The following is a 72,089-nucleotide window of genomic DNA, read 5'->3' as shown; positions in this document are numbered from 1 at the left end:
CAGAACGCCCCCCTCACCCTCCCCTGTCCAAGACTGACCCAGACCCCCTCACCGTCCCCTGACCCAGACTGACCCAGACACCTCCCTCAACCTCCCCTGTCCCAGACTGACACCTTCCCCCCTCACCCAGGATGTCCCAGACTGACCCAGACCCCCACTCACCCTCCCCTGTACCAGACTGACTCAGACCCCCCGGTCAACCTCCCCTGCCCCAGACTGACCCCCCCTCACCCTCTCCTTTCCCAGACTGACCTCCCCCCTCACACTCCCCTGTCCCATACTGACCCAGACCCACGTCACCCTCCCCTGTCCCAGACTGACCCAGGCACCCCACACCCTCCCCTGTCGCAGAATGACCGAGACCCCCCACACCCTCCCCTGTCCCAGACTGACCCACGCCCCCCCTCTTACCCTCCCCTGTCCCAGACTGACGCTCCCTCACCCTCCCCTGACCCAGACTGACCCAGACCTCCGCTCACCCTCCCCTGTCCCAGACTGACCCAGAACGCCCATCAACATCCCCTGTCCCAGACTGACCCATACTCCCCCTCACCCTCCCCTGTCCCAGACTGACCCAGACCCAACCCTCACCCTCCCTTGTCCCAGACTGACCCAGATCCCCCTCACCCTCCCCTGTCCCAGTCTGACCCAGACCACACCCTCACACTTCCCTGTCCCGGACTGACTCCCTCGCCTCACCCTCCCCTGTCCCACACGGAACCAGTCCCGCCCCCCCCTCACACTCCCCTGTCCCAGACTGACCCAGACCCCCCTCACCCTCCCTTGTCCCAGACAAACCCAGACCGCCCCCCTTCACACACACCTGTCCCAGACTGATGCAAAGCCCCTCACACTCCCCTGTCCCAGACAGACCCAGACCCCCCTCACACTCCCCTGTCTCAGACTGAACCCCCCACTCACCCTTCCCTGTCCCAGATTGACCCCCACCTCACCCTCCTCTGACCCACACGGACCCAGTTTCGCACCCTCTCACCCTCCCCATTCCAAGACTGACCCAGAACCCCCCCCCTTCAGCCTCTCCTGTCTCAGATGGACCCAGACCTACCGCCCGCTCACCCTCCTCTGTCCCAGACTGACCCAGACCCCCTCACCCTCCACTGTCCCAGACTGACCCAGACCCCCTCACCCTCCACTGTCCCAGACTGACACAGACACCACCCCTCACCCGCCCCTTTCCTAGACTGACCCAGACCCCACTCACCCTCCCTTGTCCCAAAGTAACCCAGAACGCCCCCCTGCACCGTCCCCTGTCCCAGACTGACCCCACTCACACTCCCCTGTCCCAGACTGACCCCCCCTCTCACCATCCCCTGCCCCAGACTGACCCAGACCTCCCCTCACCCTCTCCTGTCCCAGACTGATTCAGAACCCCCTCACCATCCCCTGTCGTAGACTGACCCAGACTCCCCCTCACCCTCCCCTGTCACAGATTGACAACCCCCCTCACCCTCCCCTGTCCCAGACTGACCCAGACCCCCCCTCACCCTCCCCTGTCCCAGATTGACCCCCACCCCATCCCTCCCCTGTCCCAGACAGACCCAGACCCCCCTCACCCTCCCCTGTCTCAGACTGACCCCCCACTCACACTCCCCTGTCCCAGACTGACCCAGACCATCCCCCTCACCCTCCTCTGACCCTGACTGACCCAGAACCCCCCTCACCCTTCCCTGTCCCAGACTGCCCCCCGCAACCTCCCCTGTCCCAGATTGAACCAGAACCCGCCCTCACCCTCCCCTCTCCCAGACTGACCCAGACTGACCCCCTCACCCTCTCCTGTCCCAGACTGACCCGCCCTCAACCTCCCCTGTCCCAGACTGACCCAGACGCCCCTCACCCTCCCCTGTCCCGGACTAACCCAGACCCCCCTCCACCCTCCCCTGTCCCAGACTGACCCAGACACCCCACACCATCCCCTGTCGCAGAATGACCCAGACCCCCCTCACCCTCCCCTGTCCCAGACTGACCCAGACCCCCCCTCTTCCCTCCTCTGTCCCAGACTGACGCCCCCTCACCCTCCCCTGACCCAGACTGACCCAGACCTCCCCTCACCCTCCCCTGTCCCAGACTGACCCAGGCACCCCCTCACCCTCCCCTGTCCCAGACTGACCCAGAACATCCCCCTCACCCTCCCCTGTCCCAGACCGAAACAGAACCCCTCACCCTTCCCTGTCCCAGACTGACCCCACCTCACTCTCCCCTGCCCCAGACTGACCCAGACACCCCCTCACCCTCTCTTGTCCCAGACTGACCCATACACCCCTCACCCTCCCTTGTCCCAGACTGACCCAGAACCCCCTCACCGTCCCCTGTCCCAGACTGACCTAGACGCCCCCTCACCCTCTCCTGTCCCAGACTGACCTAGACACCCCATCACACTCCCCTGTCCCAGATTGACCCAGACCACACCCTCCCCTGTCCCAGATTGACCCAGATCCCCATCACCCTCCCCTGTGCTAGACTGACCCAGACCCCACCTCACCCTCTCCTATCCCAGACTGACCCAGGCACCCCATCACACTCCCCTGTCCCAGACTGACACAGACCACACCCTCCCCTGTCCCAGACTGAACCAGATCCCCCTCACCCTCCCCTGTCCCAGGCTGACCCAGACCCCCTCACCCTCCCCTGTCCCGGACTGACCCAGACCCCCCTCACCCTCCCCTGTCTCAGAATGACCCTGACTCCCCTCACACTCCCCTGTTCCAGACTGATCCAGACACCCCTTCACCCTCCCCTCTCCCAGACTGACCCAGACCCCCCCTCACCCTCCCCTGTCCCAGACTGACCCAGACCCCCCTCACCCTCACCTGTCCCAGACTGACCCAGATCCGCCCCCTCACCCTCTCCTGTCCCAGACTGACCCATACACTCCCTCAGCTTCCCCTGTCCCAGACTAACACAGACCACCCCGCCTCACCCTCTACTGTCCCAGAATGACCCAGACCCAATTTAACCATCCCCTGTCCCTAACTTACCCAGACCCCCTCACCCTCCCCTGTCCCAGACTGACCCAGACCCCCCTCACCCTCCACTGTCCGAGACTGACCACTCCCCTCACGCTCCCCTGTCCCAGACTGACCCAGACCACCCTCACCCTCCCCTGTCCTAGACTGACCCAGAGCACCCCCTCACACAACCCTGTCCCAGACTGACCGAGACCCACCGCCTCACCCTCCCCTGTCCCAGACTGACACAGACCACCCACCCTCCCCTGTCGTAGACTGACCCAGAACCCCCTCACTCTCCCCTGTCCCAGACAGACCCAGAGCCCCCCCCCACCCTCCCCTGTCCCCGACTGACCCAGACCCCCACCATTCACCCTCCCCTGTCCCAGACTGATTCAAATCGCCCCCCCTCACTCTCCCCTGTCCCAGACTGACCCTGACGCCCCCCTTACCCTCCCCTGTCCCAGTCTGACCCAGCAGCCCCCTCATCCTCCCCTGTCCCAGACTGACCCAGACACCCCCCTCACCCTCCCCTGTCCCAGACTGACCCAGAACATCCCCCTCACCTTCCCCTGTCCTAGACTGACCCAGACCCCCCTCACTCTCCACTGTCCCAGACTGACCCAGACCCCCCCTCACCCTCCCCTGTCCCAGACTGATCCACCCCCCTCACCCTCCCCTGTCCTAGACTGACGCAGAACGCCCCGCCTCATCCAGCCTGTCCCAGACTGACCCAGACCCCACTCATTCTCCGCTGTCCCTGACTGAACCAGACCACCCCCCTTACCCTCCCCTGTCCCAGACTGACCCAGACCTCCCTCACCCTCCCCTGTCACAGACTGACCCCCCCTCACTCTCCCCTGTCCCATACTGACCCGACACCCCTCACCCTCCCCTGTCCCAGACTGACCCAGACCCCCCCCACCCTCCCCTGTCCCAGACTGACCCAGACTCCCCCCTCAACATCACTGTCCCAGACTGACCCAGAGCCCCCCCGCCACCCTCCCCTGTCCCAGACTAACCCAGACCCCCCGCCCTCACTCTCCCCTGTCCCAGACTGACCCAGACACGCCCTCACCCTCCCCTGTCCCAGACTGACCTCCTCACCCTCCCCTGTTCCAGACTGACCCCCCCCCACCCTTCTCTGTCCCAGACTGACCCAGAGCCCCCCTCACCCTCCGCTGTCCCAGACTGACTCAAACCACCCCTGCCCCAGACCGATGCATACCCCCTCACCCTCCCCTGTCCCAGACTGATCCAGACGCCCCCTCAACCTCCCCTGTCCCAGACTGACCCACCCCCCTCACCCTACCCTGTCGCAGACTGACCCAGAACCCCCCGCCTCACCCAGCCTGTTCCAGACTGACCCAGAACCCCCTTACCCTCCACTGTCCCAGCCTGACCCAGACCACCACCCCCCCCGACCCGGCTCACCCTCCCCTGTCCCAGTCTGACCCAGAGCCCCCCTCACCATCCCCTGTCACTGTTTATACCCTCCCCTCACCCTCCCCTGTCACAGACTAACACCCCCACAACCACCCCTGTCCCAGACAGACACCTCACCCCCTCACCGTCCCCTGCCCCAGAATTACCCCCCCTGACCCTCCCCTTTCCCAGACTGACCCCTCCCTCACCATCCCCTGTCCCATACTGACCCAGACACCACCTTCACCCTTCCCTGTCCCAGACTGACCCAGACCATCCCTCTCACCCTCCCCTGTCCTAGACTGACACAGACCCCCCGCACTCTCCCCTGTCCCAGACTGACGCAGAACCCCCCTCACCCTCCCCTGTCCCAGACTGACCCACCCCCCTCACCCACCCCTGTCCCAGACTGACCCACAACCCCCCGCCTCACCCAGCCTGTCCCAGACTGACCCAGACCCCCGCTCATTCTTAGCTGTCCCAGACTGACCCAGACTTCCCCCTCACCCTCCCCTATTCCTGACTGACCCAGAACCCCCCTCACCCTCCCTTGTCCCAGACTGACCCAGACCCCCCCTCATCCTCCCCTGTCGCAGACTGACCCCCCCTCACCCTCCCCTGTCCCAGACTGACCTAGACCTCCCCTCACTCTCCCCTGTCCCAGACTGAACCAGAAACCCCACTCTCCCCTGTCCCAGACTGACCCACAACCCCCCCGGCTCACCCAGCCTGTCCCAGACTGACCCAGACCCCCGCTCATTCTTAGCTGTCCCAGACTGACCCAGACTTCCCCCTCACCCTCCCCTATTCCTGACTGATCCAGAACCCCCCTCACCCTCCCCTGTCCCAGACTAACCCAGACCTCCCCTCACTCTCCCCTGTCCCAGACTGAAGCAGACACCCCACCCTCCCCTGTCCCAGACTGACCCAGACCCCCCACTCACCCTCCCCTGTGCCAGACTGACACCCCACTCACCCTGCCCTGTCCCGTACTGACCCAGACCTCCCTCCCTCACCCTCCCCTGTCCCAGACTGACCCAGACTCCCCCTCACCCTCCCTTGTCCCAGACTGACCCAGACGCCCCCCTCACCCTCCCCTGTCCCAGACTGACCCAGACCCCCTCCCTCACCCTCCCCTGTCCCAGACAGAACCAGACCCCCCCCTCACACACACCTGTCCCAGACTGATCCAGACCCCCCTCACCCTCCCCTGTCCCAGACAGACCCAGACCCCCCTCACCCTCCCCTGTCCCAGACTGCCCCCCCACTCACCTTCCCCTGTCCCAGACTAACCCCCCCCTCTCTCCCTCTCTGTCCCACGCGGACCCAGTCCCGCCCCCATCACCCTCCCCTGTCCCAGACTGACCCAGACCGCCCCTCAGCCTCCCCTGTCCCAGACGGACCCAGATCCACCGCTCAACCTCCTATGTCCCAGACAGACCCAGACCACTCACCCTCCACTGTCCCAGACTGACCCAGACCCCACCCCCTCACCCTCGCCTGTCCCAGACTGAGCCAGACCCCCCTCACACTTCCCTGTCCCAGAGTAACCCAGAACACCCCGCCTCACACTCCCCTCTCCCAGACTGACCCCCCCCTCACCATCCCCTGCCCCAGACTGACCCAAACCCCCCCTCACACTCTCCTGTCCCAGACTGATCCAGAACCCCCTCACCATCCCCTGTCCCAGACTGACCCAGACCCCCCACACCCTCCCCTGTCTCAGACTGACCCCCCACTCACCCTTCCCTGTCCCAGACTGACCCCCACCTCACCCTCCTCTGACCCACACGGACCCAGTCTCGCCCCCTCTCACCCTCCCCTATCCAAGACTGATCCAGAACCTCCCCCTCAGCCTCTCCTGTCTCAGACGGACCCAGACCTACCACCCGCTCACCCTCCCCTTTCCCAGACTGACCCAGACCTCACTCACCCTCCCTGTCCCAAAGTAACCCAGAACACGCCCCCCGCACCCTCCCCGTCCCAGACTGACGCCCCTCACACTCCCCTGTCCCAGACTGTCCCCCCCTCACCCTCCCCTGTCCCAGACTGACCCACAACCCCCCCGGCTCACCCAGCCTGTCCCAGACTGACCCAGACTCCCGCTCATTCTTAGCTGTCCCAGACTGACCCAGACTTCCCCCTCACCCTCCCCTATTCCTGACTGACCCAGAACCCCCCTCACCCTCCCCTGTCCCAGACTGACCCAGACCTCCCCTCACTCTCCCCTGTCCCAGACTGAAGCAGACACCCCACCCTCCCCTGTCCCAGACTGATCCAGACCCCCCACTCACCCTCCCCTGTGCCAGACTGACACCCCACTCACCCTGCCCTGTCCCGTACTGACCCAGACCTCCCTCCCTCACCCTCCCCTGTCCCAGACTGACCCAGACTCCCCCTCACCCTCCCTTGTCCCAGACTGACCCAGACGCCCCCCTTAACCTCCCCTGTCCCAGACTGACCCAGACCCCCTCCCTCACCCTCCCCTGTCCCAGACAGAACCAGACCCCCCCTCACACACACCTGTCCCAGACTGATCCAGACCCTCCTCACCCTCCCCTGTCCCAGACAGACCCAGACCCCCCTCACCCTCCCCTGTCCCAGACTGCCCCCCCACTCACCTTCCCCTGTCCCAGACTAACCCCCCCCTCTCCCTCTCTGTCCCACACGGACCCAGTCCCGCCCCCATCACCCTCCCCTGTCCCAGACTGACCCAGACCGCCCCTCAGCCTCCCCTGTCCCAGACAGACCCAGACCCCTCACCCTCCACTGTCCCAGACTGACCCAGACCCCACCCACTCACCCTCGCCTGTCCCAGACTGAGCCAGACCCCCCTCACCCTTCCCTGTCCCAGAGTAACCCAGAACACCCCGCCTCACACTCCCCTGTCGCAGACTGACCCCCCACTCACATTTCCCCTGTCCCAGACTGACCACCCCCTCACCCTCCACTGTCCCAGACTGACCCAGACCCCCCTCACCCTCTCCTGTCCCAGACTGACCCAGAACCCCCATCAACATCCCCTGTCCCAGACTGACCCATACTCCCCCTCACCCTCCCCTGTCCCAGACTGACCCAGACCCAACCCTCACCCTCCCCTGTCCCAGACTGACCCAGACCCCTCCCCTCACTCTGCCCTGTCCCAGACAGACCCAGAACTCCCCTCACACACACCTGTCCCAGACTGATGCAAAGCCCCTCACCCTCCCCTGTCCCAGACCGCCCCAGACCGCCCTCACCCTCCCCTGTCTCAGACTGACCCCCCACTCACCCTTCCCTGTCCCAGACTGACCCCCACCTCACCCTCCTCTGACCCACACGGACCCAGTCTCGCCCCCTCTCGCCCTCCCCTATCCAAGACTGATCCAGAACGCCCCCCCTCAGCCTCTCCTGTCTCAGACGGACCCAGACCTCACTCACCCTCCCTGTCCCAAAGTAACCCAGAACCCCCCGCCGCACACTCCCCTGTCCCAGACAGACCGCCCTCACACTCCCCTCTCCCAGACTGACCCCTCCCTCACCATCCCCTGCCCCAGACTGACCCAAACCCCCCTCACACTCTCCTGTCCCAGACTGATCCAGAACCCCCTCACCATCCCCTGTCCCAGACTGACCCAGACCCCCCACACCCTCCCCTGTCTCAGACTGACTCCCCACTCACCCTTCCCTGTCCCAGACTGACCCCCACCTCACCCTCCTCTGACCCACACGGACCCAGTCTCGCCCCCTCTCACCCTCCCCATTCCAAGGCTGACCCAGAACCTCCCCCTCAGCCTCTCCTGTCTCAGACGGTCCCAGACCCACCGCCCGCTCACCATCCCCTTTCCCAGACTGACCCAGACCTCACTCACCCTCCCTGTCCCAAAGTAACCCAGAACAGCCCCCCCCGCACCCTCCCCGTCCCAGACTGACGCCCCTCACACTCCCCTGTCCCAGACTGTCCCCCCCTCACCATCCCCTGTCCCAGACTGACCCAGACCCCCCCGACCCTCCCCTGTTCCAGAATGACCCAGACTTCCCCCTCACCCTCCCCTATTCCTGACTGACCCAGAACCCCCCCCTAATCCTCCCCTGTCCCAGACTGACCCAGAGCCCCCCTCACCCTACCCTATCCCTGATTGAACCAGCAGCCCCCCTCACACTCCCCTGTCCCAGACTGACTCAGACCCCCCTCACCCTCCCCTGTCGCAGAATGACCCAGAGTGCCCCTCACTCTCCCCTGTCCCAGACTGAAGCAGACACCCCAACCTGCCCTGTCCCAGACTGACCCAGAACCCCCACTCACCCTCCCCTGTGCCAGACTGACACCCCGCTCACCCTGCCCTGTCCCGTACTGACCCAGACATCCCTCCCTCACCCTCCCCTGTCCCAGATTGGTCCAGACTCCCCCTCACCCTCCCCTGTCCCAGACTGATCCAGACTCCCCCTCACCCTCCCCTGTCCCAGACTGACCCAGATGCCCCCCTCACCCTCCCCTGTCCCAGACTGACCCCCCCTCACCCTCCCCTGTCCCAGACTGACCCAGACCTCCCCTCACCCGCCCCTGTCCCAGACTGAAGCAGACACCCCACCCTCCCCTGTCCCAGACTGACCCAGACCCACCACTCACCCTCCCCTGTGCCAGACTGACACCCCACTCACCCTGCCCTGTCCCGTACTGACCCAGACCTCCCTCCCTCACCCTCCCCTGTGCCAGACTGACTCAGACCCCCCTCCCCCTCACCCTCCCCTGTCCCAGACTGACATCCCACTCACCCTGCCCTGTCCCGTACTGACCCAGACCTCCCTCCCTCACCCTCCCCTGTCCGAGACTGACCCAGACTCCCCCTCACCCTCCCCTGTCCCAGACTGACCCAGATGCCCCCCTCACCCTCCCCTGTCCCAGACTGACCCAGACCCCCTCCCTCACCCTCCCCTGTCCCAGACAGAACCAGACCCCCCCTCACACACACCTGTCCCAGACTGATCCAGACCCCCCTCACCCTCCCCTGTCCCAGACAGACTCAGACCCCCCTCACCCACCCCTGTCCCAGACTGCCCCCCCACTCACCTTTCCCTGTCCCAGACTAACCCCCCCCTCTCCCTCTCTCTCCCACACGGACCCAGTCCCGCCCCCATCACCCTCCCCTGTCCCAGACTGACCCAGACCGCCCCTCAGCCTCCCCTGTCCCAGACGGACCCAGATCCACCGCTCAACCTCCTATGTCCCAGACAGACCCAGACCCCTCACCCTCCACTGTCCCAGACTGACCCAGACCCCACCCCCTCACCCTCGCCTGTCCCAGACTGAGCCAGACCCCCCTCACCCTTCCCTGTCCCAGAGTAACCCAGAACACCCCGCCTCTCACTCCCCTGTCCCAGATTGACCCCTCACTCACATTTCCCCTGTCCCAGACTGACCACCCCCCTCACCCTCCCCTGTCCCAGACTGACCCAGACCCCCCCTCACCCTCTCCTGTCCCAGACTGACCCAGAACCCCCATCAACATCCCATGTCCCAGACTGACCCATACTCCCCCTCAACCTCCCCTGTCCCAGACTGACCCAGACCCCTCCCCTCACTCTGCCCTGTCCCAGACGGACCCAGAACCCCCCTCACACACACCTGTCCCAGACTGATGCAAAGCCCCTCACCCTCCCCTGTCCCAGACCGCCCCAGACCGCCCTCACCCTCCCCTGTCTCAGACTGACCCCCCACTCACCCTTCCCTGTCCCAGACTGACCCCCACCTCACTCTCCTCTGACCCACACGGACCCATCTCGCCCCCTCTCACCCTCCCCTATCCAAGACTGACCCAGAACACCACCACCCTCAGCCTCTCCTGTCTCAGATGGACCCAGACCCACCGCCCGCTCACCCTCCCCTTTCCCAGACTGACCCAGACCTCACACACCCTCCCTGTCCCAAAGTAACCCAGAACCCCCCGCCGCACCCTCCCCTGTCCCAGACAGACCCCCCTCACACTCCCCTCTCCCAGACTGACCCCCCCCTCACCATCCCCTGCCCCAGACTGACCCAAACCCCCCCTCACACTCTCCTGTCCCAGACTGATCCAGAACTCCCTCACCATCCCCTGTCCCAGAGTAACCCAGAACACCCCGCCTCACACTCCCCTGTCCCAGACTGACCCCCCACTCACATTTCCCCTGTCCCAGACTGACCACCCCCCTCACCCTCCCCTGTCCCAGACTGACCCAGACCCCCCCCTCACCCTCTCCTGTCCCAGACTGACCCAGAACCCCCATCAACATCCCCTGTCCCAGACTGACCCATACTCCCCCTCACCCTCCCCTGTCCCAGACTGACCCAGACCCCTCCCCTCACTCTGCCCTGTCCCAGACGGACCCAGAACCCCCCTCACACACACCTGTCCCAGACCGCCCCAGACCGCCCTCACCCTCCCCTGTCCCAGACTGACCCCCACCTCACCCTCCTCTGACCCACACGGACCCAGTCTCGCCCCCTCTCGCACTCCCCTATCCAAGACTGACCCAGAACGCCCCCGCCCTCAGCCTCTCCTGTCTCAGACGGACCCAGACCTACCGCTCGCTCCCCTCCCCTTTTCCAGACTGACCCAGACCTCACTCACCCTCCCTGTCCCAAAGTAACCCAGAACCCCCCCCCCCCGCACCCTCCCCGTCCCAGACTGACGCCCGTCACACTCCCCTGTCCCAGACTGACCCCCCCCTCACCATCCCCTGTCCCAGACTGACCCAGACCCCCCACACCCTCCCCTGTCCCAGACTGACCCAGACTTCCCCCTCACCCTCCCCTATTCCTGACTGACCCAGAACCCCACCTCACCCTCCCCTGTCCCAGACTGACCCAGACCCCCACTCACCCTACCCTGTCGCAGAATAACCCAGACCTCCCTCACCCTCCCCTGTCCCAGACTGACCCCATCCCACCCTCCCCTGTCCCAGACTGACGTAGACCTCCCCTCACTCTCCCCTGTCCCAGACTGAACCAGAAACCCCACCCTCCCCTGTCCCAGACTGACACAGACCACCCACCCTCCCCTGTCGTAGACTGACCCAGAACCCCCTCACACTCCCCTGTCCCAGACAGACCCAGAGCCCCCCCCCCACCCTCCCCTGTCCCCGACTGACCCAGACCCCCGCCATTCACCCTCCCCTGTCCCAGACTGATACAAATCGCCCGCCCTCACTCTCCCCTGTCCCAGACTGACCCAGACGCCCCCCTTACCCTCCGCTGTCCCAGTCTGACCCAGCAGCCCCCTCATCCTCCCCTGTCCCAGACTGACCCAGACACCCCCCTCACCCTCCCCTGTCCCAGACTGACCCAGAACATCCCCCTCACCTTCCCCTGTCCTAGACTGACCCAGACCCCCCTCACTCTCCACTGTCCCAGACTGACCCAGACCCCCCTCACCCTCCCCTGTCCCAGACTGATCCACCCCCCTCACCCTCCCCTGTCCTAGACTGACCCAGAACGCCCCGCCTCACCCAGCCTGTCCCAGACTGACCCAGACCCCACTCATTCTCCGCTGTCCCTGACTGAACCAGACCAACCCCCTCACCCTCCCCTGTCCCAGACTGACCCAGACCTCCCTCACCCTCCCCTGTCCTAGTTTGTACCCCCCTCACCCACCCCTGTCACAGACTGACCCCCCCTAACTCTCCCCTGTCCCATACTGACCCAGACACCCCTCACCCTCCCCTGTCCCAGACTGACCCAGACCCCCCCCACCCTCCCCTGTCCCAGACTGACCCAGACTCCCCCCTCAACATCACTGTCCCAGACTGACCCAGAGCCCCCCCCCGCTCCCACCCTCCCCTGTCCCAGACTAACCCAGAATCCCCGCCCTCACTCTCCCCTGTCCCAGACTGACCCAGACACGCCCTCATCCTCCCCTGTCCCAGACTGACCTCCTCACCCTCCCCTATTCCTGACTGACCCAGAACCCCCCTCACCCTCCCCTGTCCCAGACTGACCCAGACCCCCCCTCACCCTACCCTGTCGCAGAATAACCCAGACCTCCCTCACCCTCCCCTGTCCCAGACTGACCCCACCCCACCCTCCCCTGTCCCAGACTGACTTAGACCACCCCTCACTCTCCCCTGTCCCAGACTGAACCAGAAACCCCACCCTCCCCTGACCCAGACTCCCCCCTCAACCTCCCCTATTCCTGATTGACCCAGAACCCCCCCTCACCCTCCCCTGTCCCAGACTGACCCAGAACCCCCTCACCCTCCCCTGTCGCAGAATGACCCAGACCCTCCTCACCCTCCCCTGTCCCAGACTGACACAGACCACCCATCCTCCCCTGTCGTAGACTGACCCAGAACCCCCTCACACTCCCCTGTCCCAGACAGACCCAGAGCCCCCCCCCACCCTCCCCTGTCCCCGACTGACCCAGACCCCCACCATTCACCCTTCCCTGTCCCAGACTGATACAAATCGCCCCCCCTCACTCTCCCCTGTCCCAGACTGACCCAGACGCCCCCCTTACCCTCCCCTGTCCCAGTCTGACCCAGCAGCCCCCTCATCCTCCCCTGTCCCAGACTGACCCAGACACCCCCCTCACCCTCCCCTGTCCCAGACTGACCCAGAACATCCCCCTCACCTTCCCCTGTCCTAGACTGACCCAGACCCCCCTCACTCTCCACTGTCCCAGACTGACCCAGACCCCCCCTCACCCTCCCCTGTCCCAGACTGATCCACCCCCCTCACCATCCCCTGTCCTAGACTGACCCAGAATGCCCCGCCTCACCCAGCCTGTCCCAGACTGACCCAGACCCCACTCATTCTCCGCTGTCCCTGACTGAACCAGACCACCCCCCTCACCCTCCCCTGTCCCAGACTGACCCAGACCTCCCTCACCCTCCCCTGTCCTAGTTTGTCCCCCCCTCACCCTCCCCTGTCACAGACTGACCCCCCCTCACTCTCCCCTGTCCCATACTGACCCAGACCCCCCTCACCCTCCCCTGTCCCAGACTGACCCAGACTCCCCCCTCAACATCACTGTCCCAGACTGACCCAGAGCCCCCCCCCCAACCCTCCCCTGTCCCAGACTAACCCAGACCCCCCGCCCTCACTCTCCCCTGTCCCAGACTGACCCAGACACGCCCTCACCCTCCCCTGTCATGACTGACCTCCTCACCCTCCCCTGTTCCAGACTGACCCCCCCCTCACCCTTCTCTGTCCCAGACTGACCCAGAGCCCCCCTCACCCTCCGCTGTCCCAGACTGACCCAGACCACCTCTGCCCCAGACCGATGCATACCCCCTCACCCTCCCCTGTCCCAGACTGATCCAGACGCCCCCTCAACCTCCCCTGTCCCAGACTGACCCACCCCCCTCACCCTACCCTGTCGCAGACTGACCCAGAACCCCCGCCTCACCCAGCCTGTTCCAGACTGACCCAGAACCCCCTTACCCTCCACTGTCCCAGCCTGACCCAGACCACCCCCACCCCCCCCACCCCGCTCACCCTCCACTGTCCCAGTCTGACCCAGAGCCCCCCTCACCATCCCCTGTCACAGTTTATACCCCCCCCTCACCCTCCCCTGTCCCAGACTAACACCCCCACAACCACCCCTGTCCCAGACAGACACCTCACCCCCTCACCGTCCCCTGCCCCAGAATTACCCCCCCTGACCCTCCCCTTTCCCAGACTGACCCCTCCCTCACCATCCCCTGTCCCATACTGACCCAGACACCACCCTCACCCTCCCCTGTCCCAGACTTACCCAGACCATCCCTCTCACCCTCCCCTGTCCTAGACTGACACAGACCCCCCGCACTCTCCCCTGTCCCAGACTGACCCAGAACGCCCCTCACCCTCCCCTGTCCCAGACTGACCCACCCCCCTCACCCTCCCCTGTACCAGACTGACCCAGAGCCCCCCTCACCCTCCCCTGTCGCAGACTGACCCCCCTCACCCTCCCCTGTCCCAGACTGACCTAGACCTCCCCTCACTCTCCCCTGTCCCAGACTGAACCAGAAACCCCACTCTCCCCTGTCCCAGACTGACCCAGACTCCCTCCTCACCCTCCCCTATCCCTGATTGAACCAGCAGCCCCCCTCACACTCCCCTGTCGCAGAATGACCCAGAGTGCCCCTCACTCTCCCCTGTCCCAGACTGAAGCAGACACCCCAACCTGCCCTGTCCCAGACTGACCCAGACCCCCCACTCACCCTCACCTGTCTCAGACTGACCCCCCACTTATCCTTCCCTCTCCCAGAATGACCCCCACCTCACCCTCCTCTGAGGCACATGGACCCAGTCTCGCCCCCTCTTACCCTACCCTATCCAAGACAGACCCAGAACACCACCACCCTCAGCCTCTCCTGTCTCAGACGGACCCAGACCCACCGCCCGCTCACCCTCCCCTTTCCCAGACTGACCCAGACCTCACTCATCCTCCCTGTCCCAAAGTAACCCAGAACACCCCCCCACCGTACCCTCCCCTGTCCCAGACTGACCCCCCTCACCCTCCCCTGTCCCAAACTGACCCCCCTCACACTCCCCTGTCCCAGACTGACCCCCTGCCCCTCACCATCCCCTGCCCCAGACTGAGCCAGACCCCACCTCACACTCTCCTGTCCTAGACTGATCCAGAACCCCCTCACCATCCCCTGTCCCAGACTGACCCAGACTCCCACTCACCCTCACCCTCACACTCCCCTGACCCAGACTCCCCCTCACCCTCCCCTGTCACAGACTGAGCCAGACCCCCCCTCACCCTCCCCTGTCCCAGACTGACCCCCACCCCATTCCTCCCCTGTCCCAGATAGACCAAGACCACCCTCACCCTCCCCTGTCTCAGACTGACCTCCCACTCACCCTCCCCTGTCCCAGACTGACCCCCACCTCACCCTCCTTTGATCCACAAGGACCCAGTCTCGCCCCCTCTCACCCTCCCCTGTCCCAGACTGACCCAGAACACCCCCCTCAACCTCCCCTGTCCCAGACTGACCCAGACGCCCCGCTCACCCTCCCCTGTCCCAGACTGACCCAGACACCCCCGTCACCCTCCCCTGTCCCAGACTGACCCAGACCATCCCCCTCACCCTCCCCTGTCCCAGACTGATCCAGAACCCCATCACCCTTCCCTGTCCCAGACTGCACCCCGCACCCTCCCCTGTCCCAGACTGACCCAGAAACCCCCTTACCCTCCCCTCTCCCAGACTGACCCAGACTGACCCCCTCACCCTCCCCTGTCCCAGACTGACACGCCCTCAACCTCCTCTGTACCAGACTGACCCAGACCCCCCCCCTCACTCTCCCCTGTCCCAGACTGAACCAGACCCCCCTCAGCCTCCCCTGTCCCAGTCTGACCCAGACACCCCTCACCCTCCCCTGTCCCAGACTGACCCAGACACCCCTCTCATCCTACCCTGTCCCAGACTGACCCAGACCATACCCCTCACCCTCCCCTGTCCTAGACTGACCCAGACCCCCCTCACTCTCCCCTGTCCCAGACTGACCCAGACCCGCCCTCACGCTCGCCTGTTCCAGACTGACCCCCCCTCACCCTCCCCTGTCCCAGACTGCACCAGATCCCCCCCTCACCCTCCGCTGTCCCAGACGGACCCAGAACCCCCAACCTCACCCAGCCTGTCCCAGACTCACCAAGACCCCCCTCACCCTTCGCTGTCCCAGACTGACCCAGATCCCCCCCCGACTCACCCTCCCCTTCCCCAGTCTGACCCAGAGCCCCCCTCACCCTTCCCTGTCACAGTTTATACCCCCCTCACCCTCCCCTGTATCAGACTAACACCCCCACAACCTCCCCTGTTAAAGACTGACACCCCACCCCCTCGCCGTCCCCTGCCCCAGACTGACCCCGCCTCAATCTCCCCTTTCCCAGACTGACCCCTCCCTCACCCTCCCCTGTCACATACTGACCCAGACTTCCCCCTCACCCTCCCCTGTCCCAGACTGACCCAGACCCCCCTCACCATCCCCTGTCGCAGAATAACCCAGACCCCCCTCACGCTCCCCTGTCCCAGACTGACCCAGACCCCCTCTTACACTCCCCTGTACCAGACTGACCCCCCCTCAACCTCCCCTGTCCCAGACTGACCCAGACCCCCCCTCACCCTCCCCTGTCGCAGAATGACCCAGATCCCCCTCACCCTCCCCCAGACTGACCCAGAACCCCCCTTACCCTCCCCTGTCCCAGACTGACCCCCCCTCCACACCCTCCCCTGTCACAGACTGACCCAGACCTCTCCTCACTCTCCCCTGTGCCAGACTGACTCAGACCCCACCTCCCCCTCACCCTCCCCTGTCCCAGACTGACACCCCACTCACCCTGCCCTGTCCCAGACTGACCTAGACCTCCCCTCACTCTCCCCTGTCCCAGACTGAACAAGAAACCCCACTCTCCCCTGTCCCAGACTGACCCAGACTACCCCCTCACCCTCCCCTGTCCCAGACTGACCCAGACCCCCCTCACCCTCCCCTGTCCCAGACTGACCCAGATCCCCCTCACCCTCCCCTGTCCCAGACTGACCCAGACCCCCCCTTACCCACCCCTGTCCCAGACTGACCCCCACTCACCCTCCCCTGTCCCAGACTGACCCAGACCTCCCCTCACTCTCCCCTGTCCCAGACTGAAGCAGACACCCCACCCTCCCCTGTCCCAGACTGACACAGACCCCCCACTCACCCTCCCCTGTGCCAGACTGACTCAGACCCCACCTCCCCCTCACCCTCCCCTGTCCCAGACTGACACCCCACTCACCCTGCCCTGTCCCAGACTGACCTAGACCTCCCCTCACTCTCCCCTGTCCCTGATTGACCCGGAACCCCCCTCTTCCCTCCCCTGTCCCAGACTGACCCAGACCCCCCTCACCCTCCCCTGTCCCAGACTGACCCAGACCCCCCCTTACGCACCCCTGTCCCAGGCTGACCCCCACTCACCCTCCCCTGTCCCAGACTGACCCAGACCTCCCCTCACTCTCCCCTGTCCCAGACTGAAGCAGACACTCCGCCCTCCCCTTTCCCAGACTGACCGAGACCCCCCAGTCACCCTCCCCTGTCCCAGACAGACCCAGACCCCCCCTCACACACACCTGTCCAGACTGATCCAGACCCCCCTCACCCTCCCCTGTCCCAGACAGACCCAGACCCCCCTCACCCTCCCCTCTCCCAGATTGCCCCCCCACTCACCCTCCCCTGTCCCAGACTGACCCCCTCCTCACCCTCTCTGTCCCACACGGACCCAGTCCTGCCCCCATCACCCTCCCCTGTTCCAGGCTGACCCAGACCCCCCCCCCCTCACCCTCCCCTGTCACAGACAGACCCAGATTCCCCCCGCTCACCTCCTATGTCCCAGACAGACCCAGACACCTCATCCTCCCCTGTCCCAGACTGACCCAGACCCCTATTTACCCTCCCAGGTCCCAGACTGACCTAGACCTCCCCTCACTCTCCCCTGTCCCAGACTGAACAAGAAACCCCACCCTCCGCTGTCCCAGGCTGACCCAGACTACCCCCTCACCCTCCCCTATCCCTGATTGACCCAGAACCCCCCTCACCCTCCCCTGTCCCAGACTGATCCAGACCCCCCTCACCCTCCCCTGTCGCAGAATGACCCAGACCCCCCTCACCCTCCCCTGTCCCAGACTGACCCAGACCCCCCCCTTACCCTCCCCTGTCCCAGACTGACCCCCACTCACCCTCCTCTGTCCCAGACTGACCCAGACCTCCCCTCACTCTCCCCTGTCCCAGACTGAAGCAGACACTCCACCCTCCCCTGTCCCAGACTGACCCAGACCCCCCACTCACCCTCCCCTGTGCCAGACTGACTCAGACTCCCCTCCCCCTCACCCTCCCCTGTCCCAGACTGACACCCCACTCACCCAGCCCTGTCCCGTACTGACCCAGACCTCCCTCCCTCACCCTCCCCTGTCCCAGACTGACGCAGATGCCCCCTCACCCTCCCCTGTCCCAGACTGACCCAGAACCCCCCCTCACCCTCCCCTGTCCCAGACAGACCCAGACCCCCCCTCACGCAGACCTGTCCCAGACTGATCTAGACCCCCCTCACCCTCCCCTGTCCCAGACAGACCCAGACCCCCCTCACCCTCACCTGTTCCAGAGTAACCCAGAACAGTCCCCCTCACCCTCCCCTGTCCCAGACTGACCCCCCACTCACATTCCCCTGTCTCAGACTGACCCCCCCACTCATCCTCCCCGGTCCCAGACTGACCCAGACCCCCCCCTCACCCTCTACTGTCCCAGACTGACCCAGAACCCCCATCAACATCCCCTGTCCCAGACTGACCCATACTCCCCCTCACCCTCCCCTGCCCCGACTGACCCAGAACCAACCCTCACCCTCCCCTGTCCCAGACTGACCCAGACCCCCCCCTCACCCTCCCCTGTCCCAGACTGACCCAGATACCCCCTCACACACACCTGTCCCAGACTGATCTAGACCCCCCCTCACACTCCCCTGTCCCAGACAGACCCAGACCCCACTCACCTTCCCCTGTCCCAGACTGACCGCCCCCACCTCACCCTTTCTCTCCCACACGGACCCAGTCCCGCCCCCATCACCCTCCCCTGTCCCAGACTGACCCAGACCGCCCCTCAGCCTCCCCTGTCCCAGACGGACCCAGACCCCCCCGCTCAACCTCTTATGTCCCAGACAGACCCAGACCTCTCACCCTCCACTGTCCAAGACTGACCCAGACCCCACCCCCTCACCCTCCCCTGTCCCAGACTGACCCAGACCCCCCTCACCCTCACCTGTCCCAGAGTAACCCAGAACAGCCCCCCTCACCCTCCCCTGTCCCAGACTGACCCCCCACTCACATTCCCCTGTCTCAGACTGACCCCCCCCACTCATCCTCCCCGGTCCCAGACTGACCCAGACCCCCCCTCACCCTCTACTGTCCCAGACTGATCCAGAACCCCCATCAACATCCCCTGTCCCAGACTGACCCATACTCCCCCTCATCCTCCCCTGTCCCAGACTGACCCAGAACCAACCCTCACCCTCCCCTGTCCAAGACTGACCCAGACCCCCCTCACCCTCCACTGTCCCAGTCTGACCCAGACCACCCCCACACCCTTCCCTGTCCCGGACTGACTCCCCCCCCTCACCCACCCCTGTCCCACACGGACCCAGTCCCGCACCCTCTCACCCTCCCCTGTCCCAGACAGACCCCGACAACCCTCACACACACCTGTCCCAGACTGATGCAAAGCCCCTCACCCTCCCCTATCCCAGACAGACCAAGACCCCACTCATCCTCCCCTATCTCAGACTGACCCCTCACTCACCCTTCCCTCTCCCAGACTGACCCCCACCTCACCCTCCTCTGATGCACACGGACCCAGTCTCGCCCCCTCTCACCCTCCCCTATCCAAGACTGACCCAGAACACCACCACCCTCAGCCTCTCCTGTCTCAGACGGACCCAGACCTACCGCCCGCTCACCATCCCCTTTCCCAGACTGACCCAGACCTCACTCACCCTCCCTGTCCCAAAGTAACCCAGAACCCCCCCCCCCGCACCCTCCCCGTCCCAGACTGACCCCCCTCACACTCCCCTGTCCCAGACTGATCCCCCGTCACCATCCCCTGCCCCAGACTGATCCAGAACCCCCTCACCCTCCCCTGACCCAGACTCCCCCTCACCCAACACTGTCACAGACTGACCCAGACTCCACCTCACCCTCCCCTTTCCCAGACTGACCCCCACCCCATCCCTCCCCTGTCCCAGACAGACCCAGACCGCCCTCACCCTCCCCTGTCTCGGACTGACCCCCCACTCACCCTCCCCTGTTCCAGACTGACCTCCACCTCACCCTCCTCTGACCCACACGGACCCAGTCTTGCCCCCTCTCACCCTCGCCTGTCCCAGACTGACCCAGATCCCCCTCACCCTCCCCTGTCGCAGAATGACCCAGACCCCCCTCACCCTCCCCTGTCCCAGACTAACCCAGACCCCCCCTTTCCCTCCCCTTACCCAGACTGACCCTCCCCTGTCCCAGACTGACCCAGACCTCCCCTCACTCTCCCCTGTCCCAGACTGAAGCAGACACCCCACCCTCCCCTGTCCCAGACTGACCCAGACCCCCCACTCACCCTCCCCTGTGCCAGACTGACTCAGACCCCCCTTCCCCTCACCATCCCCTGTCGCAGACTGACACGCCACTCACCCTGCCCTGTCCCGTACTGACCCAGACCTCCCTCCCTCAACCTCCCCTGTTCCAGACTGACCCAGACTCCACCTCACCCTCCCCTGTCCCAGACTGACGCAGATGCCACCCTCACCCTCTCCTGTCGCAGACTGACCCAGACCCCCCCCTCACCCTCCCCTGTCCCAGACAGACCCAGACCCCCCCGCATACACACCTGTCCCAGACTGATCCAGACCCCACTAACCCTCCCCTGTCCCAGACAGACCCAGACCCCACTCACCCTCCCCTGTCCCAGACTGCCCCCCCACTCACCCTCCCCTGTCCCAGACTGACCCCCCCCCCCTCACCCTCTCTGTCCCACACGGACCCAGTCCCGCCCCCATCACCCTCCCCTGTCCCAGACTGACCCAGACCGCCCCTCAGCCTCCCCTGTCCCAGACGGACCCAGACCCCCCCGCTCAACCTCTTATGTCCCAGACAGACCCAGACCTCTCACCCTCCACTGTCCCAGACTGATCCAGACCCCACCCCCTCACCCTCCCCTGTCCCAGACTGACCCAGACCCCCCTCACCCTCACCTGTCCCAGAGTAACCCAGAACAGCCCCCCTCACCCTCCCCTGTCCCAGACTGACCCCCCACTCACATTCCCCTCTCTCAGACTGACCCTCCCCCCCGTCACCCTCCCCGGTGCCAGACTGACCCAAACACCCCCTCACACTCTACTGTCCCAGACTGACCCAGAACCACCATCAACATCCCCTGTCCCAGACTGACCCATACTCCCCCTCACCCTCCCCTGTCCCAGACTGACCCAGACCCAACCTCACCCTCCCCTGTCCCAGACTGACCCAGACCCCCCTCACCCTCCCCTGTCCCAGTCTGACCCAGACCACCCCCACACCCTTCCCTGTCCCGGACTGACTCCCCCCTCCTGTCACCCTCCCCTGTCCCACATTGACCCAGTCCCGCACCCCCTCACCCTCCCCTATCCCAGACTGACCCAGACCCCACCCTCCCCCTCCCCTGTCCCAGACAGACCCAGAATCCCCCTCACCCTCCCCTGTCTCAGACTGACCCCCCACTCACCCTTCCCTCTCCCAGACTGACCCCCACCTCACCCTCCTCTGATGCACACGGACCCATTCTCGCCCTCTCTCACCCTCCCCTATCCAAGACTGACCCAGAACATCCCCGCCCTCAGCCTCTCCTGTCTCAGACGGACCCAGACCCACCGCGCGCTCACCATCCCCTTTCCCAGACTGACCCAGACCTCACTCACCCTCCCTGTCCCAAAGTAACCCAGAACACCCCCCCGCACCCTCCCCGTCCCAGACTGATCCCCCTCACACTCCCCTGTCCCAGACTGATCCCCCCTCACCATCCCCTGCCCCAGACTGAGCCAGAGCCCACCTCACACTCTCTTGTCCCAGACTGATCCAGAACCCCCTCACCATCCCCTGTCCCAGACTGACCCAGACTCCCCCTCACCCTCCCCCTCACCCTCCCCTGACCCAGACTCCCCCTCACCCTCCCCTGTCACAGACTGACCCAGACCCCCCCTCACCCTCCCCTTTCCCAGACTGACCCCCACCCCATCCCTCCCCTGTCCCAGACAGACCCAGACCCCCCTCACCCTCCCCTGTCTCGGACTGACCCCCCACTCACCCTCCCCTGTTCCAGACTGACCTCCACCTCACCCTCCTCTGACCCACACGGACCCAGTCTTGCCCCCTCTCACCCTCGCCTGTCCCAGACTGACCCAGATCCCCCTCACCCTCCCCTGTCGCAGAATGACCCAGACCCCCCTCACCCTCCCCTGTCCCAGACTGACCCAGACCCCCCCTTTCCCTCCCCTTACCCAGACTGACCCCCCCTCACCCTCCCCTGTCCCAGACTGACCCAGACCTCCCCTCACTCTCCCCTGTCCCAGACTGAAGCAGACACCCCACCCTCCCCTGTCCCAGACTGACCCAGATCCCCCCACTCACCCTCCCCTGTGCCAGACTGACTCAGACTCCCCCTTAGCCTCCCCTGTCCCAGACTGACCCAGACTCCCCCTCACCCTCCCCTGTCCCAGATTGACGCAGATGCCACCCTCACCCTCTCCTGTCGCAGACTGACCCAGACCCCCCCTCACCCTCCCCTGTCCCAGACAGACCCAGACCCCCCCTCATACACACCTGTCCCAGACTGATCCAGACCCCCCTAACCCTCCCCTGTCCCAGACAGACCCAGACCCCACTCACCCTCCCCTGTCCCAGACTGCCCCCCCACTCACCCTCCCCTGTCCCAGACTGACCCCCCCCCCTCACCCTCTCTGTCCCACACGGACCCAGTCCCGCCCCCATCACCCTCCCCTGTCCCAGACTGACCCAGACCGCCCCTCAGCCTCCCCTGTCCAAGATTGACCCAGACCCCCCCCCGCTCAACCTCTTATGTCCCAGACAGACCCAGACCTCTCACCCTCCACTGTCCCAGACTGATCCAGACCCCACCCCCTCACCCTCCCCTGTCCCAGACTGACCCAGACCCCCCTCATCCTCACCTGTCCCAGAGTAACCCAGAATAGCCCTCCTCACCCTCCCCTGTCCCAGACTGACCCCCCACTCACATTCCCCTCTCTCAGACTGACCCCCCCCCCCCGTCACCCTCCCCGGTGCCAGACTGACCCAAACCCCCCCTCACACTCTACTGTCCCAGACTGACCCAGAACCACCATCAACATCCCCTGTCCCAGACTGACCCATACTCCCCCTCACCCTCCCCTGTCCCAGACTGACCCAGACCCAACCTCACCCTCCCCTGTCCCAGACTGACCCAGACCCCCCTCACCCTCCCCTGTCCCAGTCTGACCCAGACCACCCCCACACCCTTCCCTGTCCCGGACTGACTCCCCCCTCCTGTCACCCTCCCCTGTCCCAGACAGACCCAGAATCCCCCTCACCCTCCCCTCTCCCAGACTGACCCCCACCTCACCCTCCTCTGATGCACACGGACCCATTCTCGCCCCCTCTCACCCTCCCCTATCCAAGACTGACCCAGAACACCACCACCCTCAGCCTCTCCTGTCTCAGACGTTCCCAGACTCACCGCCCGCTCACCCTCCCCTTTTCCAGACTGACCCAGACCTCACTCACCCTCCCTGTCCCAAAGTAACCCAGAACCCCCCGCCGCACCCTCCCCTGTCCCAGACAGACCCCCCTCACACTCCCCTGTCCCAGACCGATCCCCCCTCACCATCCCCTGCCCCAGACTGAGCCAGAGCCCACCTCACACTCTCCTGTCCCAGACTGATCCAGAACCCTCTCACCATCCCCTGTCCCAGACTGACCCAGACTCTCCCTCCCCCTCCCCCTCACCCTCCCCTGACCCAGACTCCCCCTCACCCTCCCCTGTCCCAGACAGACCCAGACCCCCCTCACCCTCCCCTGTCTCGGACTGACCCCCCACTCACCCTCCCCTTTTCCAGACTGACCTCCACCTCACCCTCCTCTGACCCACTCGGACCCAGTCTTGCCCCCTCTCACCCTCGCCTGTCCCAGACTGACCCAGATCCCCCTCACCCTCCCCTGTCGCAGAATGACCCAGACCCCCCTCACCCTCCCCTGTCCCAGACTGACCCAGACCTCCCCTCACTCTCCCCTGTCCCAGACTGAAGCAGACACCCCACCCTCCCCTGTCCCAGACTGACCCAGATCCCCCCACTCACCCTCCCCTGTGCCAGACTGACTCAGACTCCCCCTTAGCCTCCCCTGTCCCAGACTGACCCAGACTCCCCCTCACCCTCCCCTGTCCCAGATTGACGCAGATGCCACCCTCACCCTCTCCTGTCGCAGACTGACCCAGACCCCCCCTCACCCTCCCCTGTCCCAGACAGACCCAGACCCCCCCTCATACACACCTGTCCCAGACTGATCCAGACCCCCCTAACCCTCCCCTGTCCCAGACAGACCCAGACCCCACTCACCCTCCCCTGTCCCAGACTGCCCCCCCACTCACCCTCCCCTGTCCCAGACTGACCCCCCCCCCCTCACCCTCTCTGTCCCACACGGACCCAGTCCCGCCCCCATCACCCTCCCCTGTCCCAGACTGACCCAGACCGCCCCTCAGCCTCCCCTGTCCAAGATTGACCCAGACCCCCCCCGCTCAACCTCTTATGTCCCAGACAGACCCAGACCTCTCACCCTCCACTGTCCCAGACTGATCCAGACCCCACCCCCTCACCCTCCCCTGTCCCAGACTGACCCAGACCCCCCTCATCCTCACCTGTCCCAGAGTAACCCAGAATAGCCCTCCTCACCCTCCCCTGTCCCAGACTGACCCCCCACTCACATTCCCCTCTCTCAGACTGACCCCCCCCCCCCGTCACCCTCCCCGGTGCCAGACTGACCCAAACCCCCCCTCACACTCTACTGTCCCAGACTGACCCAGAACCACCATCAACATCCCCTGTCCCAGACTGACCCATACTCCCCCTCACCCTCCCCTGTCCCAGACTGACCCAGACCCAACCTCACCCTCCCCTGTCCCAGACTGACCCAGACCCCCCTCACCCTCCCCTGTCCCAGTCTGACCCAGACCACCCCCACACCCTTCCCTGTCCCGGACTGACTCCCCCCTCCTGTCACCCTCCCCTGTCCCAGACAGACCCAGAATCCCCCTCACCCTCCCCTCTCCCAGACTGACCCCCACCTCACCCTCCTCTGATGCACACGGACCCATTCTCGCCCCCTCTCACCCTCCCCTATCCAAGACTGACCCAGAACACCACCACCCTCAGCCTCTCCTGTCTCAGACGTTCCCAGACTCACCGCCCGCTCACCCTCCCCTTTTCCAGACTGACCCAGACCTCACTCACCCTCCCTGTCCCAAAGTAACCCAGAACCCCCCGCCGCACCCTCCCCTGTCCCAGACAGACCCCCCTCACACTCCCCTGTCCCAGACCGATCCCCCCTCACCATCCCCTGCCCCAGACTGAGCCAGAGCCCACCTCACACTCTCCTGTCCCAGACTGATCCAGAACCCTCTCACCATCCCCTGTCCCAGACTGACCCAGACTCTCCCTCCCCCTCCCCCTCACCCTCCCCTGACCCAGACTCCCCCTCACCCTCCCCTGTCCCAGACAGACCCAGACCCCCCTCACCCTCCCCTGTCTCGGACTGACCCCCCACTCACCCTCCCCTTTTCCAGACTGACCTCCACCTCACCCTCCTCTGACCCACTCGGACCCAGTCTTGCCCCCTCTCACCCTCGCCTGTCCCAGACTGACCCAGATCCCCCTCACCCTCCCCTGTCGCAGAATGACCCAGACCCCCCTCACCCTCCCCTGTCCCAGACTGACCCAGACCCCCCCTTTCCCTCCCCTTACCCAGACTGACCCCCCCTCACCCTCCCCTGTCCCAGACTGACCCAGACCTCCCCTCACTCTCCCCTGTCCCAGACTGAAGCAGACACCCCACCCTCCCCTGTCCCAGACTGACCCAGACCCCCCACTCACCCTCCCCTGTGCCAGACTGACTCAGACCCCCCTCCCCCTCACCATCCCCTGTCGCAGACTGACACCCCACTCACCCTGCCCTGTCCCGTACTGACCCAGACCTCCCTCCCTCACCCTCCCATGTCCCAGACTGGCCCAGACTCCCCCTCACCCTCCCCTATCCCAGACTGACGCAGATGCCACCCTCACCCTCCCCTGTCCCAGACTGACCCAGACGCCCCCCCTCACCCTCCCCTGTCCCAGACAGTCCCAGACCCCCCCTCACACACACCTGTCCCAGACTGATCCAGACCCCCCTAACCCTCCAATGTCCCAGACAGACCCAGACCCCACTCACCCTCCCCTGTCTCAGACAGCCCCCCCCACTCTCCCTCCCCTGTCCCAGACTGACCCCCCCCCTCACCCTCTCTGTCCCACACGGGCCCAGTCCCGCCCCCATCACCCTCCCCTGTCCCAGACTGACCCAGACCGCCCCTCAGCCTCCCCTGTCCCAGACGGACCCAGACCCCCCCGCTCAACCTCTTATGTCCCAGACAGACCCAGACCTCTCATCCTCGACTGTCCCACACTGATCCAGACCCCACCCCCTCACCCTCCCCTGTCCCAGACTGACCCAGACCCCCCTCACCCTCACCTGTCCCAGAGTAACCCAGAACAGCCCCCCTCGCCCTCCCTTGTCCCAGACTGACCCCCCACTCACATTCCCCTCTCTCAGACTGACCCCCCCCCCCCGTCACCCTCCCTGGTGCCAGACTGACCCAAACCCCCCCTCACACTCTACTGTCCCAGAACCGCCATCAACATCCCCTGTCCCAGACTGACCCATACTCCCCCTCACCCTCCCCTGTCCCAGACTGACCCAGACCCAACCTCACCCTCCCCTGTCCCAGACTGACCCAGACCCCCCTCACCCTCCCCTGTCCCAGTCTGACCCAGACCACCCCCATACCCTTCCCTGTCCCGGACTGACTCCGCCCCCCTGTCACCCTCCCCTGTCCCACATGGACCCAGTCCCGCACCCCCTCACCATCCCCTATCCCAGACTGACCCAGACTGATGCAAAGCCCCTCAACCTCCCCTGTCCCAGACAGACCCAGACCCCCCCTCACCCTCCCCTGTCTCAGACTGACCCCCCACTCACCCTTCCCTCTCCCAGACTGACCCCCACCTCACCCTCCTCTGATGCACACGGACCCAGTCTCGCCCCCTCTCACCCTCCCCTATCCAAGACTGACCCAGAACACCCCCGCCCTCAGCCTCTCCTGTCTCAGACGGACCCAGACCTACCGCCCGCTCACCCTCCCCTTTCCCAGACTGACCCAGACCTCACTCACCCTCCCTGTCCCAAAGTAACCCAGAACCCACCCCCCACGCTCCCCTGTCCCAGACTGACCCCCCTCACACTCGCCTGTCCCAGACTGATCCCCCCTCACCATCCCCTGCCCCAGACTGAGCCAGAGCCCACCTCACACTCTCCTGTCCCAGACTGATCCAGAACCCTCTCACCATCCCCTATCCCAGACTGACCCAGACTCCCCCTCACCCTCCCCCTCACCCTCCCCTGATCCAGACTCCCCCTCACCCTCCCCTGTCACAGACGGACCGAGACCCCCCCTCACCCTCCCCTGTCCCAGACTGACCCCCATCCCATCCCTTCCCTGTCCCAGACAGACCCAGACCCCCCTCACCCTCCCCTGTCTCAGACTGACCCCCCACTCACCCTCCCCTGTCCCAGACTGACCCGCACCTCACCCTCCACTGACCCACACAGACCCAGTCTCGCCCCCTCTCACCCTCCCCTGTCCCAGACTGACCCAGACCCCCCTCACCCTCCCCTGTCGCAGAATGACCCAGACCCCCCTCACCCTCCCCTGTCCCAGACTGACCCCCCCCTCACCCTCCCCTGTCCCAGACTGAACCAGACCTCCCCTCACTCTCCCCTGTCCCAGAGTGAAGCAGACACCCCACCCTCCCCTGTCCCAGACTGACCCAGACCCCCCGCTCACCCTCCCCTGTGCCAGACTGACTCAGACCCCCCCTCCCCCTCACCCTCCCCTGTCCCAGACTGACACCCCACTCACCCTGCCCTGTCCCGTACTGACCCAGACCTCCCTCCCTCACCCTCCCCTGTCCCAGACTGACCCAGACCCCCCCCTCACCCTCCCCTGTCCCAGACTGACCCAGACCCCCCCCTCACCCTCCCCTGTCCCAGACAGACCCAGACCCTCCCTCACACACACCTGTCCCAGACTGATCCAGACCCCCCTAACCCTCCCCTGTCCCAAACAGACCCAGACCCCACTCACCCTCCCCTGTCCCAGACTGCTCCCCCACTCACCCTCCCCTATCCCAGACTGACCACCCCACTCACCCTCTCTGTCCCACACGGACCCAGTCCTGCCCCCATCACCCTCCCCTGTCCCAGACTGACCCAGACCCCCCCCTCACACTCTACTGTCCCAGACTGACCCAGAACATCCATCAACATCCCCTGTCCCAGACTGACCCATACTCCCCCTCACCCTCCCCTGTCCCAGACTGACCCAGACCCAACCTCACCCTCCCCTGTCCCAGACTGACCCAGACCCCCCTTACCCTCCACTGTCCCAGTCTGACCCAGACCACCCCCACACCCTCCCCTGTACCAGACTGACCACCCCCCTCACCCTCTCTGTCCCACACGGACCCAGTCCCGCACCCCCTCACCATCCCCTATCCCAGACTGACCCAGACCCCCCCCCTCCCCCTCCCCTGTCCCAGACAGACCCAGACCCCCCCTCACACACACCTGTCCCAGACTGATGCAAAGCCCCTCACCCTCCCCTGTCCCAGACAGACCAAGACCCCCTCACCCTCCCCTGTCTCAGACTGACCGCCCACTCACCCTTCCCTCTCCCAGACTGACCCCCACCTCACCCTCATCTGATGCACACGGACCCAGTCTCGCCCCCTCTCACCCTCCCCTATCCAAGACTGACCCAGAACACCCCCATCCTCAGCCTCTCCTGTCTCAGACGGACCCAGACCTACCACCCGCTCACCCTCCCCTTTCCCAGACTGACCCAGACCTCACTCACCCTCCCTGTCCCAAAGTAACCCAGAACCCCCCGCTGCACCCTCCCCTGTCCCAGACTGACCCCCCTCACCCTCCCCTGTCCCAGACTGAACCCCCTCACACTCCCCAGTCCCAGACTGACCCCCCCCTCACCATCCCCTGCCCCAGACTGAGCCAGAGCCCACCTCACACTCTCCTGTCCCAGACTGATCCAGAACCCCCTCACCATCCCCTGTCCCAGACTGACCCAGACTCCCCCTCCCCCTCACCCACCCCTGACCCAGACTCCCCCTCACCCTCTCCTTTCACAGACTGACCCAGACCCCCCACCACACTCCCCTGTCCCAGACTGATCCCCACCCCATCCCTCCCCTGTCCCAGACAGACCCAGACCCCCCTCACCCTCCCCTGTCTCAGACTGACCCCCCCACTCACCATCCCCTGTCCCAGACTGACCCCCACCTCACCCTCCTCTGACCCACACGGATCCAGTCTCGCCCCCCTCTCACCCTCCCCTGTCCCAGACTGACCCAGAACCCACCCTCAACCTCCCCTGTCCCAGACTGACCCAGACCCCCCCCTCACCCTCCCCTGTCCCAGACTGACCCAGACACCCCCCTCACCGTCCCCTGTCCCAGACTGACCCAGACCATCCCCCTCACCCTCCCCTGTCCAAGACTGACCCAGAACCAACTCACCCTTCCCTGTCCCAGACTGCACCACGCACCCTCCACTGTCCCAGACTGACCCAGACCCCACTCCCTCACCCTCCCCGGTCACAGACTGACCCAGACCCCCCTCACCCTCTCCTGTCCCAGACTGACCCATACACCCCCTCACCCTCACCTGTCCCAGACTGACCCAGACCCAACCCTCACCCTCATCTGTCCCAGACTGACCCAGAACCCCCTCACTCTCCCCTGTCCCAGACTGACCCAGATCCCCTCACCCTCCCCTGTCCCAGACTGACGCCCCCCCCTCACCCTCCCCGTCCCAGGCTGACCCCGCACTCTCTCCCCTGTCCCAGACTGACCCAGACCCCCCCTCACCATCCCTGTCCCAGACAGACCCAGACTCCCCCTCACCCTCCCCTGTCCCAGACTGACTAATACCAAACCCCTCAGCCTCCCCTGTCCCAGTATGACCCAGACCTCCCCCCTCAACCTCCCCTTTCCCTGACTGACCCAGACACCCCCCTCACCCTCCCCTGTCCCAGACTGACCCAGATCATCCCCCTCACCCTCCCTTGTCCTAGACTGACCCAGACCCCCTCACTCTCCCCTGTCCCAGACTGACCCAGACTCCCCCTCACCCTCCGCTGTCCCAGACTGCCCCCCTCACCCTCCCCTGCCCCAGACTGACCCAGACCCCCCTCACCCTCCCTTGTCTCAAACTGACCCACTCCCCTCAACCTCCCCTGTCCCAGACTGACCCAGAACCCCCCGCCTCACCCAGCCTGTCCCAGACTGACCCAGACCCCCCCCTCATCCTCCGCTGTCCCAGAATGACCCAGACCCCCCTCACCCTCCCCTGTCCCAGACTGACTCAGACACCCCTCACCCTCCCCTGTCCCAGTGTGTCCCCCCTCACCCTCCCCTGTCCCAGTGTCCCCCCCCACACCATCCCCTGTCCCAGACTGACCCCCGCTCACCGTCCCCTGCCCCAGACTGACCCCTCCCTCACCCTCACCTTTCCCAGACTGACCCCCCCCTCAACATCCCCTGTCCCAGACTGACCCAGACCCCCCGCCACCCTCCCCTGTCCCAGACTGATCTAGACACCCCCTCACCCTCCCCTGTCCCAGACTGACCCAGAACATCTCCCTCACCCTCCCCTGACCAAGACTGACCCAGAACCCCGCTCATCCTTCCCTGTCCAAAAATACCCCCCTCCGCACACTCCCCTGTCCCAGACTGACCCAGACCCCCCCTCATCCTCCCCTCTCCCAGACTGACCCAGACTGACCCCTTCACCCATCCCTGTCCCAGACTGACCCGCCCTCAACCTCCCCTGTACCAGACTGCCCCCCTCACCCTCCCCTGCCCCAGACTGACCCAGACCCCCCTCACCCTCCCTTGTCTCAAACTGACCCACTCCCCTCACCCTCCCCTGTCCCAGACTGACCCAGAACCCCCCGCCTCACCCAGCCTGTCCCAGACTGACCCAGACCCCCCCCTCATCCTCCATTGTCCCAGAATGACCTAGACCCCCCTCACCCTCCCCTGTCCCAGACTGACTCAGACCCCCCTCACCCTCCCCTGTCCCAATGTGTCCCCCCTCACCCTCCCCTGTCCCAGATTAACACCCCCACACCATCCCCTGTCCCAGACTGACCCCCGCTCACCGTCCCCTGCCCCAGACTGACCCCTCCCTCACCCTCACCTTTCCCAGACTGACCCCCCCCCTCAACATCCCCTGTCCCAGACTGACCCAGACCCCCCCCCACCCTCCCCTGTCCCAGACTGATCTAGACACCCCCTCACCCTCCCCTGTCCCAGACTGACCCAAAACATCTCCCTCACCCTCCCCTGACCAAGACTGACCCAGAACCCCGCTCACCCTTCCCTGTCCAAAAATACCCCCCTCCGCACACTCCCCTGTCCCAGACTGACCCAGACCCCCCCTCATCCTCCCCTCTCCCAGACTGACCCAGACTGACCCCTTCACCCTCCCCTGTCCCAGACTGACCCGCCCTCAACCTCCCCTGTACCAGACTGACCCAGACCCCCTCTCACCCTCCCCTGTCCCAGACTGACCCAGACTCCCCTCAGCCTCCCCTGTCCCAGTTTGACCCAGACCCCCCTCACCCTCCCCTGTCCCAGACTGACCCAGACATCCCCCTCACGCTCCCCTGTCCCAGACTGACCCAGACCATAACCCTCACCCTCCCCTGTCCGAGACTGACCCAGACCATAACCCTCACACTCCCCTGTCCCAGACTGCCCCCTTACCCTCCCCTGTCCCAGACTGACCCAGACTCCCTCCTCACTCTCCCCTGTCCCAGACTGACCCAGACCCACCCTCAACCTCCCCTGTATCAGACTGACCCAGACCACCCTCACCCTCCCCTGTCCCAGTCTGACCCAGACCAACCCCACACCCTTCCCTGTCCCGGACTGACTCCCCCCACTCACCCTCCCCTGTCCCACACGGACCCAGTCCTGCACCCCCTCACCCTCCCCTGTCCCAGACTGACCCAGACCCCCCACTCACCCTCCCCTGTTCCAGACTGACCTCCACCTCACCCTCCTCTGACCCACACGGACCCAGTCTTGCCCCCTCTCATCCTCGCCTGTCCCAGACTGACCCAGATCCCCCTCACCCTCCCCTATCGCAGAATGACCCAGAACCCCCTCACCCTCCCCTGTCCCAGACTGACCCAGACCCCTCCTTTCCCTCCCCTTACCCAGACTGACCCCCCCTCACCCTCCCCTGTCCCAGACTGACCCAGACCTCCCCTCACTCTCCCTTGTCCCAGACTGAAGCAGACACCCCACCCTCCCCTGTCCCAGACTGACCCAGACCCCCCACTCACCCTCCCCTGTGCCAGACTGACTCAGACCCCCATCCCCCTCACCCTCCCCTGTCGCAGACTGACACCCCACTCACCCTGCCCTGTCCCATACTGACCCAGAACTCCCTCCCTCACCGTCCCCTGTCCCAGACTGACCCAGACTCCCCCTCCAGAACCAGAGGTCACAGTCTAAGGATAAGGGGTAAGCCATTTAGGACCGAAATGCGGAGGAACTTCTTCACCCAGAGAGTGGTGAACCTGTGGAATTCTCTACCACAGAAAGTTGTTGAGGCCAATTCACTAAATATATTCAAAAAGGAGTTAGATGAGGTCCTTACTACTAGGGGGATCAAGGGGTATGGCGAGAAAGCAGGAATGGGGTACTGAAGTTGAATGTTCAGCCATGAACTCATTGAATGGCGGTGCAGTCTAGAAGGTCCGAATGGCCTACTCCTGCACCTATTTTCTATGTTTCTATGTTTCACCCTCCCCTGTCCCAGACTGACGCAGATGCCCCCCTCACCCTCCCCTGTCCCAGACTGACCCAGACCCCCCCCTCACCCTCCCCTGTCCCAGACAGACCCAGACCACACCTCACACACACCTGTCCCAGACTGATCCAGACCCCCCTAACCCTCCCCTGTCCCAGACAGACCCAGACCCCACTCACCCTCCCCTGTCCCAGACTGCACCCCCACTCACCCTCCCCTGTCCCAGACTGACTACCCCCCTCACCCTCTCTGTCCCACACGGACCCAGTCCCGCCCCCATCACCCTCCCCTGTCCCAGACTGACCCAGACTGCCCCTCAGCCTCCCCTGTCCCAGACGGACCCAGGCCCCCCCGCTCAACCTCTTATGTCCCAGACAGACCCAGACCTCTCACCCTCCACTGTCCCAGACTGATCCAGACCCCAACCCCTCACCCTCCCCTGTCCCAGACTGACCCAGACCCCCCTCACCCTCACCTGTCCCAGAGTAACCCAGAACAGCCCCCCTCACCCTCCCCTGTCCCAGACTGACCCCCCACTCACATTCCCCTCTCTCAGACTGACCCTCCCCCCCGTCACCCTCCCCGGTGCCAGACTGACCCAAACCCCCCCTCACACTCTACTGTCCCAGACTGACCCAGAACCACCATCAACATCCCCTGTCCCAGACTGACCCATACTCCCCCTCACCCTCCCCTGTCCCAGACTGACCCAGACCCAACCTCACCCTCCCCTGTCCCAGACTGACCCAGACCCCCCCTCACACTCCCCTGTCCCAGACTGACCCAGACCCCCCCTCACCCTCCCCTGTCCCAGACTGCCCCCTTACCCTCCCCTGTCCCAGACTGACCCAGACTCCCCCCTCACCCTCCGCTGTCCCAGACTGACCCAGACGACCGCTCACCCTCCCTTTCCCCAGACTGTCCTATACCCCCTCACCCTCCCCTGTCCCAGACTGCCCCCTTACCCTCCCCTATCACAGACTGATCCAGACCCCCCCTCACCCTCCCCTGTCCCAGACTGACCCACCCCCTCACCCTACCCTGTCCCAGACTGACCCAGAACCCCCCCGCCTCACCCAGCCTGTCCCAGACTGATCCAGACCACCCCCCTCACCCTCCGCTGTCCCAGATTGATCCAGACGCCCCCCAGGCTCACCCTCCCCTGTCCCAGTCTGACCCAGAGCCCCCCTCAACCTCCCCTGTCCCAGGTTATACCCCCTCACCCTCCCCTGTCCCAGACTAACACCCCCACATCCTCCCCTGTCCCAGACTGACATCCCACACCCTCACCGTCCCCTGCCCCAGACTGACCCCCCGTCACCCTCCCCTTTCCCAGACTGACCCCTCCCTCACCCGCCACTGTCCCATACTGACCCAGACCCCCCCTCACCCTCCCCTGTCCCAGACTGACCCAGACCCCACCTCACCCTCCCCTGTCCCAGACTGCCCCCTTACCCTCCCCTGTCCCAGACTGACCCAGACTCCCTCCTCACTCTCCCCTGTCCCAGACTGACCCAGACCCACCCTCAACCTCCCCTGTATCAGACTGACCCAGACCACCCTCACCCTCCCCTGTCCCAGTCTGACCCAGACCAACCCCACACCCTTCCCTGTCCCGGACTGACTCCCCCCTCTCACCCTCCCCTGTCCCACACGGACCCAGTCCCGCACCCCCTCACCCTCCCCTGTCCCAGACTGACCCAGACCCCCCACTCACCCTCCCCTGTTCCAGACTGACCTCCACCTCACCCTCCTCTGACCCACACAGACCCAGTTTTGCCCCCTCTCACCCTCGCCTGTCCCAGACTGCCATAGATCCCCCTCACCCTCCCCTGTCGCAGAATGACCCAGACCCCCTTCACCCTCCCCTGTCCCAGACTGACCCAGACCCCCCCTTTCCCTCCCCTTACCCAGACTGACCCCCCTCACCCTCCCCTGTCCCAGACTGACCCAGACCTCCCCTCACTCTCCCTTGTCCCAGACTGAAGCAGACACCCCACCCTCCCCTGTCCCAGACTGACCCAGACCCCCCACTCACCCTCCCCTGTGCCAGACTGACTCAGACCCCCATCCCCCTCACCCTCCCCTGTCGCAGACTGACACCCCACTCACCCTGCCCTGTCCCATACTGACCCAGAACTCCCTCCCTCACCGTCCCCTGTCCCAGACTGACCCAGACTCCCCCTCCAGAACCAGAGGTCACAGTCTAAGGATAAGGGGTAAGCCATTTAGGACCGAGATGCGGAGGAACTTCTTCACCCAGAGAGTGGTGAACCTGTGGAATTCTCTACCACAGAAAGTTGTTGAGGCCAATTCACTAAATATATTCAAAAAGGAGTTAGATGAGGTCCTTACTACTAGGGGGATCAAGGGGTATGGCGAGAAAGCAGGAATGGGGTACTGAAGTTGAATGTTCAGCCATGAACTCATTGAATGGCGGTGCAGTCTAGAAGGTCCGAATGGCCTACTCCTGCACCTATTTTCTATGTTTCTATGTTTCACCCTCCCCTGTCCCAGACTGACGCAGATGCCCCCCTCACCCTCCCCTGTCCCAGACTGACCCAGACCCCCGCCCTCACCCTCCCCTGTCCCAGACAGACCCAGACCCCACCTCACACACACCTGTCCCAGACTGATCCAGACCCCCCTAACCCTCCCCTGTCCCAGACAGACCCAGACCCCACTCACCCTCCCCTGTCCCAGACTGCACCCCCACTCACCCTCCCCTGTCCCAGACTGACTACCCCCCTCACCCTCTCTGTCCCACACGGACCCAGTCCCGCCCCCATCACCCTCCCCTGTCCCAGACTGACCCAGACTGCCCCTCAGCCTCCCCTGTCCCAGACGGACCCAGGCCCCCCCGCTCAACCTCTTATGTCCCAGACAGACCCAGACCTCTCACCCTCCACTGTCCCAGACTGATCCAGACCCCACCCCCTCACCCTCCCCTGTCCCAGACTGACCCAGACCCCCCTCACCCTCACCTGTCCCAGAGTAACCCAGAACAGCCCCCCCTCACCCTTCCCTGTCCCAGACTGACCCCCCACTCACATTCCCCTCTCTCAGACTGACCCCCCCCCGTCACCCTCCCCGGTGCCAGACTGACCCAGATCCCCCCTCACACTCTACTGTCCCAGACTGACCCAGAACCGCCATCAACATCCCCTGTCCCAGACTGACCCATACTCCCCCTCACCCTCCCCTGTCCCAGACTGACCCAGACCTCCCCTCACTCTCCCTTGTCCCAGACTGAAGCAGACACCCCACCCTCCCCTGTCCCAGACTGACCCAGACCCCCCACTCACCCTCCCCTGTGCCAGACTGACTCAGGCCCCCCTCCCCCTCACCCTCCCCTGTCGCAGACTGACACCCCACTCACCCTGCCCTGTCCCATACTGACCCAGAACTCCCTCCCTCACCGTCCCCTGTCCCAGACTGACCCAGACTCCCCCTCCAGAACCAGAGGTCACAGTCTAAGGATAAGGGGTAAGCCATTTAGGACCGAGATGAGGAGGAACTTCTTCACCCAGAGAGTGGTGAACCTGTGGAATTCTCTACCACAGAAAGTTGTTGAGGCCAATTCACTAAATATATTCAAAAAGGAGTTAGATGAGGTCCTTACTACTAGGGGGATCAAGGGGTATGGCGAGAAAGCAGGAATGGGGTACTGAAGTTGAATGTTCAGCCATGAACTCATTGAATGGCGGTGCAGTCTAGAAGGGCCGAATGGCCTACTCCTGCACCAATTTTCTATGTTTCTATGTTTCACCCTCCCCTGTCCCAGACTGACGCAGATGCCCCCCTCACCCTCCCCTGTCCCAGACTGACCCAGACCCCCCCTCACCCTCCCCTGTCCCAGACAGACCCAGACCCCCCCTCACACACACCTGTCCCAGACTGATCCAGACCCCCCTAACCCTCCCCTATCCCAGACAGACCCAGACCCCACTCACCCTCCCCTGTCCGAGACTGCCCCCCCACTCACCCTCCCCTGTCCCAGACTGACCACCCCCCTCACCCTCTCTGTCCCACACGGACCCAGTCCCGCCCCCATCACCCTCCCCTGTCCCAGACTGACCCAGTCCCGCACCCCCTCACCATCCCCTATCCCAGACTGACCCAGACCCCCCCTCCCCCTCCCCTGTCCCAGACAGACCCAGACCCCCCCTCACACACACCTGTCCCATACTGATGCAAAGCCCCTCACACTCCCCTGTCCCAGACAGACCAAGACCCCCTCACCCTCCGCTGTCTCAGACTGACCGCCCACTCACCCTTCCCTCTCCCAGACTGACCCCCACCTCACCCTCATCTGATGCACACGGACCCAGTCTCGCCCCCTCTCACCCTCCCCTATCCAAGACTGACCCAGAACACCCCCGCCCTCAGCCTCTCCTGTCTCAGACGGACCCAGACCTACCACCCGCTCACCCTCCCCTTTCCCAGACTGACCCAGACCTCACTCACCCTCCGTGTCCCAAAGTAACCCAGAACCCCCTGCCGCACCCTCCCCTGTCCCAGACTGACCCCCCTCACCCTCCCCTGTCCCAGACTGAACCCCCTCACACTCCCCAGTCCCAGACTGACCCCCCCCTCACCATCCCCTGCCCCAGACTGAGCCAGAGCCCACCTCACACTCTCCTGTCCCAGACTGATCCAGAACCCCCTCACCATCCCCTGTCCCAGACTGACCCAGACTCCCCCTCCCCCTCACCCTCCCCTGACCCAGACTCCCCCTCACCCTCCCCTTTCACAGACTGACCCAGACCCCCCACCACACTCCCCTGTCCCAGACTGACCCCCACCCCATCCCTCCCCTGTCCCAGACAGACCCAGACCCCCCTCACCCTCCCCTGTCTCAGACTGACCCCCCACTCACCATCCCCTGTCCCAGACTGACCCCCATCTCACCCTCCTCTGACCCACACGGATCCAGTCTCGCCCCCCTCTCACCCTCCCCTGTCCCAGACTGACCCAGAACCCCCCCTCAACCTCCCCTGTCCCAGACTGACCCAGACCCCCCCCCCTCACCCTCCCCTGTCCCAGACTGACCCAGACCATCCCCCTCACGCTCCCCTGTCCAAGACTGACCCAGAACCCCCTCACCCTTCCCTGTCCCAGACTGCACCCCGCACCCTCCACTGTCCCAGACTGACCCAGGCCCCACCTCCTCACCCTCCCCGGTCACAGACTGACCCAGACCCCCCTCACCCTCCCCTGTCCCAGAGTAACCCAGAACACCCCCCCTCACCCTCCCCTGTCCCAGACTGACCCCCCACTCACATTCCCCTGTCCCAGACTGACCCAGACCCCCCCTCACCCTCCCCGTCCCAGGCTGACCCCGCACACTCTCCCCTGTCCCAGACTGACCCAGACCCCCCCTCACCATCCCTGTCCCAGACTGACCCTGACCAAACCCCTCAGCCTCCCCTGTCCCAGTATGACCCAGACCCTTATCCTCCCCTTTCCCTGACTGACCCAGACACCCCCCTCACCCTCCCCTGTCCCAGACTGACCCAGATCATCCCCCTCACCCTCCCCTGTCCTAGACTGACCCAGACCCCCTCACTCTCCCCTGTCCCAGACTGACCCAGATCTCCCCTCACCCTCCGCTGTCGCAGACTGCCACCCTCACCCTCCCCTGCCCCAGACTGGCCCAGACCCCCCTCACCCTCCCTTGTCTCAAACTGACCCACTCCCCTCACCCTCCCCTGTCCCAGACTGACCCAGAACCCCCCGCCTCAGCCAGCCTGTCCCAGACTGACCCAGACCCCCACTCATCCTCCGCTGTCCCAGAATGACCCAGACCCCCCTCACCCTCCCCTGTCCCAGACTGACTCAGACCCCCCTCACCCTCCCCTGTCCCAGTGTGTCCCCCCTCACCCTCCCCTGTCCCAGATTAACACCCCCACACCATCCCCTGCCCCAGACTGACCCCTCCCTCACCCTCACCTTTCACAGACTGACCCCCCCCTCAACATCTCCTGTCCCAGACTGACCCAGACCCTCCCCCACCCTCCCCTGTCCCAGACTGACCTAGACACCCCGCTCACGCTCCCCTGTCCCAGACTGACCCAGATCATAACCCTCACCCTCCCCTGTCCTAGACTGACCCAGACCCCCCTCACACTCCCCTGTCCCAGACTGACCCAGACCCCCCCTCACCCTCCCCTGTCCCAGACTGCCCCCTTACCCTCCCCTGTCCCAGACTGACCCAGACTCCCCCCTCACCCTCCGCTGTCCCAGACTGACCCAGACGACCGCTCACCCTCCCTTTCCCCAGACTGTCCTATACCCCCTCACCCTCCCCTGTCCCAGACTGCCCCCTTACCCTCCCCTATCACAGACTGATCCAGACCCCCCTCATCCTCCCCTGTCCCAGACTGACCCACCCCCTCACCCTACCCTGTCCCAGACTGACCCAGAACCCCCCCGCCTCACCCAGCCTGTCCCAGACTGATCCAGACCACCCCCCTCACCCTCCGCTGTCCCAGATTGACCCAGACGCCCCCCAGGCTCACCCTCCCCTGTCCCAGTCTGACCCAGAGCCCCCCTCAACCTCCCCTGTCCCAGGTTATACCCCCCTCACCCTCCTCTGTCCCAGACTAACACCCCCACATCCTCCCCTGTCCCAGACTGACACCCCACACCCTCACCGTCCCCTGCCCCAGACTGACCCCCCGTCACCCTCCCCTTTCCAAGACTGACCCCTCCCTCACCCGCCCCTGTCCCATACTGACCCAGACCCCCCCTCACCCTCCCCTGTCCCAGACTGACCCAGACCTCCCCCCACCCTCCCCTGTCCCAGACTGACCCAGACTTCCCCCTCACCCTCCCCTATTCCTGACTGACCCAGACCCCCCCTCACCCTCCCCTGTCGCAGAATAACCCAGACCTCCCTCACCCTCCCCTGTCCCAGACTGACCCAGACCCCCCCTTACCCTCCCCTGTCCCAGGCTGACCCCCGCCTCACCCAGCCTGTCCCAGACTGATCCAGACCACCCCCCTCACCCTCCCCTGTCCCAGACTGACCCAGACCCCCATCCCCCTCACCCTCCCCTGTCCCAGACTGACACCCCACTCACCCTGCCCTGTCCCGTACTGACCCAGACCTCCCTCCCTCACCCTCCCCTGTCCCAGACTGACCCAGACCCCCCCTCACCTTCCACTGTCCCAGATCCCCCCCTCACCCTCCCCTGTCCCAGACTGACCCAGACCCCCCCCCCTCACCCTCCCCTGTCCCAGACTGACCCAGAACCTCCCCTCCCCTTCACCCTCCCCTGTCCAGACTTCCTGAAACTCTTTGGGAAGGTGCCACACTTGGGACTGCTCTATCAGATCGAAGCCTAGAACATAAGAACATAAGAAATAGGAGCAGGAGTAGTCGATTTGGTCCCTCGCACCTGCTCCGCCATTCAATAAGATTTTGGATGATCACATCGTGGACTCAGCTCCACTTCCCTGCCCGCTCCCCATATCCCTTAATTCCCTTATTGCTCATAAATCTGTTTATCTCTATCTTAAATATATTCAATGACCCAGCCTCCACATTCTCTGGGGCAGAGTATTCCACAGATTTACAACCCTCTGAGAGAAGAAATTTCTCCTCATCTCAGTTTTAAATGGGTGGCCCTTATTCTGAGACTATGCCCCCTAGTTCTAGATACCCCAATGAGTGGAAATAAGATTACCTCTCATTCTGCTGAACTCCAATGAGTACAGGCCCAACCTACTCAACCTATCTTCATAAGTCAAACCCCTCATCTCTGGAATAAACCGAGTGAACCTTCTCTTCTGAACTGCCTCCAATGAAATTATATCCAGCTTTAAAAATAGAGACCAAAACTCAATGCAGTACTCTAGGTGTGGCCTCACCAATACCCTGTACAGTTGTAACAGGACTTCTCTGCTTTTATACTCTATCCCCCTTGCAATAAAGGCCAACATTCAATTTGCTTTCCTGATTATTTGCTGTACCTGCATACTAATTTGTTATGTTTCATGCTCAAGGACCCCAAAGTCCCTCTGAACTGCAGCTTTTTGCAATTTGTCTCCATTTAAATTATAATTTGCTTTACTATTTTTTCTGCCGCAGTGGATAACCTCACATTTTCCCACATTATACTTCATCTGCCAAGAATTTGCCCACTCACTTATCCCTTTGCAGATTTCTTGTGTCCTGCTCACAATTTGCTTCTACACCCTTCTTTGTATCATCAGAAAAATTGGCTACATTGCACTCAGTCCTTTTATCCAAGTCATTATTATAGATTGTAAATAGTTGAGGCCCCAGCACCGATCCCTGCGGCACCCCACTAATTACTGATTGCCAACTGGAAAATGACCCATTTATCCCGACTCTGTTTTCTGTTAGTTAGCCAATCCTCTGTCCATGCTAATATATTACCCCCAATCCCATGAGAGCTTTTATCTTGTGCAGTAACCTTTTATGTGGCACCTTATCGAATGCCTTCTGGAAATTCTGCTCCACAATTCAATATGATCATGACTGAACAGCCAAAAATCCAGGTGGGGCTTATGACAAAGAAATCCAATGCTGGACCCAGCAAGAGCAAGTAAAGTGGACAAGATTTAATCTAACAACACGTTGGTTCTTTTCAGACCCACCCACTCTACCTGTGAAAGGGCTGCTTACTGTCTGAAGAAACTGATCTATTGATGACAACCTTATCAGCTGTGTTTCAGTTGGTAGCACTCTCGCTTCTGAGTCAGAAGGTTGTGGATTCAAGTACCACTCTAGGGACTTGAGCACAAAATCTAGGCTTTTACACCAGTGCAGTGATGAGGGAGTGCTGCACTGTCGGAGGTGCCATTTATAGGAAGAGACGTTAAACGGAGACCCCTTCTGCTCTCTCAGGTGAACGTAAAGCATCCCTCGGCCATTATTTCGAAGAAGAGCAGATCAGTTATCCTAGTGTCATGACCAATACTTATCCCTCGATCAACATAACACAACAGCTTATCTGTTCATCATCATATTGCTGTCTGTGGGAGCTTGCTGTGCGCGAAATGTCTGCCGCCTTTCCTACGTTACTACAGTGTCTACACTTCTAAAAGTACTTTATTGGCTGTGAAAGGCACAATATAAATCCAAGTCTCTATTTCTCTGCTTAATATTAGATCCCTCCGGTTGATATGCTGGGAGTTTCCTGACCAGAAGTGATCCTCAGTCGATTTCAGTTATAAACCGGTCAATGTCTGTTGAACATGTAAAAATGTACATCGACAAACAGAGCAGTGAGAATGCTGTTCAGAGTGTTGAATATAATTATACTAAAACCTGAATGAACCTTCCTGGTAAGATTTTTGCCTGAGAGCAGAATAGAAACACAAAAAGAACAGAGTATAAATCAGGAGGGATTGTAACTGATGACATCATTCAAGGGTTTGTGATTGTGGCGAGCAATAAATCTGATTGGATGTTTAAAGAGACCAATTAGAGAGATACAGAACAATGGATATTGGCATGGCGGCCAATGAACCAATCACAATCATTGTCACCCACCCCTCATTAGCATAGGGCTGTGGGCGGAGTGTGGGGCTGCCCACATAATGCGGGCTCGGAGCAGAGTTTCCTCAAACTTGCGCCGGACTGAACCAGACAATGGCTGACGGGAAGTAAAGTTACCGCCAAGAAAGTACTACCGAAGGGCGGCAAGAAGCGCAGAAAGTCGAGGACGGAGAATTACTCCATTTACATCTACAAATTGATGAAGCAGGTTCACCCGACACCGGCATCTCCTCCAGGGCCATGGGCATCATGAACTCGGTTGTGAACGATATTTTGGAGCGCATCGCGGGTGAGGCTTCCCGCCTGGCCCATTCCAACAAGCGCCGCACCATCAGCTCCCGGGAGATCCAGACCGCCGTGCGCCTGCTGCTGCCCGGAGAGCTGGCCAAGCACGCCGTGTCGGAAGGGACAAAGGTGGTGACCAAGTGCATTAGCTCCAAGTCAAACTGCGCGCTGTCCTGAGAGATCAAGCCCCAAACACAACGGCTCTTTTAAGAGCCACCGACAACTTCTCTGAAAGAGCTGCACAAACCCATCTCTCTTTAGACTCAAATCACTATTTATTTCCTGAACAAGTGTGTGCGAACCTTTGCCGTTCCAGCTGTAGATTTAGTTTTGAATTCTCCGATAAGCAGTTTCACTGTCCGGTTCGACCTCAGTGTCACTGGAATTTCCCGCCCACAAACTACAAACACGGTCGCTGCTCGCTCTTTCCCTTTGCTCTCAGACCCGTTCATTTACACCACCTGCCGTATTAAAAGCTTGTTTAGGGGCTGAGACTCAGATTTCAGTCACTCATTCTCTCTCGCAGGCCCTTTTTTCAAGTTTATTTTTCAATTCCTGTTGTGGGTTTATTGACCCGAGACTCCTTGCAGTGTAACAACCCAGAATGGGAGTTCTTAGAGACCAGAACCGGGGCAGTTTGAACACTCTGTCCCTCTTCTCTTTTCACAGAGGGACTCCCTAGTTCTGGTCTCACTGCCGTCTTTGCGGGGGATTGATCGATAATCTATAAAATCCAACTTTTACAAAGATTAAGTTGGAATGTGTCTCGTTACAGAATCAGTGGGGATTGATTCCCGCCCATTACAGATAGTTTGAAACAGTACCCGAATTTATTCCTGATTTTACAGTTTGGAACTTGCAAGGGAAATATAGAATAAGAGAAAAGGAATTAAAACATGTTGGAAAATCTTGGACTCATGGTAAATGTATTATCATAATCCGCTATTTTTAAAAGTCTTGGGCTTTTTGAATTAAAATATCCTTATTCTGACTGTTGGAGACAGTAATTTCCGCCTTACTTTCATTGGCCGGCTAAACAGACTGTGACCAATGAAATTCCCCACAGAGACCAATCACAAGTTCGCTCCCTGCATTCCTCCCGAAGGTAAGAAAGGCAGATGTGGGCAGTTTCTCATTCTTTCTCTAAACGTGCGGATTGTGGAGATGTTTGAAAAAGCACCATATACTGAAAAACATCTGTGTTGTGCCATGTACAATGAAAGTTTCTGCACTGTTTAGTAACGTGTAAAGAAATGTAACTGTATCCTCACCCATTCCGAGTACTGCTTTCATCTGCATAGTGCTACATGTAACGTAATTGGTGATCGGTATTGAAATGTATCCTGGAATGTAATGTAAAGCTGTTCTTACCTGCTCCATGTAATACTCTTATTTATACAGTGCTACATGCAACGTGATTTACGGATTGTACTAAACTGTACCTTGAAATGAAATGTTCGCAAGTGTATTGTATGGAACTGCTGTCAGCATCCAAATTAATTGTATAGAATTGCTGACCGCATCCAAATGTTTTCCAATGTACCGCAAACATTTTTATATGAATAAAGTATATTTTTCAAACAAAAAAAAGAAGAAAAACCGACGGTAAAGCTCGGGCCAAGGCCAAGTCTCGCTCCTCCCGGGCCGGACTGTAATTCCCTGTGTGCCGTGTTCACAGGCTCCTGTGGAAGGGGAACTATGCTGAGCGTGTGGGTGCCGGGGCCCCGGTCTACATGGCTGCTGTGCTCGAATATCTGACCGCTGAAATCCTGGAGCTGGCCGGCAACGCGGCCCGCGACAACAAGAAGACCCGCATCATCCCCAGACACCTGCAGCTGGCCATCCGCAACGACCAGGAGCTCAGCAAGCTGCTGGGAAAGGTGACCATCGCTCAGGGTGGGGTGCTGCGTAATATCCAGGCTGTGCTGCTGCCCAAGAAAACCACCAGTGCATCAAGGAACAAGTAAAGCGGACAGGATTTAATCTGATAAATCAAAGGCTCTTTTCCGAGCCACCCACAGTATCAATGTAAGGGCAGGTTACTGTTCTATGGATCACAATTGTCCCAGATCTAAATTAACATTGAATCTCTGCAATTAAGCGGTTAGTTTCCTGATCAGAAATGATCCTCAGACATTCTCGATCACTGGTCACTGCCGACAGACAGTGCAACAGGTTTGCTGTTATAAAATCCTGCTGCAAGGTACCATAAATCATTTCTGGCCTGCAAGGCGGTAAACTTACCCCGATTGCGATGGCCGGGAATCGAAGCCGGGTTCACTGCTTGGGAAGGCAGCTCACCGCTCACTATACCACCATCGCTCACATTTGAGAAAGTGACAGGAAGAAACTGGTTTTAATCCACCAAACTTAGTGCCTTCAGCAGGTTAATGTCGTACAAATTAGTCAATTTACAAAAAAACATTCCTCATATCTGTTGATTATTTTTAAACTAAAAGGGCTTAAAACTAATGAATGGGATGCGGGCTCAGCCCAAACAAGGTAACTATTCACATTGGAGGGAAAGTGTCCCAGCACCGGGCTTACATTCTGATTACTGAATATAGTATTTGTCCCACTTAAGAACCGCAAGAATTAGTTAGTCTGAGTATTGTCTGGGCGATGTTGGTATAGCGGTCAGCATAGCTGCCTTTCAAGCAGTTGACCTGGGTTCGATTCCCTGCCATCGCAGTCGATGTAATCCTTGTCAGGGCAGAAATGAATTATGTGAGCTTGGAACTGCAGCATTTTATAACTAAGAATAATTGTCAATGAAATGAATTTTGACGAAAATCATTCATGTGCGTCTCCCATAGCATTGAACAGGACTTTGAACCAATAAATGAATTCTCAGTCAGAAAGGTTGGGCCCATCAACTGCTCATTCCCTTTATACTCGGCTCTTAACATCCGTTTATATTCGGCTCACACAACGTGTTCAATGACGGACGGTCTCACGTTCAGGTTCCGTCTGCTTTGTGTTTCTCTGAAGCAACTCTATATTGATTCACTGATCCGAATATTCGTTAACAGCAATCCTGCGGCAGTGTTTGTCGATCTCGATATTTACATGCTCGACAGAGAGTGACCGATTTATAACCGAGATCAGGAGACGCCCAGAGATGTAATATATTAAACTAGATCTGGGATAATTCTGACCCATAGAACAGTAACCAGCCCTTTCACAGATACGGTGGTTGGCTCTGAAAAGAGCCTTTGGTTTATTCGATTAAATCCTGTCCGCTTTACTTGCTCTTGGACACACTGGTGGTTTTCTTGGGCAGCAGCACAGCCTGGATATTAGGCAGCACCCCGCCCTGAGCGATGGTCACCTTTCCCATCAGTTTGTTGAGCTCCTGGTTGTTGCGGATGGCCAGCTGCAGGTGTCTGGGGATTATGCGGGTCTTCTTGTTGTCGCGGGCCGCGTTGCCGGCCAGCTCCAGGATTTCAGCGGTCAGATACTCGAGCACAGCAGCCATGGCACCCACACGCTCAGCATAGTTCCCCTTCCGCAGGAGCCTGTGAACACGGCCCACAGGGAAGTGCAGTCCGGCCCGGGGGGAGCAAGACTTGGCCTTGGGCCGAGCTTTACCGCCGCTTTTTCATCTTCCAGATTTTTTTTTAAATTTCAAAATATACTTTATTCATTTAAAAATTTGCACAATACATTCGAAAGCAGTTCAGTACATTTGGATGCGGTCAGCAATTCCATACATTACATTTGGATGCTGACCGCAGTTCCGTTCAATACATTTCTTTACTTTACATTTCAAGGTACGATTCATACAATCCAGGATACATTGTGATACGTTCATCAAGTTACATTCCATGTGTCACCATACGGTACACAGTGAGGGTAGTTACATTTGTTTCCAACGTGCATTAAGCAACAGAACTTGCAATATACATGGCACTACATAGGTGATTGCAGATCATGGTGCTCTATGTATACAAAAGGTTTACCATTGCAGACCAAGGGGAGTTTTGTACTGATTCCATCCCCTGGGTTTACCGTGGTGGAAGAGCTTTAAACTGTGGCTCTTGCCCACTGTGCCTTTGCGGCGGCTGCACCAATTTTTTAGTGCATCCCTCAGCACGTAGTCCTGGATCTTGGATTGCGCCAGTCTGCAACACGCAGACGTGGACATCTCCTTGCTCTGGAAGACCAGCAAGTTTCGGCAAGACCATAGTGCGTCTTTCACCGTCAGATATTTCCACAATGCACACGTTCAGAGAAAGAATCAGAAACTCTTCCCACATCTGCCTTTCTTATACCTTCTGGAGAAATGCAAGGAGCGAACATGTGATTGGTCGCTCTGTGGTGAATTTCATTGGCCTTTTCTGATGATCAATCACAGCCTGTTTAGTCCGTCAATGAAACCTGGGCGGAAATGACTATTCTCAACAGTCGGTCATCTAACGATTTAGGAATTCAAAAATCCCGCCAATAATTGTTAAAATTGCGGATTATGTTAGTAACTTCACCATTAGCCAAATATTTCCAAACACTTTGTTTCCTTTTGTCTCAATCCATATTTCACTTGCAAATTCCAGGCTGTTACAATCAGGATTAAATTCCGGTTCAGTTTTAAACTGTCTGTAATGGGCGGGAATAAACCCCACTGATTCTGTAACGGGACACATTCTAGCTCAATCTTTGTAAAAGTTGGATTTCATAGATTATCGATCGATCCCCCGCACCAGCGGGAGTGACACCAGAACTGGGAGTCCCTCTGTGAAAAAAGAGGGACAGAGTGTTCAAACTGTCCCGTTTCTGGTCTCTGTAAGAACTCCTATTTTGGGTTGTTACACTCGGACTCCAGGGTTAATAAACGGTTTGACCCCTAACGAGAATTTTCTTTTAAATTGAAAAGGGTGTGAGAGAGACCGAGATGGCTACAGTCTGAGTCTCACCCTAAAACAAACTTCTAATTCGTCGGCAGGCGGTTTAAATGATGGGTCTGAGAGCAAAGGGAAAGGGCGACCAGGGACCGTGTTTGTAGTTTAGGGCGGAAAAGGGAAGAACCGGACAGTAAAATCGGTTATCTGAGAATTTAAAACTAAATCTACAACTGGGACTGTGAAGGTTAGCACACACTTGTTCAGGAAAGAATTAGTGATTTGAGTCTAAAGGGAGATGGGTTTGTGCAGCTCTTTCAGAGAGGTTGTGTGTGGCGCTTAAAAGAGCCGTTGTGTTTGGGGCTTGATCTCTCAGGACAGCGCGCAGTTTGACTTGGAGCTAATGCACTTGGTCACCACCTTTGTCCCTTCCGACACGGCGTGCTTGGCCAGCTCTCCGGGCAGCAGCAGGCGCACGGCGGTCTGGATCTCCCGGGAGCTGATGGTGCGGCGCTTGTTGGAATGGGCCAGGCGGGAAGCCTCACCCGCGATGCGCTCCAAAATATCGTTCACAACCGAGTTCATGATGCCCATGGCCCTGGAGGAGATGCGGTGTCGGGGTGAATTGTAGATGTAGATGGAGTAACTCTCCTTCCTCGACTTTCTGCGCCCTTTCCGCCGATCGGTGATGTTTTCTTGATTACTTTCTTGGTGGTAAATGTTTCCCCGGCGGGGGAGCTGGCTCAGCGGCCGCCATCTTGGTCAGGGCGAGACTCACGGCGCATGCGCTGTCTTTCATGCAGGGACCAAAGTGTGGGCGGGGCTTCAGGGTGTCTGTCAGTTTGATTGGTCACATGTTTGTGCCCAGGTCAGTGACCCCTGAAAGGGCGCCTTGCTGTGCGAATTGTTGTCTGGTGACCCTGGGCCTGGGCTCATCCTATTGGTCCAGCCCATGCTCACCCTATTGGGCCAGCCCGGGCTCACCCTATTGGGCCAGCCCACGCTCACCCTATTGGGCCAGCCCGCGCTCACCCTATGAGTGAGTGGGATTTACTGCCCATTAATTGCCTTTGTTGAACTATGATCGGGTTTATTTTTCCTTTAAAATGTTTTGTCCTGAGTGTTCCACTGAATTAAGATGCTGGGCTGCAGTTCCTTGCAGGCACTGGGCTGTTTCTGGTGAATTAATGTGCGTAGTGTTAATTGGGAATAGATTTTACTGGGGTCATTCTGTGCTGAATGCGCTGCTGGGTTGTCCTCAGTCCCAATGACGAGGTGCTGTTGACAACAAATCCAGGATTCCCTTACATTGTGACACCAAATCCAGGGACCACTTACATTGTGACACAAATCCAGGGACCACTTACATTGAGACACCAAATCCCGCTGGCACTTGCATTGTGACTCCAAATCCAGGGACCCCTTACACTGAGGCATCAAATCCAGGGACCCCTTACACTGAGGCATCAAATCCAGGCACCCCTTACACTGAGGCATCAAATCCAGGGACCCCTTACACTGAGGCATCAAATCCAGGGACCCCTTACACTGAGGCACCAAATTCAGGGACCAGTTACAATGAGGAATCAAATCCAGGATGAATTACACCGTGACACCAAATTGAGAGATTAATAATACCGTGACAACAAATCCAGGGACCAGTAACACTGAGGTATCAAATCCAGGGACCACTTACACTGACGCACCAAATCCAGGGACCAGTAACACTGAGGCATCAAATCCAGGGACCACTTACACTGACGCACCAAATCCAGGGACCAGTAACACTGAGGAATCAAATCCAAGGACCACTTACACGGAGACTACAAAATTACACAGAAATGGGCCATTTGGTCTAATCAGTCCCTGCTCTGCTCAGTAATTAGAGAGTCTCAGTATGGGGAATGGTCATGCCGATGAAAGCCGCTCTAGTTAGGGGGAAATGTGGGTAATGAATGAAAAGATGATGGAGGAATCAGACGGTGACTGGTGAGACCTGGTGACAGATTATTGTCAGAAGTCCTTTTCAGGCAGGCTGAAGATTAGATGTAACCGGCGCAACTACTGTATCCATCTGTTATTGTCCCCAAATCTAATGTCACTAATTTATTTTTCCATGAGAAATGTAGAGATTACGAGGTGTTGTTGACAGAAAGAAGCGAGGAAATGAGGCTTGCACAGGAAAGAAAGTTCCTTGAATGAACATAATGTGAGGCTGTTTTGTGACTCGGCTCTGTCAGGTTATAAACATGAAATGGAAAAGGGCATGTCAAGTGACACTTATATTGCCAATAGTGCTTTCTAAGTTAATCATTATATCCTAAGCCGAATATCCTACTGACTACCCCAACCACTAATCCCAATCCAAACAAATAACCACAAACCACAACCATGAAAGCTACATCTAAACCAAGGCTAAGAACACAAGAAATAGGAGCAGAAGTAGGCCATCTGGCCCCTTGAGCCCACCCCTTCATTCAATAAGATCTTGGCTGATCTGATCTTGGCCTCAATTCCACTTCCCAGCCCTCTCCCCATAAACCTTGACTCCACTGTCTTTCAAAAATCAGTCTATCTGCAACTTAAATATTTTCAATGACCAGACTCCACTGTTCTCTGGGGTAGAGAATTTCAAAGATACACGACCCTCTGAGAGAAGAAATTCCTCTTCATTTCCATTTTAAATGGGCGCCCCCTTATGCTCAGACTTTGCCATCTAGTTCGAGATTCCCCCCACAAGAGGAAACAGAGATCAGTGGGGAAGCTAAAGACCTGATAAAGGAAGTATTTAAACAATTATTTTGATGCAAGAAATACCGCAAGGTATGTTAGTAACAAGTAATTGTAATCAATTAACCAATCAAAATTAGCAAAGGCAATTACAAAGATTTGAACATTTCAAAGTTGATCACATGCAGTATGTGTGGAGATCTATTAACCGCATTTAAAAATCGTTAAACAATATAGAAAATAACAGATTTCCAGTCTTACGCAAGATAGTTCTTTCAAGGGTTGGTTGAAAGGAACGTCAAATGAGTGTAAAGTGAGACACGCCGGTTCAGTCTGAGACATCCACAAGCCGTATGCTCAAAATAAACAAGCTTGGGATTTGATTTGGGAACAGATGAATTACGTGAGAAGTGAAATAATCTAGAGTAAGAAAAGGCCCAAAATGGAAGGGAAGGAAACATTAGTCTCTTATTAAGGAAAAATGAAATATTGGACATACGGTGTTTGAAACAAGCTGATTTATTTCATATTTATACAGAACATTAATCTCCAGCTCAGGTATAGGGGTTATTCAGAGCAGCAGAAACAAAGTCTAAGTGCCAGAATGAACATGGTTCAGTGGCCAATGGGGACCCAGTAAATCCTCTTCCATACACTGATTGGCCGTTCCTATTTACCCAACATTCCCCGCGACGGAGAATTTGCCGACCCCAGACTACAGGGGCCCAGTGCGCAGGCGCGGGACTTGGCTGTGTTTGGAGCATGCGCGGTGCGTGTAATGGCGGAGCAGGTATGGTGAAATGTGCTCCGCAAAACAGCTCAATGTCAGCGCGCCGGAGGGAAATAATGGACCAGCGGGTTGGCTTCATAAACCACTGGAGCCCGCCGGCAGCCGGGAATAATAACCGGAATATCGGCGACTGCAGCCTCGAGGCTTTCTCCCGGTCACAGGGCCAGGGTAACGGCGGCCATCTTTGTACAGGAAGGCAGGGTCAGTTCTTCGCCATCTTGATTCAGTGAACAGCAAAGCGCATGCGCGGCCATCTTGGTAAAGTAACAGCTTAGTTATTCTCTGGATACCTCGGATTTCTCACCATCTCCGAAAGGCGCTGCTCAGTGCTAAGCTTATGGTTTACGTCCCAGACAATTGTAACAGGAAAGCCCCAGAGCTGTTCACTCCCAGGGTTACAATCCCCACGTACAGTCCCAGCGTTGGAATCCCCGTTAACAGTCTCAGGTTATTATCTCATAAGAACATAATAACATAAGAAATAGGAGCAGGAGTGGGTCATTTGGCCATTGGAGCCGGCTCTGCCATTCAATAAGATCATGGCTGATCTGATCATGGACTCAGTTCCACTTCTTTGCCCGCTCCCCATAACCCTTTAATCCCTTATCGCTCAAAAATCTGTTGATCTCGGCCTTAAATATATTCAATGACCCAGCCTCCACAGCTCTCGGGCAGAGAATTCCATAGATTTACAACCCTCTGAGCGAAGAAATTTCTCCTCATCTCAATTTTAAATGGGTGGCCCCTTATTCTGAGACTATGCACCCTAGTTTTAGTTTACCCTATGAGTGGAAATATCCTCCCTGGATCCCCTCGTTATCATATGTTTCGATAAGATCACCTCTTATTCTTTTGAACTCCAATGTGTATCGGCTCAACCTATCCTCATAAGACAACTCCCTTATCGCCGGAATTAACCTCTGAACAGCCTCCAATGCAAGTGTATCCTTCCTTAAATACAGAGACCAAAACTGCATGCAGTATTTTAGGTGTGGTCTCACCAATACCCTGTACAGTTGTAGCAGGATTTCTCTGCTTTATACCGCTTGCAATAAAGGCCAACATTCCATTTGCCTTCCTGATTATTTGCTGTACCTGCACACTAACTTTTTGTGTTTTATGCACAAACATCCTCAGGTCTCTCTGTCCTGTAGCACTTTGCAATTTTTCTCCATTTAAATTATAATTTGCTTTTCTATTATTTCTGCCAAAGTGGATAAACCTCACATTTTCCCATATTATACTACATCTGACAAATTTTTGCCCACTCATTTCGCCTGTCTATATCCCTTTGCAGATTTTTTGTGTTCTCAATTTGCTTTCCCACCCAGTTTTGTATCAGCAGCAAACTTGGCTCTATTACACTCTGTCCCTTCTTCCAACTCATTAATACAGATTGTAAATAGTTGAGGACCCAGTATCGATACCTGCGGTACCCCACTAATCACCATTTGCCAACCAGAAAAAGACCCATTTATCCCAACTCTCTGTTTTCTGTTAGTTAACCAATCCTCTATCTATGCTAATATACTGCCCCCAACCCTATGAGGTTTTATCTTGTGCAGTAACCTCTTATGTGGCACCTTATAAAATGCCTTCTGGAAATCCAAATACACCACATCCATTGGTTCCGCCTTATCCATCCTACTCATTACATCCTCAAAGAACTCCAGCAAATTTGTCAAACATGATTTCCCTTTCATAAATCCATGCTGACTCTGCCTGACCGAATTATGCTTTTCCAAATGTCCCGCTACTGCTTCCTTAATAATGGACTCCAGCACTTTCCCAATGACAGATGTTAGGCCAACTGGTCTATAGTTTCCTGCTTTTTGTCTGCCTCCTTTTTTAAGTAGAGGCGTTACGTTTTTGGTTTCCAATCTGTTGGGACCGCCCCAGAATCAGGGAATTTTGGCAGATTATAACTATTGTGTCCACTATCTCTGCAGCCACTTCTCTTAAGACCTTACGATGTAAGCCATCAGGGCAAGGTGACTTGTCTGCCTTTAGTCCCATTATTTTTCCGAGTACTACTTTATTATGAATAGTGATTGTATTAAGTTCCTCCCTCACTATAGCCCCTTGATTATCCACTTCGGTATTACTCTGAGTGACCAAGTGTTTTACTCTAATTAAACTGATCTCAGATTGTTTCTGTCAGATATTAGTTCCTGCACGGACCCAGCAAACACTCCACTCCCTCGTCCCTCTGACGTTTCTGTAGGATTGCTTTGTGAAGACGGGCTCATGGAGAGAAACGCTCTGCACGGAATGATCCCAAATTGAGCATCTCCAAGAGACAAGGCTCCCAGCTTTAATCATTCTCTGTCCTTTTCCCCCAGGCCCAGTTCCTTTGCTCAGATTCTGATAAAAGTAAATTGGGAAAAGTGCACTTTGATTTTTACAGGCTGAATTATTGCAGAGAGCTGCGCATGCACGGTTCAGCCCCGACCCCTGTGTCGATTTCCAGTAACCAGAAGAGAGCATGTACCCTCCCCTCCCCCAGCCCTGCCTGTGATCACCATTTTCACTCAGTGAGTGGAAGAAGATGGTTTAAAACAGCCGAGAATGGAGACACCACGGCCCCGGCAGCGAGTAGCAGCCTCCTTACAGCAGCGCAGCGCTTTGGGAGCGTGTCCGCAGATGGGCTCAGAGTTCGGCATTGAGTCCGGAAGGAAACACAGCCTGACAGTGAGAATGTGGGGAGTTTCACAAAGTGCAACTAATGCAGGCACCAGGAGGGGAGTGTGGGAGAAGATATTTTAAAGATGGTTTATATTGTTTCAGTGAGCTGAGTTCTCCAGAACCGTGTTGATCGAGGGCTACATTGTCGCTCCCTCAGATACATCATATTCTCCCCCACATCCATATCTTAGAACTAATAATGTTCTCGTATTATTATTCTCAGAGCAAAATTCTTCAACCAGCCAGAACAAATGTGATCTTTCCTCCACCCGGAACACAAGGAACAGTGCAGGCAGCTCCTTCTCATACACAGTAAGTAGATTATCACTCACAGAGCGCAGAGACACAGAACTGGCCTCAATCCTATTGTCACAGGCAGCAGAAGCTGTCAGTCCCACAGTGGTCCGAAGTGGCAGAGTGGGGTGCCGCAAGGTTCAGTGCTGGGATCTCAGCGATTTACAATATACATTAATGATTTAGACAAAGGAATTTAATGTAATATCTACAAATTTGCAGATGACACTAAGCTGGGTGGCAGTGTGAGCTGTGAGGAGGATGCTCAGAGGCTGCAGGGTGACTTGGACAGGTTAGGTGAATGGGCAATTGCATGGCAGATGCAGTATAATGTGGATAAATGTGAGGTTATCCACTTTGGAGGCAAAAACAGGAAGGCAGATTATCTGAATGGTGACAGATTAGTAAAATGGGAGGTGCAAAGAGACCTGGGTGTCATGATACATCAGTCACTGAAGGTAGGCATGCAGGTACAGCAGGCAGTAAAGAAAGCAACTGGCATGCTGGCCTTCATAGCGAGGGGATTTGAGTATAGGGGCAGGGAAGTCTTACTGCAGTTGTAAAGGGCCTTGGTGAGACCACACCTTGAGTATTGTGTGCAGTTTTGGTCTCTTAATCTGAGGAAGGACGTTCTTGCTATTGAGGGAGTGCAGCGAAGGTTCACCGGGATGGCAGGACTGACATATGAAGAAAGACTGGATCGGCTAGGCTTACAGTCACTGGAATTTAGAAGAATGAGAGGGGATCTCATAGAAACATATAAAATTATGACGGGACTGACAGGTTAGATGCAGGAAGAATGTTCCCGATGTTGGGGAAGTCTAAGGATAAGGTGTAAGCCATATCGGACTGAAATGAGGAGAAACTTTTTCACCCAGAGAGTGGTAAACCTGTGCAATTCTCTACCACAGAAAGTTGTGGAGTCCAGTTCATTGGATATATGCAGGAGGGAGTTAGATGTGGCCCTTACAGCTAAGGGGATCAGGGGGTATGGAGAGAAAGTGGGAGTGGGGTACTGAAGTTGCATGATAAGCCATGATCATATTGAATGGCGGTGCAGGCTCGAAGGGCCCAATGGCCTGCTCCTGCACCTATTTTCTATGTTTCTTTCCATTCCTGGTGTGTGAGTGTGTATTTTGCGCTGTATCTTTCCATCTCTGTTATGTGAATGTGAGCTCCACCCCATTCTGTAAAGGACCCGTTTATTCCCACTCTTTGCTTCCTGTCTGCCAACCAGTTCTCCCTCCACATCAATACATTACCCCCAATACTATGTGCCTTAATTTTACACACTAATCTCTTGTGTGGGACCTTGTCAAAAGCCTTTTGAAATTCCAAATACACCATATCCACTGGTTCTCCCTTATCCACTCTACTAGTTACATCCTCAAAAAACTCGAAGATTTGTCAAGCATGATTTCCCTTTCATAAATCCATGCTGACTTGGACCGATCCTATCACTGCTTTCCAAATGCTCTGCTATTACATCTTTAATAATTGATTCCAGCATTTTCCCCACCACCAATGTCAGGCTAACCGGCCTATAATTCTCTGTTTTCCCTCTCCCTCCTTTTTTAAAAAGTGGGGTTACATTAGCTATCCTCCAATCCATAGGTACTGATCCAGAGTCTGTGGAATTCCGGGAAATGACCACCAATGCATCTACTATTTCTAGGGCCACTTCTTTAACTACTCTGGGATGCAAACTATCAGGCCCTGGGGATTTATCGGCCTTCAGTCCCATCAGTTTCCCTACTACCATTTCCAGTCTAATAAGAATTTCCATCAGTTCCACCTTCCCGCGAGACCCTCGGTCCCCTAGTATTTTCGGGAGGTTATTTGTGTCTTCCTTAGTGAAGACAGGACCAAAGTATTTGTTCAATTGGTCTGTCATTTCCTTGTTCCCCATTATGAATTCACCTGATTCTGACTGCAAGGGGCCTACATTAGACTTCACTAATCTTTTTCTCTTCACATATCTATAGAAGCATTTGCAGTCAGTTTTTAATGTTCCCTGCAAGCTTACTCTCATACTCTATTTATTTTCCCCCTCCTAATTAGACCCTTAGTCCTCCTCTGCTGAATTCTAAATTTCTCCCAGTCCTCAGGTTTGCTGCTTTTTCTGGCCAATTTATATGCCTCTTCCTTGGATTTAACACTGTCCCTAATTTCCCTTGTTAGCCACGGTTGAGCCACCTTTCCTGTTTTATTTTTACGCCAGACAGGGATGTACAATAGTTGTAATTCATCCATGTGATCTTTAAATATCTACCATTGCCTATCCACCGTCAACCCTTTAAGTATCATTTGCCAGTTTATCCTAGCCAAATCACATCTCATACCATTGAAGTTTCCTTTAAGTTCAGGACCCTAGTCTCTGAGTTAACTGTGTCGCTCTCCATCTTAATGAAGAATTCTACCATATTATGGTCACTCTTCCCCAAGGGGTCACGGACGACCAGATTGCTAATTAATCCTCTCTCGTTACACAAGACCCAGTCTAGGATGGCCCGCTCTCCAGTTGGTTCCTTGACATATTGGTCTAGAAAACCATCCCTTACACACTCCAGGAAATCCTCCTCCACCGTATTGCTACAAGTTTGGTTCGCCCAATCAATATGTAGGTTAAAGTCACCCCCATGATAACTGCTGTACCCTTATTGCACGCATCCCTAATTTCCTGTTTGATACCATCCGCAACCCCAACTAATGTTTTCAGCCCTTTGGTGTTTCGCAGCTCTACCTATATAGATTCCACATTATTCCAGCTAATGTCCTTCCTTACTATTGCATTAACCTCCTCTTTAACCATTAACACTACTCCACCTCCTTTTCCTTCCTGTCTATCGTTCCTGAATATTGAATACCCCTGGATGTTATGTTCCCAGCCTTGGTTACCCTGGAGCCATGTCTCAGTAATCCCAATTACATCATATCTGTTCATAGCTATCTGTGCAGTTAATTGGTCCACCTTATTACGAATGCTCCTCACTTTGAGACTCAGAGCCTTCAGGCTTGTTTTTTTAACACTCTTTGTCCTTTTAGAATTATGTTGTAATGTGGCCCTTTTTGATACAGAATGAAACCCACAGGCAATTACCAGAAATTGACAGATACAGGATAAAATCCATGCTCTCGTATCAGAAACTAACACACAGAGTAAAACCCTCATCCAGAAACCAGAGATGGACAGATATGAGTAAAATCCACACTCCCATACCAGACACCCACTACATAAGAAAATAAGAACATAAGAAATAGGCCCCTCGAGCCTGCTCTGCCATTTGATACGATCATGGCTGATCCGATCATGGACTCGGGTCCACTTCCCTGCCCGCTCCCCATAACCCCTTATTCCCTTATTGGTTAAGACACTGTCTATCTCTGTCTTAAATATATTCAATGTCCCAGCTTCCACAGCTCTCTGAGGCAGCGAATTCCACTGATTTACAACCCTCTGAGAGAAGAAATTCCTCCTCATCTCAGTTTTAAATGGGGGGCCCCTTATTCTAAGATTATGCCCCCTAGTTCTAGTCTCCCCTATCAGTGAAAACATCCTCTCTGCTACCACCTTGTCAAGCCCCCTCATTATCTTATACATTTCGATAAGATCACCTCTGATTCATTCTTCTGAATTCAATGAGTAGAGGCCCAACCTCCTCAACCTTTTCTCATAGTCAACCCCTCATCTCTGGAATCAATCGAGTGAACCTTTTCTCAACTTCCTCCAAAGCAAATATATCCTTTCATAAATATGGAAACCCAAACTGCACGCAGTATTCCAGGTGTGGCCTCACCAATAACCTGTATAACTGTAGCAAGACCTCCCTGCTTTTATACTCCAACCCCTTTGCAATAAAGGTCAAGATTGCATTGGCCTTCCTGATCATTTGCTGTACCTGCATACTAACCTTTTGTGTTTCATGCACAAGTACCCCCAAGTCCCGCTGTACTGCAGCACTTTGCAATCTTTCTCCATTTAAATAATAACTTGCTCTTTGATTTTTTTTCTGCCGAAGTGCATGACCTCACACTTTCCAACATTATACTCCATCTGCCAAATTTTTGCCCACTCACTTAGCCTATCTGTGACCTTTTGCAGATTATTTGTGTCCTCCTCACACATTGCTTTTCCTCCTACCTTTGTATTGCCAGCAAACTTGGCTACATTACACAGTCCCTTCTTCCAAGTTGTTAATATAGATTGTAAATAGTTGGGGTCCCAGCACTGATCCCTGCGGCACCCCACTAGTTACTGATTACCAACCCGAGAATGAACCATTTATCCCGACTCTCTGTTTTCTGTTAGTTAGCCGATCCTCTATCCATGCTAATATATTACCCCAGCCCTGTGAACTTTTATCTTGTGCAGTAACCTTTTTTTTGGCACCTTGTCAAATGCCTTCTGGGAGTCCAAATATACCACATCCACTGGTTCCCCTTTATCCACCCTGTTCATCACATGCTCAAAGAATTCCAGCAAATTTGTCAAACATGACTTCCCCTTCATAAATCCATGCTGACTCTGCCTGACCGAATTATGCTTTTCCAAATGTCGTGCTAATTCTTCTTTAAGAATGAGCTCTTCAACATTTAACCAACCACAAATGTTAGGCTAACTGGTCTATAGTTTCCTGCTTTTTGTCAGCCTCATTTATAACCGAGTGCGGCTCTCGGTCCCCGGGCAACACCGAGTGCGGCTCTCGGTCCCAGGGCAACACCGAGTGCGGCTCTCGGGCCCCGGGCAACACCGAGTGCGGCTCTCGGGCCCCGGGCAACACCGAGTGCGGCTCTCGGGCCCCGGGCAACACCGAGTGCGGCTCTCGGGCCCCGGGCAACACCGAGTGCGGCTCTCGGTCCCAGGGCAACACCGAGTGCGGCTCTCGGGCTCCGGGCAACACCGAGTGCGGCTCTCGGGCCCCGGGCAACACCGAGTGCGGCTCTCCGTCCCAGGGCAACACCGAGTGCGGCTCTCGGTCCCCGGGCAACACCGAGTGCGGCTCTCGGTCCCCGGGCAACACCGAGTGCGGCTCTCGGTCCCCGGGCAACACCGAGTGCGGCTCTCGGTCCCCGGGCAACACCGAGTGCGGCTCTCGGTCCCCGGGCAACACCGAGTGCGGCTCTCGGTCCCCGGGCAACACCGAGTGCGGCTCTCGGTCCCCGGGCAACACCGAGTGCGGCTCTCGGTCCCCGGGCAACACCGAGTGCGGCTCTCGGTCCCCGGGCAACACCGCGTGCGGCTCTCGGTCCCCGGGCAACACCGCGTGCGGCTCTCGGTCCCCGGGCAACACCGCGTGCGGCTCTCGGTCCCCGGGCAACACCGCGTGCGGCTCTCGGTCCCCGGGCAACACCGAGTGCGGCTCTCGGTCCCTGAGTCAGAGCCGCTGGGCCTGGCACCAGCAACCCCCGGGGGCAGCACCTCCCCCACACCAGCAAAACAACAACTTGCATTTATACAGCAGGCCCAGCAATTCCTAGCCGCTCTGTATCAGGTGGGCGCTGGATGTGGAAGTCACTCCCTGGCCTCCTGTGTGGCTCTGTTTGTTACATCAGTTTGAGCTGGATAGAGAGGGGGGAGAAGCTGCTGGGTTTCACCCCCAGTACTTCTAGGCCCAGTGGGACCAACAATTTCCCACGTGGGCCTGTCGAGGGAGGTGGGTTCCCTTCCATGAAGGACAGCAGTGACCCAGATGTATTTTTATGACAATCCGGCAGATTTCATGGTCACTTTTTTTTAGTGCCGGCCCCACAAATGACCAGATTCATTAAGTTCAATTTCACAACCTGCCTTTGTGTTTTTGTGGGTTCTCTCTCACACTCCCTTTTTCCTGTTTGAAATTCACTTTACAGGATGTTAAAAGGGGAGGATTTGTCGACTGGAAGCTCAAACCAAACATCACCTCAAGATCTGATTGTCACTCGATCCATCGGGTCTGGAATATCATCAGCCTTTGACCATGGAAGCAGAAGGCACCGTTCACATTGGGGAGAAACGGTACACATGCTCTGTGTGTGGACAAGGCTTCAGCCGATCATTCAAACTGGAGAGACACAAGTGCAGTCACACTGGGGAGAAACCGTGTAAATGTGGGGATTGTGGGAAACGATTCAACTACCCGTCCCAGCTGGAAACACATCGGCGAGTTCACACTGGGGAGAGGCTGTTCACCTGCTCCAACTGTGGGAAGGGATTCACTCGGTCATCCGACCTGCTGACACACCAGCGAATTCACACTGCGGAGAGGCTGTTCACCTGCTCTGACTGTGGGATGGGATTCACTACATCATCCCACCTGCTGAGGCATCAGCGACTTCACACTGGGGAGTGGCCGTTCACCTGCGCCGAGTGTGGGAAGGGATTCACTCGGTCATCCGACCTGCTGACACACCAGCGAGTTCACACTGGGGAGAGGCCGTTCACCTGCTCCGACTGTGGGAAGGGATTCACTCGGTCATCCGACTTGCTGACACACCAGCGAGTTCACACTGGGGCGAGGCCGTTCACCTGCTCCGACTGTGGGAAGGGATTCACTACATCATCCATCCTGCAGAGACACCAGCGAGTTCACACTGGGGAGAGGCCGTTCACCTGCTCTGAGTGTGGGCAGGGATTCCCTCAGTCATCCGACCTGCAGAGACACCAGCGAGTTCACACTGGGGAGAGGCCGTTCACCTGCTGTGAGTGTGGGAAGGGATTCTCTCTGTCAGGCAACCTGCTGAGACACCAGCGAGTTCACAAGTAACTGCAGGGGTTAGATTCTGCTGTTATTGCTGCTGGTAATCACATCCTGGACTGCATCGTCTTCATTCTGACAGTTGGGGTTTATAACTCCTGTAACGCTGATGGTAATAACTCCTGTAACTGGAAAGGGGTTTAATATTTGGGCTATAGACACATAAATTAGTGTTGCTTTCAACACATTGCTGTGGATTTTTGTCTTTCCCACCTGAATGTTTAGCATCACCTGGCTGGAGCTGAGAAAGGACAATCTGTGCGGAGGATCGTACAGGGGGAACAGAACTTCAGCCTGGACACAGTCCTTCAGGGCCACACTGAGATCACCTCATTCTTCTGAACTCCAATGTGTATAGGCCCAACCTACTCAACCTATCGTCATACGGCAACCCCCTCATCTCTGGAATCAACTCCGGAATCTGCAGCAGACATGAGCAAGGACCTGAGGCTTATTAAAATACATATATTTCATTACAGACAAGGTTACACTGGGAGAAATGTTCAGTTAGAACATAAGAAATAGGAGCAGGAGTAGGCCATTTGGCCCATCGAGCCTGCTCCGCCATTCAATAAAATCATGGCTGATCTGATCATGGACTCACTTCCACTTCCCTGCCTGCTCCCCATAACCCTTATCGCTCAAAAATCTGTCTAATTCCGCCTTAAATATATTCAAAGACCCAGCCTCCACAGCTCTCCTGGGCGGAGAATTCTACAGATTTACAACCCTCTGAGAAGAAATTCCTCATCTCAGTTTTAATTGGGTGGCCCCTTATTCTAAGACTATGTCCCCTGGTTTTAGTTTCCCCTATGAGTGGAAATATCCTTTCTGCATCCACCTCGTCAAGCCCCCTCATTATCTTATGTTTCGATAAAATCACCTCTCATTTTTCTGAATTCCAATGTGTATAGGCCCAACCTACTCAAGCTATCTTCATAAGTCAATCCCCTCATCTCCAGAATCAACCTAGTGAACCTTCACTGAACAGCCTCCAATGCAAGTATATCCTTTCGTAAATATGGAGACCAAAATATGGAGTCCATTACAGGCAAAATGCCAAGCAAACCAGCAGCACACTGGCACCTTAACAGTGACTCATCGGCCTACAGGCTTTTCCTAAATAGATTTGCTGAGTGGATATAAACTTAAACCTGGTTTACAGGCGTGATGCTCGATTCACATATTGAAGGTAGAAGAGATGCTGTGGGGCACATGCTAAGTCCAGTAGCTGAAAGTGATTAACAGACTGGGTTTTGTGTTTAGTGATCCCAGGCGTGTTATCAATACCAGAAAAATCGAAGCCCATGGAATAACGGGGACAGTGGCAGCATGGATATGAAAGTGGCTAAGTGACACAGAGTCGTGGTGAATGATTGTTTTTCAGACTGGAGGAAGTGCTGTTCTCTAGGGGTCGGTACTGGAGCCACTGCTTTTTTAGATCTATATTAATGACGTAGACTTGGGTGACAGGGCACAATTTCCAAATCTACAGCTCACACAAAACTTGGAAGTACAGTGAACAGTGAGGAGGATAGTGATAGACTTCAGAAAGACAGAGACAGGCTGGTGGAATGGGCAGACATGTGGCAGATGAAACTTAACGTAGAAAAGTTCAAAAGTAATACATTTTGGTAGGAAGAAAGAGGCGAGGAAATCTAAACTAAAGGGTACAATTGTAAAGGGTTGCATGAACAGAGACCCAGGAGTATGTGTGCACCAATTACTGAAGGTGGCAGCGCTGGTTGAGAAAGTGGTTACAAAGACTTACGGGATCCTAGGCTTCATGAATAGAGGTATAGAGTACAGAAGTGTGGATATTTTGTTGAACCTGCATAAAATACTGGTTCTGCCTCAACTGGAGTATTGTGTGCAGTTCTGGGTCATCATCATCATCATTATAGGCAGTCCCTCGGATCGAGGAAGACTTGATTCCACTCTCAAAATGAGTCCTTAGGTGGCTGAACAGTTCAATACGAGAGCCACAGTCCCTGTCACAGGTGGGACAGATAGTCATTGAGGGAAGGGGTGGGTGGAGGGGGAGTGCTGTGCAGCGAGGACAGGCTGGTGGAAGACCTTTGTCTTACGGATGTTTAGTGTAAGGCCCATGTTTTCATACGCCTCAGTAAATACGTCGACTATGACTTGGAGTTCAGCCTCTGTATGTTCGCAGACGCAGGTATTGTCCATGTACGGTAGCTCAACGACAGAGGTTGGGGTGGTCTTGGACCTGGCCTGGAGACGACGAAGGTTGAACAGGTTCCCACCGGTTCTGTAGTTTAGTTCCACTCCAGCGAGGAGCTTATTGACTGAGCTGGAGCAATTCTGGCTATCACATTTTAGTAAGTATACGAAGGCCTTTTGAAAGGGTGCAGAAAAGATTTAGGAGAATGATTCCAGGGATGAGGGACTTCAGTTACGTGGATAGTCTGGAGAAGTTGGGGTTGTTCACAGAACAGAGAAGATGGAGAGGAGATTTGACAGAGGTGCTCAAAATCATGAGGGGTCTGGACAGAGTAGATAGAGTGGGATTAGCAGAAGATCTTGCAGATAGCCGGCATGGGCTCGACGGGCCAAATGGCCTCCTTCCATCTTGCAACCAGTCTCTGATTGAAAGATGATGAAAAGTGTGTTGCCCAGGATTTTCCATCTCCCGGGCACTGGGACCCAGTTGGGAACACAGATTCTGAAGCCCCGCCCACTCTTGGTTCCTGAACCAAGATGGCCGTGCATGCGCCCTGATCCCGCCCTATGCAAGATGGCGGCCCGTGACCCAGCTCACTCGCGCCTGTCACCACGGGGCCTGAGATTTATTCTGTATCTAAGCCGTGCTGTACCTGTCCTGGGATTGTTTGATGAGACAGTGTAGAGGGAGCTTTATTCTGAATCGAATCAGTGCTGTCCCTGCTCTGGTAGTGTTCGATGGGACAGTGTAGAGGAAGCGTTTTAATACATAAGAAAAATGACGGACAGGTAAAAACCATCTGATCCATCAAGCCTTTCCCACACAATTGCGATATATCTCAACGTATACACTTCACTCCACCCGAATCCATGTGATCTCCTGGGAGAGGCAAAAAAACAGATTTAAAAAAAAACCTAGGCCAATTTGGGAAAATAAAATCTGGGAAATTCCTCTCCGACGCATCTAAGCGATGGAAACTAGTCTAGGAGATCACTCTGGCCTTTAAATTCCCTGCAGTACCTACCTTCTGTAAGTGTTAATCTCAGCTGCAGCCAGAAACAAATCCAGCTTTTACTTGAAGGAATTCAGTGAGTCTGAATCCACCACATGATGAGGGCAGCTTGTCCCAGAGGTCTACTGTTCTCTGGGAAAAGAACCACTTCCTGATGTCTAACCTAGATCTAGCCTTGGACAACTGAAATTTGTGTCCCTGGTCCTGTCGAACCTACTTAATTGAAAAAAATGGTCAGCTGGAACACTCTTTCACCTTCATTACCTTATAAACCGCAATCATATCGCCCTAAGTCTACGCTGCTCTAAGGTAAAGAATCCCAACTCTTTTAACCTATCTTGGTAACTAAGATGCTTTAGACTTGGAATTAGTCCAGTGGCCCTTTCCAGAGCCTCAATATCACCCACCATGTGAGGAGACCAAAACTGGACACAGTATTCCAAGTGCGGCCTGACTAAGGTCTTGTATAAGGACAAAACTGTACGCCTCGTCTTATACTCCATTGTCCTATGGATACACCCCAACACCCTATTGGTTCTAGCTGTCGCTGCACAACATTGCTGGTGTACCTTTAAGGATGTATTCACTAGAATGCCTAAATCTCTACCTCCATCTTTAATGCCTTTCCCTGGAGGGTGTATGAATGTTGAGCATTTGCCCTACCCACATGCATAACACTGAACTTATCCAAGTTACACATCATTTTCCAGTCACGAGGCCAGTCTCCCAACACTTTAAGATCTGCCTGAATCAGATGAGCCTCTTATGCAGCGAGAGCACTCGCACAGATCTTGGAATAATTTCCAAATTTGCAAATTGTGCCCCAACCCCACAATCCAGATCATTAATAAAAATAGTAATAAGCAATGGTCCCAACACTGATCCCTGCGGGACACCACTGGTGACCGGTCTCCAAACAGATCCAAATCCATCTATAACTGCTCTTTACCTACATCCTGCCAGCCAGTTCTGTATCCAGTTCAATATATTATCACGAATACCAGAGGCTCCGATCTTATAGAGAAGCTTCTTGTGCGGTACCATGTCAAAAGGTTTTTGGAAATCGAAGTAGACAATGTCTACTGGGCTTCCCTCATCCACCAACATTGTAACTTCAAAAAATACAATTAGAGTTGTGAGACATGAACTCTTTATTATGGGCTGTGGTGTCCCTAACATGTCCCTCCCTATCCAAATATTCATATATTGCATTCCCGATAATTCTTTCAAGAATCTTACCGATTACTGATGTTAAACTGATGGGCCTCTCGTTACCCGGGTCTGCCTTGCAACCTATTTATTAAAATGGGGACTTCATTAGCCTCCTTCCAGTCTGCAGGAAATATTTCAGAGTGAGCTATTAAACATACATTCCAGGGGCTCACATACACATGTCCCATCTCCCGGAGGGCCCTCACACAGCACATGTCCCATCTCCTGGAGGATCCTCACACAGCACATGTCCCATCTCCCGGAGGACCCTCACACAGCACATGTCCCATCTCCCAGAGGATCCTCACACAACACATGTCCCATCTGCCGGAGGACGCTCACACAGCACATGTCCCCTCTCCCGGAGGACCCTCACACAGCACATGTCCCCTCTCCCGGAGGACCCTCACACAGCACATGTCCCATCTCCCGGAGGACCCTCACACAGCACATGTCCCCTCTCCCGGAGGAACCTCACACAACACATGTCCCATCTCCCGGAGGACCCTCACACAGCACAGGTCCCCTCTCCCGGAGGACCCTCACACAGCACATGTCCCCACTCCTGGAAGACCCTCACACAGCACATGTCCCCACTCCTGGAGGACCCTCACACAGCACATGTCCCATCTCGAGGAGGACACTCACTTAGCACATGTCCTATCTCCCAAAGGACCCTCACACAGCACATGTCCCATCTCCTGGAGGACCCTCACACAGCACATGTCCCATCTCGCGGAGGAACCTCACACAGCACATGTCCCATCTCCCGGAGGACCCTCATACAGCACATGTCTCATCTCGAGGAGGACCCTCACACAGCACTTGTCCCATCTCCCAGAGGTCCCACACACAGCACATGTCCCATCTCCTAGAGGACCCTCACATAGCACATGTCCCCTCTCCCGGAGGACCCTCACACAGCACATGTCCCCACTCCTGGAGGACCCTCACACAGCACATGTCCCATCTCCCGGAGGACCCTCACACAGCACATGTCCCATCTTGCGGAGGAGCCTCACACAGCACTTGTCCCATCTCCCTGAGGACCCTCACACAGCACATGGCCACTCTCCCTGAGGACCCTCACACAGCACATGTCCCATCTCCCAGAGGACCCTCACACAGCACATGTCCCCTCTCCCGGAGGACCCTCACACAGCACATGTCCCATCTCCCAGAGGACCCTCACACAGCACATGTCCCATCTCCCAGAGGTCCGTCACACAGCACATGTCCCATCTCCTAGAGGTCCGTCACACAGCACATGTCCCATCTCCCAGAGGACCCTCACACATCTCATGTCCCATCTCCCAGAGGACCCTCACACATCTCATGTCGCATCTTCCGGAGGTCCGTCACACAGCACATGTCCCATCTCCCAGAGGACCCTCACACATCTCATGTCCCATCTCCCAGAGGACCCTCACACATCTCATGTCGCATCTTCCGGAGGACCCTCACGCAGCACATGTCCCCTCTCCCGGAGGACCCTCACACAGCACATGTCCCAATACCTGGAGGGGCTGACACAGCACATGTCCCATCTCCCGGAGGGGCTCACACAACACATGTCCCATCTCCCGGAGGACCCTCACACAGCACATATCCCATCTCCCGGAGGACCCTCACACAGCACATGTCCCATCTCCCGGAGGACCCTCACACAACACATGTCGCATCTCCCGGAGGACCATCACACAACACATGTCCCATCTCCCGGAGGGGCTGACACAGAACATGTCCCATCTCCCGGAGGGGCTCACACAGCACATGTCCCATCTATCGGAGGGGCTCACACAACACATGTCCCATCTCCCGGAGGAATCTCAGACAGCACATGTCCCATCTCCCGGAGGACCCTCACACAACACATGTCCCCTCTCAGGGAGGACCCTCACATAGCACATGTCCCATCGCCCGGAGGACCCTCACACAGCACATGTCCCCTCTCCCGGAGGAACCTCACACAACACATGTCCCATCTCCCGGAGGACCCTCACACAGCACATGTCCCCTCTCCCGGAGGACCCTCACACAGCACATGTCCCCACTCCTGGAGGACCCTCACACAGCACATGTCCCCATTCCTGGAGGACCCTCACACAGCACATGTCCCATCTCGAGGAGGACACTCACTTAGCACATGTCCCATCTCCCAAAGGACCCTCACACAGCACATGTCCCATCTCCTGGAGCACCCTCACACAGCACATGTCCCATCTCGCGGAGGAACCTCACACAGCACATGTCCCATCTCCCGGAGGACCCTCATACAGCACATGTCTCATCTCGAGGAGGACCCTCACACAGCACATGTCTCATCTCCCAGAGGTCCCACACACAGCACATGTCCCATCTCCTAGAGGACCCTCACATAGCACATGTCCCCTCTCCCGGAGGACCCTCACACAGCACATGTCCCCACTCCTGGAGGACCCTCACACAGCACATGTCCCATCTCCCGGAGGACCCTCATACAGCACATGTCTCATCTCCCAGAGGTCCCACACACAGCACATGTCCCATCTCCTAGAGGACCCTCACATAGCACATGTCCCCTCTCCCGGAGGACCCTCACACAGCACATGTCCCCACTCCTGGAGGACCCTCACACAGCACATGTCCCATCTCCCGGAGGACCCTCACACAGCACATGTCCCATCTTGCGGAGGAGCCTCACACAGCACTTGTCCCATCTCCCTGAGGACACTCACACAGCACATGGCCCCTCTCCCTGAGGACCCTCACACAGCACATGTCCCATCTCCCAGAGGACCGTCACACAGCACATGTCCCCTCTCCCGGAGGACCCTCACACAGCACATGTCCCATCTCCCAGAGGACTCTCACACAGCACATGTCCCATCTCCCAGAGGTCCGTCACACAGCACATGTCCCATCTCCCAGAGGACCCTCACACATCTCATGTCCCATCTTCCGGAGGACCCTCACGCAGCACATGTCCCCTCTCCCGGAGGACCCTCACACAGCACATGTCCCAATACCTGGAGGGGCTGACACAGCACATGTCCCATCTCCCGGAGGGGCTCACACAACACATGTCCCATCTCCCGGAGGACCCTCACACAGCACATATCCCATCTCCCGGAGGACCCCCACACAGCACATGTCCCATCTCCCGGAGGACCCTCACACAACACATGTCGCATCTCCCGGAGGACCATCACACAACACATGTCCCATCTCCCGGAGGGGCTGACACAGAACATGTCCCATCTCCCGGAGGGGCTCACACAGCACATGTCCCATCTATCGGAGGGGCTCACACAACACATGTCCCATCTCCCGGAGGAATCTCAGACAGCACATGTCCCATCTCCCGGAGGACCCTCATACAACACATGTCCCCTCTCAGGGAGGACCCTCACATAGCACATGTCCCATCGCCCGGAGCACCCTCACACAGCACATGTCCCCTCTCCCGGAGGAACCTCACACAACACATGTCCCATCTCCCGGAGGACCCTCACACAGCACATGTCCCCTCTCCCGGAGGACCCTCACACAGCACATGTCCCCACTCCTGGAGGACCCTCACACAGCACTTGTCCCATCTCCCTGAGGACCCTCACACAGCACATGGCCCCTCTCCCTGAGGACCCTCACACAGCACATGTCCCATCTCCCAGAGGACCCTCACACAGCACATGTCCCCTCTCCCGGAGGACCCTCACACAGCACATGTCCCATCTCCCAGAGGACCCTCACACAGCACATGTCCCATCTCCCAGAGGTCTGTCACACAGCACATGTCCCATCTCCCAGAGGACCCTCACACATCTCATGTCCCATCTCCCGGAGGACCCTCACGCAGCACATGTCCCCTCTCCCGGAGGACCCTCACACAGCACATGTCCCAATACCTGGAGGGGCTGACACAGCACATGTCCCATCTCCCGGAGGGGCTCACACAACACATGTCCCATCTCCCGGAGGACCCTCACACAGCACATATCCCATCTCCCAGAGGACCCTCACACAGCACATGTCCCATCTCCCGGAGGACCCTCACACAACACATGTCGCATCTCCCGGAGGACCATCACACAACACATGTCCCATCTCCCGGAGGGGCTGACACAGAACATGTCCCATCTCCCGGAGGGGCTCACACAGCACATGTCCCATCTCTCGGAGGGGCTCACATAACACATGTCCCATCTCCCGGAGGAATCTCAGACTGCACATGTCCCATCTCCCGGAGGACCCTCACACAACACATGTCCCCTCTCAGGGAGGACCCTCACATAGCACATGTCCCATCGCCCGGAGGACCCTCACACAGCACATGACCCCTCTCCCGGAAAAACCTCACACAACACATGTCCCATCTCCCGGAGGACCCTCACACAGCACATGTCCCCTCTCCCGGAGGACCCTCACACAGCACATGTCCCCACTCCTGGAGGACCCTCACACAGCACATGTCCCAACTCGAGGAGGACCCTCACACAGCACATGTCCCATCTCCCAAAAGACCCTCACACAGCACATGTCCCATCTCCTGGAGGACCCTCACACAGCACATGTCCCATCTCGCGGAGGAACCTCACACAGCACATGTCTCATCTCCCTGAGGTCCCTCACACAGCACATGTCCCATCTCCCGGAGGTCCCTCACACAGCACATGTTCCATCTCCCGGAGCACCCTCACATAGCACACGTCCCATCTCCCAGAGGATCCTCACACAGCACATGTCCCATCTCCCGGAGGAACCTCACACAGCACATGTCCCATCTCCCGAAGGACCTTCACATAGTACATGTCCCATCTGCCGGAGGACCCTCACACAGCACATGTCCCATCTCCCGGAGGACCCTCATACAGCACATGTCCCACCTCGAGGAGGACCCTCACACAGCACATGTCTCATCTCCCAGAGGTCCCACACACAGCACATGTCCCATCTCCTAGAGGACCCTCACATAGCACATGTCCCCTCTCCCGGAGGACCCTCACACAGCACTTGTCCCATCTCCCGGGGACCCTCACACAGCACATGTCCCATCTCCCGGAGGACCCTCACACAGCACATGTCCCATCTTGCGGAGGAGCCTCACACAGCACTTGTCCCATCTCCCTGAGGACCCTCACACAGCACATGGCCCCTCTCCCTGAGGACCCTCACACAGCACATGTCCCATCTCCCAGAGGACCCTCACACAGCACATGTCCCCTCTCCCGGAGGACCCTCACACAGCACATGTCCCATCTCCCAGAGGACCCTCACACATCTCATGTCCCATCTCCCGGAGGACCCTCACGCAGCACATGTCCCCTCTCCCGGAGGACCCTCACATAGCACATGTCCCATCTCCTGGAGGGGCTGACACAGCACATGTCCCATCTCCCGGAGGGGCTCACACAACACATGTCCCATCTCCCGGAGGACCCTCACACAGCACATATCCCATCTTCCGGAGGACCCTCACACAGCACATGTCCCATCTCCCGGAGGACCCTCACACAACACATGTCGCATCTCCCAGAGGACCATCACACAACACCTGTCCCATCTCCCGGAGGGGCTGACACAGCACATGTCCCATCTCCCGGAGGGGCTCACACAGCACATGTCCCATCTCTCGGAGGACCCTCACACAGCACATATCCCATCTTCCGGAGGACCCTCACACAGCACATGTCCCATCTCCCGGAGGACCCTCACACAACACATGTCCCCTTTCCCAGAGGACCCTCACACAGCACATGTCCCCACTCCTGGAGGACCCTCACACCGCACATGTCCCATCTCGAGGAGGACCCTCACACAGCACATGTCCCATCTCCCAAAGGACCCTCACACAGCACATGTCCCATCTCCTGGAGGACCCTCACACAGCACATGTTCCATCTCGCGGAGGAACCTCACACAGCACATGTCTCATCTCCCGGAGGTCCCTCACACAGCACATGTCCCATCTCCCGGAGGTCCCACACACAGCACATGTTCCATCTCCCGGAGGACCCTCACACAGCACATGTCCCATCTCCCAGAGGATCCTCACACAGCACATGTCCCATCTCCCGGAGGACCCTCACACAGCACATGTCCCATCTCCCGAAGGACCCTCACATAGCACATGTCCCATCTGCCGGAGGACCCTCACACAGCACATGTCCCATCTCCCGGAGGCCCCTCACACAGCACATGTCCCATCTTGCGGAGGAGCCTCACACAGCACTTGTCCCATCTCCCTGAGGACCCTCACACAGCACATGTCCCATCTCCCGGAGGTCCCACACACAGCACATGTTCCATCTCCCGGAGGACCCTCACACAGCACATGTCCCATCTCCCAGAGGATCCTCACACAGCACATGTCCCATCTCCCGGGGGACCCTCACACAGCACATGTCCCATCTCCCGGAGGACCCTCACACAGCACATGTCCCATCTTGCGGAGGAGCCTCACACAGCACTTGTCCCATCTCCCTGAGGACACTCACACAGCACATGGCCCCTCTCCCTGAGGACCCTCACACAGCACATGTCCCATCTCCCAGAGGACCCTCACACAGCACATATCCCCTCTCCCAGAGGACCCTCACACAGCACATGTCCCATCTCCCAGAGGACTCTCACACAGCACATGTCCCATCTCCCAGAGGTCCGTCACACAGCACATGTCCCATCTCCCAGAGGACCCTCACACATCTCATGTCCCATCTTCCGGAGGACCCTCACG

The 72,089-nt window shown here is 58.0% G+C and overlaps 1 protein-coding gene and 1 pseudogene across 2 annotated transcripts; one reads left to right on the top strand and one right to left on the bottom strand.

Moving 5' to 3' along the window:
• Positions 1-46,138: 46,138 nt before the first annotated feature.
• Positions 46,139-48,326, bottom strand: LOC139281572 (histone H2A type 1-H-like; annotated as a pseudogene).
• Positions 48,327-51,218: 2,892 nt separating this feature from the next.
• On the top strand, positions 51,219-61,171 carry LOC139225822 (zinc finger protein 773-like). Of its 2 annotated transcripts, none has more exons than XM_070856670.1 (3): positions 51,219-51,252; positions 54,161-54,249; positions 60,082-61,171. In XM_070856670.1, the coding sequence occupies exon 3, from the start codon at positions 60,189-60,191 to the stop codon at positions 60,972-60,974; it is 786 nt and encodes a 261-aa protein (XP_070712771.1). In that variant the 5' UTR covers positions 51,219-51,252; positions 54,161-54,249; positions 60,082-60,188; the 3' UTR covers positions 60,975-61,171. The 2 variants fall into 2 exon arrangements, with proteins under 2 accessions (XP_070712771.1, XP_070712770.1); XM_070856669.1 differs by having other exon boundaries at positions 51,230-51,453.
• The last annotated feature ends 10,918 nt before the right edge of the window (positions 61,172-72,089 follow it).

This window comes from Pristiophorus japonicus, chromosome 15 (assembly GCF_044704955.1).
Source record: "Pristiophorus japonicus isolate sPriJap1 chromosome 15, sPriJap1.hap1, whole genome shotgun sequence".
NCBI lineage: Eukaryota > Metazoa > Chordata > Chondrichthyes > Pristiophoridae > Pristiophorus > Pristiophorus japonicus.
The sequence above is the reverse complement of the archived record's forward strand: the minus strand, read 5'-3'. Positions and strand labels throughout refer to the sequence as shown.

What these genes read in the sequence shown, in the direction of transcription:
- LOC139225822 (XM_070856670.1), top strand. Translation starts at nt 60,189, where the DNA reads ATGGAAGCAGAAGGCACCGTTCACATTGGGGAGAAACGGTACACATGC.